Source organism: Lactuca serriola, chromosome 6 (genome assembly GCF_051521515.1).
Source record: "Lactuca serriola cultivar US96UC23 chromosome 6, Lser_US96UC23_V15, whole genome shotgun sequence".
NCBI classification, from domain to species: Eukaryota; Viridiplantae; Streptophyta; class Magnoliopsida; order Asterales; family Asteraceae; genus Lactuca; species Lactuca serriola.
The window spans coordinates 18535552-18607640 of NC_136413.1; the positions used below are offsets into that span (position 1 = coordinate 18535552).

Sequence of the window (72089 nt, forward strand, 5' to 3'; positions counted from 1 at the left end):
TTATGGATTTTGGTGCAATTCACACGTCTTCAGATTTGAACAAAATGAACAAAAGACTTTAGTTTTTTATCTTTCTTTTGCTAATGTATTATTGGGTTCTAAACTACAATTGGATTTGGTTTCACAGATGCTTGAAGAACGGACTACAAAATTGAACGTGATTCATAGCAACAATATTCTTTTAGAATGTATAAGTCTCTTTTGTTAGATTTTTTTTTTTTTTAATTTTAACCGTTCTTAGTTTAATTCTTTAACCTTAAATGTAATTCTTAGCAATAGTTACCCATATTTTTTAAGAATTAGTGTAATTTTTGTTTTTATTCGTCAATTGATGTTTCAAGAATGAATGTAATTTATGTTCATAGTTGTTCATAGTTGATATAAAATATGTATTCATTAAAAATTATTAACTTTGATAATAAATGTTTATAGTATTATCTTAGAATGGAATGTTTTTTTTTTCAAGATAATCATGAACACATTCTTTTAAAATGTTCGAATTAATATAATTATTTTCATAAAAATAGATTCTTAAAGTTAAGAGAATTAATGATTTCCTAAAATCCGTAATTTTTCTTTTTTAGATTTAGGTTAATTGACTAAAATACCCTTATAATGAAATTATATATATATATATATATATATATATATATATATATATATATATATATATATATATATATATATAAGATGGTTCAATTGAGAAAAAAATGGTTGAGAATAGGAGAATTATTCTCAGTCACACATTTATTTTGCCGCAAAACACTTAGGTGTATTGACGGAAATTGGTAACGGATACACATATGTTTTCCAACCAAACATGTTTCCTTAAACTATGTTAATAATTATCTTAGTATACACAAACACACACACACACACACACACACACACACACATATATATATATATATATATATATATATATATATATATATATATATATATATATATTGTTTTTTAATTTTTAGAAAACTATTTTTATCGAAAAATGATTTTTTAAATATATCAAAATTCATAATTTTTTATTATCTATAACAAACATCCATTGATATAGTTTTAAAATAAAAAATAAAAAAATTACTTTTTAGAGTTTCGGCTTTCGTTATTCATAAGTGAATACAAATGCATCAGATTTTTATTACAGTACATTCGTTATTCACTTCTGAGTAAAACGTATATTCAACTTTTTTATAGTTTAAGTATCGTTTACATATGAATATAATACGTAATAAAGTTTTCTTACTTAAAATATATTTTTTACATCATCTTTTGTCACATGTTATATTTATATATGAATAAAACGTGTATTAATTGTCGTCATATGTTATATTCGTATATAACTAAAACATTTATCAGATTTTGTTACAGCTCAGTTGTTATTTATATATGAATAAGTAATATGTTAATAAAAGACGTAGTGTTTTGAAAATTTGAACTACTTATTCATATATAATTAACAAATAAACTTTAACAAAAACTTGTGAGGAAAACTTATACACGTTTTATTTATATGTGAATATAACATGTACGAGAGTTGATGTAATCTGTAAAGAGTTTATGATATTTTATATTCATATATAAATGATACTTAAACTGTAAAAAAAATAATCATATTTTTTATTCATAAGTGAATAACGAATATAATGTAGTAAAAATCTAATGCATTTTCATTCACTTATAAATGACGATAACTGAAACTATAAAAAAATAAAAAATTTATTTTATCTTAAAATTATATTAATATGGATGCTATTTATAGAGAATAAAAAATTATGAATTTTGATATATTTAAAATCATTTTTCGATAAAAATAACATCTTAAAAATTAAAAAAAATGAAAAAATACTATGTTTTTGTATATATTAAGTTAATGATTATCATACATGTTTTGTTGGAAAACACACACGATTCCTTTCCCATTTTCGCCGGTACGGTGGAAGCTTTTGCGGCAAAAATAAATGAGTGACTGAGAATGATTCCTTCATTTTCAATTTTTTTTATCTTCTCAATCAAACTTACCTTCTCTCTCTCTCTCTCTCTCTCTCTATATATATATATATATATATATATATATATATATAGGTTCAAATGTTTTTCACATCTATTTTGTGCTATATACACGATAATAAATATTGAATCAAGAATGTCAAAACAAATCTTTATCCACATTAATCATATGTAATTAAATACATTTAATCACATGTGTTTATATGGATCTAATCACATATGATTTATATGGACACAATTCATTTTTGCTTTTTCGGTTCAATAGTTGTTATCGTGTATTTTATCACATGTGATTATATGCATAATTACATATGATTAAGTACAGGAGCACAATTATTGAATCGAGAAGGCAAAAATAAATCGTGTCCACCTCAAATCATATGTGATTATATATACATATAATCACATATGATTAAATATACAAAACCAATTTTTCAATCGAAACCGTAAAAATAAATATCGTATACATAAATTATATCTGATTAAATACATATAATCACATGTGATTATATGTATCCAATCACATATGATTTATGTGATAAGATTCGTTATCACATTCTCGATTTATTAATTGTTCTTTGTCAACTTTAGTCATATGTGATTAATACATCTAATCACATATGATTATATGTATCTAACCACATATGATTTATACGGACAGGAAAGAATGATGCCTATATAAATCATGTATGATTAGATACATATAATCACATATGATTATATACACAAGAACAACTATTAAATCGAGAACATAAAGATAAATATTATCTACATATATCATATGTGATTAAATGCATATAATCACATGTGATTGTATGTATCTAATCACATAGAATTTATGTGGAAAATATTCATTTTCACATTCTTGTTTCAATTGTTGTTTTTGTGTATTTAATTACATGAGATTATATATATATATATCTAACCAGATATGATTTATATGGACAATATTCATTTTCGCAATATCGCTCAATAATAATTACTTTTATATTTATTGACATATGATTTATGTACACAATATTAATTTTCGTGTTTTCGATTCAATAGTTTTTCTTTTTCCATATTAATCATATGTTATTAAATACATACAATCACATATGATTAAATACATGAAAAAAAATACGGAATCAAAAATGTGAAAAACGAATACTATCAACATAAATCATATAGTTGGACTACTCTCGTAAGCCTACATCATGTGAAATTATAAGATTTTTTATATAGAAAATATAAGATTTTTTTATGTGAAATTATGCTTCTTTTTTTGTATAAATATGATTTTATAAAGAAAAAACATATTAGAAACAATATGTTGAGAAAAAAAGTTGTTAAAAACAAAAGTTAGGACGAATTCATAACAAAATTCTAAAATTTGGGCTAAAAGGGTAAATTTTGGACCAAATTTGTAAGAAAATTTAAAATTCGGGCAAAAAGTTTAAATTTAGGACCAAATTTGTAACAAATTTTGAAATCTGGGCCAAAAATGTAATTTTTAAAAGTTGGATGACCTGTTGACTAGGTAAAAGGGTTAAATTGAATACGAATACCGGTTTTTAGGACTTAATTGAATAAAAAAAGATATAATGATTAAATCGATTATGAGACTAATATGTAATGACTTTATCACAACTTTCCCTATATATATATATATATATATATATATATATATATATATATATATATATATATATATATATATATGCACACACACGAGTTATCAAACTTAAATCTTCAAATCATTTATGTATTTGTGTACATTACCATGAGATTTCTTAATTATTTGAGCGAGTATTATACACTTTTATAAATTTCTTATCGAACATACTCAACTTTTCATGATAAACCTTAGTTAAGGGCTTTATGAGTGAGGCATTATTCATTACCTAAGTGAAAAAAATACTTAGGATACCCACACCACTATAATCGTTCATCTTCAGAGCTGAGATACGTATGTATAGCTCTATATGGGTTGACACCCCCACCTGTGGTTGCTAGCTACAACCTCGACCGATAAATTGAAGTTGGTGATAAATATCTTATTCATTTCTACTATGTCCAATGAAGCGTTGTAGGGGGTACTCTAGTCACATAGTTCGACTATAGGACTCATTACAAGCATTAACTGAATCTCTTTACCTAGAAACCATGGATTCGGTTTCTCTGTTTATGAAGCATTTGAAGTATGGATTTAATTTGATTTCTCTATTTATCAAACATTTTAAGTATGAATGTACTTGTGTTTTCTCTCTTTATCAAACACTTTAAGTATGGATTTACTTATAATTTTTCTTTTTATCAAACATTTTCAAACATGGTTTTAACTACAAAAGAGATACTTTTCAGACTTTGTTTTTTGAAAAAAAAAGAGTATTATTACTGCGATTAGCAGAAAACCTGTAACTCTCACCAACCTTTGTGTTGACTCTCTCTCTCTCTCTCTCTATATATATATATATATATATATATATATATATATATATATATATATATATTCTCAGGATATTATTAAACCGGTTTTTAGTAGAAAAAACGTTCATGGCTTTCAGACAACCTAGTTTTATCTACTTTTTGATATATCGGCCTATCTGTTAAGGCAAATTTATGAACTTATTATTGTTATTTGTATCAACCATGTATTTGAACCGTAAAATGAAATATAACTGTTGTGGTGTTATTGTTGTAACTTGTGATGTATATTTAATTTGCTTGTGATCCATGAACTAAGTCGCACAACCTGGCGTGTTCTTCGGCCGGGGGTGTGACAATATTGTTTAAGTAAGGCATTATGTCCCTATCGTAAACTTTACGTCTAAAGTTCCTTAGAAGTTTTCCAAGGCAACTCATTACGTTTTGTCTTCGACTCACATCAATTTTATAGTAACGCTGCAACAATAATAAGTTTTATGTTAGTCATCAAACTAAATTGCAATGGACAATAAGAAAAATAAATTATTGAAAACTACTATTTTATACCGTTATCTCAACCCATAATTTGTCCTTAACTTCTTTAGATACCTTAGTATCGTGTTCCACGACTATCTCAAGGAATGTGAAATAGTTTCACAATTGACACCTCCTAGAACACCACAACTTAATGGTGTGGCTGAGAGGCGTAATCGAACCTTGTTGGACATGGTTTGTTCCATGATTATTTGAGCTTCACTTCCAATCTCATTAGAGATTGCTGCCCACATTCTTAATCTTGTCCTAACAAAGAAGGTTGCCAAAACACCTCACGAGATGAGGACATGGATGGTTCCCTTGTTAGCACATATAAAGGTTTAGGGTTGCGAAGCTTTCGTTAGATGAGAGACTCACAACAAGCTTGAACCTCAAAGTGAGAGTTGTATTTTCATCGGCTACCCACAAAAGTCCTTGGATATTTGTTCTATAGACCTAGTGAGAACGCGGTTTTTATAGAACTAAGATGAGTCTTTCGGGAGAGAGATCTCATATGCAAAGAGGATACTGGGAGTACCATTGATTTTAAAGAAATTCAAGTGTCAAATGATGAAGGAACCTCTGAAGATGCTAGGGCTCAACCCGAGGAAGAAGTTCCAATTGAACCAGTTGACGAATCATTACCTCTTAGGCGTTCTAATAGAATTAGAATGCAACCTGAGTTGTATGGTTTCCACATCACTACAGATGATGATACGTTTATCAATGATAGTACATTGGTAAATTTGGATGAACCAGCCAACTACAAGGAAGCAATGATAGGCCCTGAGTAAGCCAAGTGGAAAGAGGCAATGGACAGCGAGATCAAGTACATGTATGACAATCAGGTTTGGAACTTGGTTAACAATGTACCAGTTCGTAAGACAGTTGGTTACAAATAGATGTTCACGAAGAAGACCGAAATGGATGGAAACGTACACACCTTCAAGGCTCGACTGGTTGCTAAGGGCTTTACTCAAACCCCAGGGGGTTGACTATGATGAGACTTTCTCACTAGTGGCCAAGATAAAATCTATTAGGGTAATGCTGGCCATAGCTACCTTTCATGACTATAAAATCTAGAAGATAGATGTTAAAATCGCTTTCCTTAATGGAAAACTGGTTGAAGATGTTTCCATGAGTCAGCCAGAAGGTTTTGTAGATGGAAAGTATCCAAATAAAGTGTGTAATCTTGAGAAATCAATCTATTGATTGAAACAAGCGTCTCGCAGATGGAATCTTTGCTTTGACGAGAAGGCCAAAGAGTTTGGTTTCTCCAGAAGTGAAGATGAGTCGTGTGTATATGTTAAAACTAGTAGGAGTATAGTAACCTTCCTAGTATTGTATGTTGATGACATACTTCTTATAGGAATCGATATTCTAACTTTTCAAGAAGTTAAGTCTTGGCTTGGAAAGTGTTTCGCTATGAAGGATCTGGGAGAGGCTGCCTATATTCTAGGGATAAGGATTCTGAGAGACAGGAGTAAAAGGCTAATCAAACTTAGTCAAACTACATACTTGGAAAAGGTACTGAAATGTTTTAGTATGGAAAATTCCAAGAAAAGAGAGTTGCATATATAGAGTAATACCAAACTGAGTATGACTCAGAGCCCGAGTACTGATGTAAAGATAGCAGAAATGAGTAGAGTTCCATATGCTTCCGAATTTAGATCATGTATGCTATGACATGTACTCGTCCTGATGTAGATTTTGATTTGAGCATTGTGAGCCGTTATCAAGGAAATCCAGGTAAAGCTCATTGGGTAGCAGTTAAGAATGTTCTCAAGTATCTGTGAAGAACTAAGGACTGGGTCCTTGTGCTTGGTGGCAGTGATACATTGATAGTAACAGGGCAGAGTGACGCCGACTTTCAAACAAATAGAGATAACTTCCATTCTCTTTCTGGTTGGGTGTTTACCTTAAATGAAGGAGTGGTAACTTGGAAAAGTTCTAAACAGGAGACGGTGGCTGATTCTACCTGTGAATCAGAGTACATAGCAGCAATTGAAGCATCAAAGGAGGCGATTTGTTTGAAGAACTTCATCTAAGACCTTGGAGTTGTTCCAGCCATTAAGGATCCAATGGAGATTTTCTGTGATAATGAAGGGACGGTTGCCTTAATAAAGGAACTGAGAGATCATGGTAGATCGATACATATCGATAGAAAATACCATTTCATTAGACATAAAGTAGAAGAATGTCAACTCATTGTAAAGAAGGTGTCATCTGAAGAAATTCCTGTAGATCCCCTCACAAAGGGTCTGAGTAGGGTCAATCACGTTCAACATGCAATGAGCATTGGTCTGAAAGATGATATTAGTTTTAGTAGTTAAATAGTTATTTTGAAACTTGTAACAAGTAAATGTAATTGACTTTTGGTGATTAAATAATAGAGATTTATTTATGAGTTTCTTTTACTAACTTTTGTTAATTGTTTATTATTGTGTTTCATTTTGCATGTTTTACTTCCCGAATAATCCGATTATTCAAACATCCACAGCTGATCATACTTTGGAAGTAAGTAGTGAATTAAGACTGTCATGAATTAGATAATAGATTGTCTAAAGGGTTTTAGACATAAAAGTAGTATTGCTACAATATTCATGAATACTTTGAACTGGAGATTTAAGTATTAGATTAGCCCACGCTCAGAGAATTACTTCTTGTAATTTATCATGAGTAATTCTGAGACGATAATATCTTATAATCTTTAAACGGAGATATATGAGTTGTGGTTTACAAATCAGTTGTTCATTGGTAATACGTAAACGCATCAATAACTTGATGTTATAAAATGTATTATCGTGCATGATTTTGTGAGTAGATAGTACAAGCATATAAGTCAAAGTTTATCTATTCCTTTTGCCCTAATGGGAAACAATGATATCTTTGGGCCCCTCGATGATTTGGTGTTGACTTATAGTGTCGGGACCGACCATGACTAAGTTGATGTATTCGATTAGTCGTTCTTTGTCATTATAAATCAGAAATCGGGAAACAAAGTAATGGAGAATGAGATTGATTATGTTCCATGTCTCATATCCGAATGGTATCTTGCAGAACGGATGATTATATGATCACTTATCTTAGGACACGTATGTGACTGGGTCAGAGTTTGACAACAACTTTTGGAAGCTACAATTTGATGATCAGGTTAGAAGTTGTACTAGAAGTTATAGTTATTAGACTTATCCAAGTTAACGACTATTGGATTAGGTGTCTAAGCCCATAACTATATTTGGTATAAACTTGAATTGATAGTAGCACAGTCCTTTTGGGTTGCCCTCAAACCTAGCAATTGGACAAGATGATTTATTGGAGAGAGAGATTAATTTATTATTTGATTAATAAATTGAAATAATTGATTTATTAATGTATTATGAAAACAATATATCAATTAAAAATCATATTATTTAATTAATAGTTGATCAGAAATTAATTAGAATTAATTTTAAGATTAATTGTATTAATTAAAAGTGTAGGGCCCATTTGGCAATTTATTGATAGTTGAGGAAAAGGGCTCTTGAAGCTCTTTGAACGAGGTTGGACAAAAACTTCTAGGAAAGCCCTAGAATTTTAGTCTAAAGGCTCTTAGATGGAGGTTTATGGGCTACTTGATTACCAAGCTAAGGGATTAGGGTTTCCTCTTTAAATCCTAACTTTGGCTCTAAGCTACCTCACCTATATAAAGGGCCTTAAACCCTCTCAAATTCGATACCTCAAACCCTAGAGAGCATAGGAATAAATTTTCCTCCCTTTTCTCTCCTCCTCATCCTTCTTACAAGGTTGGGTGTGAACCACTAGAGACACGATAATTGTGGTGCTTGCTTCCAAATGATCAAAAGGTATGTTTTTCTTCTTGGTTTCTAATTTTTTAAAATACCTAGGTATCCTTAGCGTTCGTATTTGATGTTCAAAGTTGTATGTTTGTAACGCCTAGTTCCTTCTTGTGAAGGAAGGAGAAGCTTGGGGATTCAAGAAGAAGCTAGTAGATCCAGATACTTCATTTCATTCTCATCATTTCCTGGTAAGCAAGCCTCAAACTTGCTTAGTAACTTCTTAGATCTCCTTATTATCATTTTATTGGGTTTTTGGTCCAAGAAGCATGATCTTTGGGAAATAGACGTCCCAAGTGAGTATACCTTCAGATCTAGAACCTTGACGGGCTCTCATGGCATAAAGGTGCAAACTTTATGGGCATTGAAGCCCCATGCAAGCTTTAGGATGTCATTTTGGCCTTTTAAGCTTCAAAAGACCATGCATGGAGAGAAATATTGAAGCTTTACATGTTCTTGTAGTGTCTAGGGTCCATATCTCAGTTTGTATGCCTTGGTTTAGAGTATTGATGGCTTTTTGGATCTAGATCTAGGTCTTAAAGAGTTAGGGTTTGTGCTAAACCCATTAAGGGAGGGTATTAACGGGTGTAGTTGGAAACTTTACCCTTAAAAGGACATTTTCAGTATGTAGATGAATTATGGATCTTAGAATTAAAGGATAGGAGCTTAATCCATTAAGGCAGCTTAACAGACTGAAGAACTCGACGAGTTGGGTCGAAATGCCCCGATCCTGTAGAAGGAAAGACTCGACGAGTTCAAGACGAACTCGACGAGTAGAGTTGGAAAGTCCCAATTCTGATGACAGGAGAAACTCGACGAGTTCATGAGGAACTCGACGAGTTGATCGCGATTTCAGGGTTTTTGATTTATAGAACTCGGCTAGTTGATGGGTCAACTCGGCGAGTTGAGTCAACCTAGAATGTTGACTTTGACCAGAATGTTGACTTTGACCAGGGGTAAAATGGTCATTTTACCCTAAGAAGGATTATTGGATTTTGACTAAGTGTTATTGTGATAATGATAGACGGGGAGTCGTTGGAGCAGCCGTTAGAGATTCCTTGCCACGAGATTTCACAGTCAGCTTTGCGAGGGGAGTTTTCTCCTGGTTTGACGGGTCGAAGGCACCAAGACTAGCCTGTATATGTTTTGATTAGTAGCTGAGTGTGGGCGAGGCCCATATCTCATAGATAGTTGAGTGTAGGCGAGACCCGTATCTCATAACATTGTTTGAGCATGGATATAGGATCGATTGATAGATTTGATTATACTTGTTGTCTGTGTGATACTTGTATATATGCTTAGTAGCTGAGTGTGGGCAGGGACCGTATCTCATAGTTAGCCGAGTGTGGGCGGGGCCCGTATCTCGTAGTTAGCCGAGTGTGGGCGGGGCCCGTATCTCGTAGTCAGCGGAGTGTGACCGGGGCCCGTATCTCCTAGTTAACAGAGTGTGGGTGGGGCCCATATCTCCTTGAGTGTGGGCGGGGCCCGTATCTCCTAGTAGCATGATTATGTGTATGGTATGTGGTAGATTGGGGAGACTCACTAAGCTTCATGGTTACAATTTTCAGTTTTTGTTTCAGGTACTTCCAGTAGCAAGGGGAATAGCTCGGGATGATTGCAGTGCACACATCATTTGTTTAGTCTGGGATGTTTATACTCTGATATATTTGATAGATGTTTATGATATTTCGAGATACATGACTTATGATTTTTATATGATGCTTGATATTATGGTTTTCTTGATGATTTAAAATGAAAATTTTGGACTGTGTTTTTGGGATGTTTCAGTGTTCAATTAGATAAAACATATATCTTCAATTAGGGTTGCATGCACACATATGATTTTTATTTGTTTTGCATAAAACCCATCATCAAGAACATGCCATGCTCAAGAATCACCATTTTTGGAACAAAATCTGTGCCGACGACATATCGTCGCAATAGAGCTAGCTATACCGACGACTTCTATGCCGACGACCTAACAGACCTATGCCGACACGCCTGTGCCGACGACTTTTTCCCGACGACTTGTCGTCGCCATACCCTATGCCGACGACTTGTCGTCTCCATAGGGTCTAAAATCGTCGTCTGCACAGGGTCCGATTGTTGTAGTGAGTAATCAAGTTGCAAACTTTTTACCTTCTGTAGCTTGCTAACAAGAAGGAAATCTCAGATCCAAAGTGCTTCCCAAATTCCAAGCTCTCTACACCACTCTCTTCTTCTTCAAGAACACTTCTAATCACTCCAAATGCTTCAAAATGCTCTCTTTCACTCAGGGCTTGCTTTGGGGGGAGGGGGGGTCGATTTTACAAAATGAGGTTGAATAAGAATGAGATGTGAGACTATAACAAGGTTTAAATATGAGCTAAACCCTAAAAATTAAGGTTTGTATGATCCTCATGTACGCTTTGCGTACAAGGTGTACGCCTAACATACTAAGGCGCACCTTAGTACGCTTAGCGTATACACATACGCTCAACGTACTCCCCAAAGTCTGAAATTACCAAAATGCTACTATGGGCCCTTTTGCACTCTTTCTCTTACTTAGGGACCAAAATTCAATATTATTCAATTATAGGGTCAAAATTGAAAGTACCTCATCATTGAGATGTTACAGTAGTTGTCGCCAGTGACAACAACAATTGAAGAAAACTGAAATCAAGTTTTTTTATTTTTTGTTTTCAATTAACTCGACTATAAACTGGAAATTTATGTTACAAGAGAAAGAGAAAAAGAAATGATGAAGGAATTGCACCTTAGTCTTCGGGATTGCACCTTAGTCGCTGAAGAAGAAAAATAGATGTCGGTATCTTCATTTGCCTTCGCCAGTAATGTCATAGTGGGGTAGCTTCACGGCGACGTGGTGGTGGTATGTTTGCCTAACTCAGTCACCGGTGTGAGAATCACTCGACAAATGGGAAAAAAAAACAGGAGGCACAAACATAAACAAACTGCAAAGGAAGACAGTCGTTGTATGGTCTATCTTCGACAAACAATATCGGCGACACTTTATAGTGATGGCGATCGAGTAATAGCGGCGACACTTGGAAACAATGGCGACAGAAAAAGAGGGAAAATGTTGCAGGTTTTTTCCCGACTATTAGGTTATTAGCGGCGACACCTGGCACCCGGTATTGGTGTCGCCGTTATTGATTTACACGAAATGGATGACACTAACCCTTGGATTGTACACAGATCGAACGTACAGTGTTTCACAAAAAGGTTCGATGTGGATCGTGGTTTATAGGCATTAGCGACGACGCTAATAACAGCGACAACCACTATTAGCAGCGACAATAACGCGTATCGTCGCTAATAAACGTATTTCTTGTAATGGTATACTTAACGATTCAAATCTTCATATAGACATTCACACTCATTACGAGTGTAATAGACTTTGAAATTTATTTGTATATCATTTCACATTTTCTTCCAGCTTAACAATCCTGTGACATTAAATTTTGAAAAAGTTAAATGAAACATTTTTTTTAAAAGTCATTTATTTGTTAATCATATTAAAAATTTATATTGTCCGTTTCACTTCAATCAATATATATATATTGAAGTATAATATTTTTAGTTCCTAAAATGAATATATCCATTAAACTAAGCGTCATGCATTGAATATAAACTAGTAATGCACTGAATATAAACTAGTTTTTTTATCTCATTCAATTATTTTGTTAAACTATATATTGAATATAAATTAACTATCTAACTCATTCAACTATTCTCATAAATTACATATTGTTCTTTTGATCACTAAACACATTTTCGTCTAGTTTTAGTAAACACACACACACACACACACATATATATATATATATATATATATATATATATATATATATATATATACGTTAATTTTAGTAATCACACAATATAAGTACGTACCATTATTATAGGTCAAAAGTAGGTGGTAGAAAAGTTTATCATCAAAGACAACACCGTCTTCCTAATTGCTTCCAAATACAACTCATATATTGAATGTTTTACCAATACAAAGTGTAAACCATGGAGTCATCTGGTCATAAACATGATGATGGTAGGCAAAATTTGGCAACAGAAAGGTTAGTCTACTTGTTACACATCTCGTTCTTGATATCAACATACATATTCTTGCCTAGTTTTCCCTTCTTTCACACACAAGAAACATGTTAAATTTTATAAGTTGATGGGGTTCTGGTTTCTGGTTGCAAGGTTAAAGGGGAAAGTTGCGGTTGTAACCGGTGGAGCAAGGGGAATCGGAGGTGCAACAGCAACAATACTGGCTGAGAATGGCGCTCATGTTATAGTTGCTGATGTTTTGGACGATGCTGGTGAAAGTCTTGCCAAGTCTATTGGAGGTCTTTACATACACTGTGATGTCTCTAAAGAATCCGATGTCGAATCTGCTGTTCAACTTGCTCTATCTTGGAAAGGAAAACTTGATATCCTCTTCAACAATGCTGGAATTATTGGTATAATTAAAACACATATTTCTTACAATAGTATATTCTAATATATACAAGGAAATAAACATTTATACGTAGCTGTGCTTTTATATACGCCACGTGTAATTGTTGTAGCAATAGGTCGAACTTAAAGCTGGGTCTAGTATAGCTATGAAGTTTTGTTTCTCTTATGTTGTTGAAATTTATGTTTAATTTCAGATAATGGAAGGAGCATCACGAATCTTGAAATGGAAAAGGTGGCAACCCTAATTAACGTTAACATAAAAGGCGTTATACATGGGATAAAACACGCTGCAAGAGCCATGATTTCAGTTGGTAACGGAGGTTCCATCATTTGTTCGTCAAGTTCAGCTGCAATCATGGGAGGCCTTGCATCGCACGCATACACGGTAACTAAAGGAGCCATTCTTGCAGTATCAAAGAGCGCAGCCTGCGAGTTAGGAGTTCATGGGATTCGCGTCAATTGTGTCTCACCACACGCCATCCCATCAGAGATGCTCGTGAATGCATATCGAGACCATTTAGGGAAACCGAAAATGACCATGGAAGAAGTAAGCAACAGGATAGGTGAATGTGGCAGTTTACTTCATGGGAGATGTGGAAGCATGGACGATGTTGCACAAGCTGTCTTATTTCTAGCCAGCGATGAAGCCGGATTTATAACCGGCCATAATTTGGTGCTTGATGGTGGCTTTACTTCGTCTAAAGTTGAAATGAGCTTCATTTATCGGCATAAATCATAAATGTTGACGATTATCATCAGTGAAACTGAATTATATACTGCTTCTATAGTCTACTATTGAATAGAGTCATTTTATAATACTAAATATTTAGCTTATTTTATAGTCAAAAACTGTTAGAAGTAGAGAATAGAAACAAACAAACAACAAATGAAACGATCAGTTCATTGCTCGATATCTATATGGATTTATATCCCCAACTATACGCATTAATTGGTAGTTTCTGGACTCGATTTCTCCTTGAATTCCTCTATCTAAAATATCTTCTATGAGCATAAAATTGACATGTAGGTCCGTATAGAATGTTGTTAATTTGTTTGTTGGAAAATCTTGATTAGTGATTGAACTCTCTAATATATTTTCGCTACAAAAAAGAGCATTACCGACGACTAAAACCGTCAGTATCCGTTGCTAATAGGCTTTACCGACGGAATTGCAACAGACCCAACTCCGTCGGTATATTCTTGTTGGTAATTGTTTATACGGGTTTCCGACAGCTACGACAAATTTAGTAACATATTTTTCCATCGGTAATTAGTAACCAATCACCGACAAAAATATTTTTGCAATGGATCATCAACGGAATGTGTTTGCAACAGATTACCGACATAATAACCCGCTAACGGATTACCGAATGAATATCAGAATAACTCTATAATGGACAATCGACAAATTTGTTGTGACAGATTACCAACGGATTTTGGCATTACAAAAATAAATTTTAATCTTAAAACATACATCAAATCCATATTTTAAAACGGGAAAATGACACGTACACCCTATAAAGTTTCTAGGGTTGACCATTTTAATAACTTAACCTTTTTAATTGTTTTTTAAAAGAACAAATTTGGTTTTGTCGGTTCTAATAGGTCATTTTTAAGAAAACGAAGGGGTAACCCGGTTACCCCACTTATGTCACCTCATTTATTTTTATATTTTAATAAATTAAAAAAAAACTAAAAGGTCTCATGCTCTCTCTCTCTCTCTCTCTCTCTCTCTCTCTCTCTCTCTCTCTCTCTCTCTCTCTCTCTCTCTCTCTCTCTCTCTCTCAACTTAAATCAACCTTGCTCCACCATTGCCATCACCTTCTTCCTCACTGGAAACCACCATCGTCCGCCATAGAACCATCGCAGCCCCACCCCAAACAACCCTGATATATGAACCTTACTAGTTTATAACCCGTGAAAAACACGGTTATAGAATTAATTAAATTTTCATATTAAAAATTAAAATTATTAATCAATTATTTTAAATAAATTATTACTTAAGAGATAGTTTTTTGTTATAAAAAATTATAATTGTTGATTTAAATAAATACTTGAAGTTATATCACCTTATAATCTGTATTAATTTTATTTTATTTTTCAATCTAATTTTATGAATTTAATATAATTAGAATGGAAAATTTAAAATTTAAAATTTAAAATGGATAATCAATTATTAATTAGAGTAATTATAGTGGAAATTTAAAATTTGAAAATTAAATTGGATAATTAATAGTTTGACAAATGGCATAATTGGTGATATATAACATTAATGAGGAGCTCTAATTATATGACATTTGTCAATAGGAGATTAAACCTATTCTTTTATTAGAATAGAGATTTCCTATTCGATCATCGTTGGATTGGGAAGGCGGGAGTAGCAGAGCTGTTGTGCTACCACCACTCGTCGCCGCTGATGTGGTGGGTGGTACCCATCATCACCAGTGATATTCAACACCCATCATTCCTGCTGTTCTTGGCTCTAATAGGTGACGGCCAGAAGAGAGTAATGACGATGAGGAGCTCGCCAGAGGAGACCCATAGAACTACTCTTTTTAATTTTCGACCTAAACACCTCCAAAACACAAGAACAACGGAATAAGGAACTACATATATCTGTTTAGGACCGAACCCATCATCGGGACCATCCCGTTGGAACTGTTCATGTCACCGGCCACCATAGCAGGCATTGATTGTTCTTGGAGATTTTTTAATGAGTTCTGAACAGAAAAGAAAAGGGGTTACCTAAGATTGATGGAGGAGTAAGGAAAAATGATTGGAAGCTGCTTGAAGGTCGAAAAGAGATGAAGAGGAAAATGGTGATTCTTGCCGGTTCTTCTTCTCCGGTGAGCAGTGCTAATGGTCCTCTTTGTGGTCGGAGGCTTTCTTCAACTGGCCATGGCGGTGGTTTGGTGGTGATTGGATCAATCTGCAATCAAAATAGAATGAAGACGAGAGGATGGGCTGAAGAAGGCAACATCTTTGGTTCTTGCTGGGTTTTTTCTGGAGAGAGAGAGAGAGAAAGAGAGAGAGAGATGACCCCAATTTTTGTCTATATGACCTCTAAACCGACTAAAACAAGTAAAGGGGACTAAAGGAACAGGTTGCCCACAACTTGGTTCCCTCATAAAGCCACGAAAAAACTTAAGTAACTAAAAGGGTCGACCCTAGAAACTTCATAGGGCGTATGTGTCATTTTCCATTTCAAAACAAACAAACATAAAAATAAAAAAGTTCCAATACTCGACATACATTAAATTTATAAATTTCAAATACATATAGAAGGGGTCGACATACATTAAAATCATAAATTTCAAATACATATAGAAAAGTTCCAATACTCGATATACATTAAATTCATAAATTTCAAATACATATAGAAAAGTTCCAATACTCGATATACATTAAATTCATAAATTTCAAATACATAAAAATAAAAAAGCTCCAAAATTCAATAAAAAACATGTTTTTAAGTTAATGTTTTTAAGATGCAATAACTTTTTTTTAATAAAAAGTTAGTTTTTTTTTGTTAAAAAGTGCATTTTTTATGTTTTCTAAATATTGGTCCAAAACCCGAAACCCAGTTTAGTACACGGAACTAGACCGGACCGAACCCGAACGCGATACACCAAAAAACAGTTCGGTTTTCAGGTAAGATAATTAATGATTTTCGGTCTTCGGGTCGGTCCGGTTCGGATCCGGCCCGTTGCTCATCCCTAACTGAAAATGTCAACAGGCATCCCTAAATTGTTGATTTACCAAACTACCCTCCCAATTATAAATAAAAAAAATCATATTTTTCCTGACAGATTACCAACAATACTGATTCTTTTTTGAATTTCGTCGGTAAACCGTCAATATATAATAATGAACTACCGACGATAGTAACCGTCACAAAAACGTCACTAATATCCTACTAATTTCACTTTCTTAGTCAGACGGATATGTCGTTGTTTCCAACGTTTTTATTTCCGTCACTAATATATGTTAACCCCCAGTTTTCTAGTAGTATATAACAATGGTCCTCTCGTCGCTAATTATTCAAATACTTGATTTTTTTTATTATTTACAACAACTTGCTACAAAAAGCAATGCATAGTTTGTGACAAATCATACAAAATTAATCTTCTTTTGACTAATTTTTCCGACTCGAATGAACCTTTGAGGATGTAAACAAATACGGTATTTTAAATGCAACCCAAACAACCCCAACGCAACTTATTGACCAATATAATCAATCAACAACTTAACAGTAGATAAGTAATCAATATAAGATACATAAATTTTAGCATGGAAAGCCCCATTAAAATGAGAGCATAAACCACAAGAATACTACTTGAGCCATTTGAAATCCACTATCCACTATCACCAATATTTGAACAGTAGAAAGTTTTCGCTAGATGTACTAGATACATACAATAAACATCATACACTTGCAACAAAAGCACATCACGTATATGTAATCAAATAAGCAAAAGAAAAAGAGATATATCACCAGAAAAGAAGTTGTTCAGAAAACATAAACAAAAATATATGAACTTTCAAAGAGATCAATTCAATCCAAACACAAATTTTGTGAAGCGAGATAATGTGGCTGTTGATGTGGTGTTGTTTTGGACACATTAGCATGCCAAAGTGGCAGCTTGGCCTAGGAAACCAACTACCACCAATGGTACAAATCATATATCTTGTTATCCTTTGATAATATATATTTTTTGTTTAATGGCATTTTTAAAATTAGTATGAAGCATTGTGTTCCAAACAAAATGATTATATTTACAAAACAAAATAAATATGATCGTTTCTATTAAGGGATGATGACTTAAAAGGGAAATAAATTTTTTGAATTGTACACATTTGGTTACTGAGTTTTTGTTCGTCGACATTTACCTCTTCAAATTTTTTTAATTGTATATATTCAGTTTGTATGACCGGTACTCCGGACAAACCTAGAAAAAACGACTTAATATGATAATATAATTCTTACTTTGTACACATTTAGTCTTTTATATATATATATATATATATATATATATATATATATATATATATATATATATATATATATATATTAATAAACATTTATCCCTAAATGCTGAAATTTAAGAGGTATAAACATTACTACAATATGCATCACAGACTTAAGCGTCAACGAACGAGTCAAAAGTAAACCAATTTTCCTTGGATTTCTGCCTCTTGACCAGGTCCTCATTCCTTATCCCCCAACAACCTAAGCCTCTTCGCGTCTCAGCTCCCTTATAATCCCCCCATTCTCCAAAAACCGTACACTCCACCGCCACCACCACTCAATCCTGCCGTTTCATCACACATGTCGACCCTTTGTAACCTACACTACCTCCAACAATTTCTGAGAAGGCCTCCTCGGTGAGAGAGGCTTGAAGCAAAATAACAGCCCGTTGATCCGCAGCTAGCCATTCCGCATGAGCCGGATTGAGAGTAGGCTTGCCATCAACCACAAGGTGGGATGGCGGGGCTTGAGAGGAGCCGTCTATATGAGCAAAAAGATTCTGATAGGTAAGGAGAGGGGTCATTTGGTTGACCCACAGCAGATAGTTTGAGGGAGAGAGGCGAATGGTAATGAGGTGAAGAATTGTGTTCATGGGTAGGGTGGTTTCAGTGGAAGAAGACGCCATGAGAGGGGCAGTGGGGTGGTGGCAGATTTCCAATGGAAGGAGGAGAAGGGTGGCAGGAAACTGAAACAGGAGGAAGAAGAAGGAGAATCGGAATTTTAGGGGGTGGGAGGTGAAGGGAGAGAGGCTCTTGATACCATGAAAATAATGAGATTAAAGATGACTCTCCATGACCACGATCATGGGGTTATGCTGTATTTATAGATAAATAATTACAAGGATACACCACAAATAATAAATATAAACAATTAAATGTATCATACAACACTTTGGTCTAATAGTTCACTCTAAGGCCTCTCTTTTTCTCACGTTTGCAATCACATATAAACTTGAAAGAGGCATCTCTCCTTATCTCTTTCCGGGTGCGCGATCACATACAAACAATCATTTTTGTTTTGTGTGTAAGTTTCATTTCATCTCACGCTCATACCTATGAAATAGCATATTGGGTTTTTTTTGGTTGAAATTGTATTTCTATGTGAACCCCAGTTTGGGTTTTTCTTTTGTATGTGTGTATGTGTGCGTGTTGTGGAGGAAAAAAGGAATGCTTAGCACTTACCCGTCAACTGTTCGATGAATTTCCTCTAATACATACAGATAATTATACTGGATGAAGATAGCATGGTCAGTTGATTCTCTTTTCTCTTTTTCTCCTTTTTGCTCTTATTGTTTATCTTTTGTGTACCAGATGATAAAATCACTTACTTGGAGCAATACAGCCTGTTTGAAGGATGTAGACCACTGTTTGAGTTGTAGAGCGCTACAGCTACATATGTAGTCATTAAAGGGTCAAGAAAACCTAAGATAACATTTGGTATCCTAAAAATTTATTTCGATATAATTTTTACTTGAAAAAACGATAGTTTTATTATAAAATGTTTGTTGTGTGATGTGCTCAGTCCCAAAGAATGGTGAAACTCCCACAGAGCTTGATGATTTGGACTTTAAAGGCCCTGACATTACATTTGCAATGTATAATGTTGATGAGGAGAACATGATCGTGTAACCTTCACCAACCCTATATCTTAAGGTACAAACACCTAACTTTATCTCACTTATCATTTTTTTCATTGAGTTTTGTGCAACCACTCTCCATATTCCTCGTGAATCTGTTGGATTGATTCATAGTGAAAATGAGGAAATATTTATTAGCTTTATTCTCCATATCTTATCTATTTAGTTTTTCACCTGTTACTTTTTGGTTGGTTTTAGGTTTGATGAAGAAGAAGCAGACCTAGACAAGAAGCTGATACATGCTCATAATCAATTTGTCAATTCTAAAACTGCATCGAACTGGAAGTCCTAATCGACCGCTGCCAAGGTCTCTCTCTTGAAACCATCTCTTACTTTTTGTGTGTATGTTAACATATTATATTCTTATTTTGCTTTGCTATGAAGAGAATCTAGAAGAAAAATAAGGAACAAAGAAAATGCTTTGGAAAAATCTAGACTATACACAAATTTGGATATAATATGAACTTCCTCATTTTTTTTTCTTATATCTTCTTTTAGTAGCACACTTTCTTTGGCTTCTTAACATTGATTTTTTGTTTGTTCCATTTAGATTGGGATGAAAACTGTTTACCGAATCAACAGTGAAGGTTCTGTATTGGTTGAGTGGCAAAGATTACTATGTTGGGATGATATATTGTCCGCTAATCTTTTGTTCGTTTCTATTCCCTTAATATTTTTGTTACGTAATATTTGTGAACTATTTATGTTTTTTAGTTTGGTTTTGACATATTTATTGGAATCTATAGTAGTAGATAAATGCTACTGAGAATACATAAATACAAAATATGTTTTTTTTGAGAATCGAAGAACTCCAAAATAAAAAATAAATAAATAAAACATATTCACAACTTTTACTTTTGGTCGGTGAATCAAAGGTCTAGAGTAAAAAATAACTCTTGAGTAGTGTGTTAATATGTGATAAATGGAAAAAAAAAACATCAATCTCATCAACCATCAAACAATTACTATTATTATTTTCATTTTGTTGTAAATAACTTTTAAATAAATCAATACTTACTTGAATACATTTTTTTAAAAAGAACTTAAATTTGACTATTTAATAATTTATTGTTGAGATTTAAGAATTTAAATCAAATGATAATTTATTGGTGACTACTTATCGGAAAAAGATAATTTTGATTTATCAAATATTTTTTTAGATCAGATAAATAGATACAATAATACATAGACGGACAATGAAGAAATGACCATAATAAGCCTATCTTGGAGGCGCAACCATAATAAGCCTATCTTGGAGGCCCATACTTTCACCTATGTTCCATACATAAGTTGAACTCAATATGTTTCTTTATGGGTGGTGCTAAATTGACATCTCTTATACACCCTATTAACATTTTATTAAAAGTCAACTTATAATAAACTATTTATAATTTACTTTTTAAAAAATCAATGAAAATTCAACCAATAAAAAAACCATAAAAATCAAATAGGATGTCTAAATGGAAAATTGAGGTGTCTTTTTAGCGAGCATTAAACTATAATAACAACTAATAATAATAAATATAACGAGCATTAAACAATAAAAATATATTTGTAAATATCTTATATATTTTGCATGTTTTTAAAGAATAAAACTTATTATTTTTTAATTTTTTATCCAAGCTTTTCAACTTTAGAGTTAATTACTTAAATGACCATTTGATATTATCCTATTACAAAACGACTGCAAATATATGTTTTCTAGGAAGCTTATTATTTAGGTAAATCAAATAATTTTTCGTAAGATATTTTAAAAGTAGACGTTCATAAAGTAATTTTGTAATTTTCCAGCGAAAATCGGTTATTCTTCAATAAATATTCAAAATGTGGTTCTTCACAAAAGCTCATCTTTGTACATTTTATAGCAAAATATCACAAACTATATTCCTACAATAAATTGATCACTGACAGTGATAAATTAAATAACACGCCCAAAGGGCGTATGACCCACTGATATCAAGACTAGAGGTTGATGGTTTAAATTTCGCTTGGAACAAAATATGTAGATTTATATGTAGGGTAATCATGTGTGAGTTAGTAGTTCTAAAGAGTAATTCAGGTTCGACATGGTTTCAACCGCAGGGGGATACTAGCCACCCTAAAAGATCCTTTAAATGGTCATAGTGTATTGTCACTCTCACTTTCTTTTATCACATCACAGTCGACGAACGAAAACTATAGCCATCACCGCCGCATCTTACTCTCATTTGCGAAAAAAAATTAATCGCTTCTAGAAACTAATTTCTAAATGAAATTATACGCACCAATCGCTTAGCGCGGGTAAACGGCTAGTGTATATATATATATATATATATATATATATATATATATATATATATATATCACATTTATCCCTTAATATTTTTTGTTGCGAAATAAATCTTTGTTGTTTTTGTATACATTCAGTACTTATGACTCGTTTCTTTAGGCTTTTCTCACAATATCATACCTGATACAGTCATTAATAATGTGTTTGGAGTTATTGATACGTATGACCATCATGGTCTTGGCTGCTTGGTTGCTTAGATCTTGTGGTTTGACTTGGGTCTTATGTTCTAGACGTCATAACTTCTCTATACGTTCTCGAATTTTAACAACTTGTATATTCACATGTTCATATTTGATTATGGTATAACTTTCATTTAGATTACTCCCGTTAAAAAGAAATATATTTTTACTTACGATATTTATATCCATGCGTTCTTTGTGAATGTATATAAGAATGTTTTTTTTAATCGTAAGTAAAAACATATTACTTTTTAACGGGAGTAATCTAAACGAAAATTATAGTAGACTCGAATACGAACATGTGGATATAATGATAGTTAAAATTCAAATCATATGAAGAAGTTATGACGTTCAGAATACATGACCTAATCCAAACCACAAGACATAAGCAACCAAGTAGCTGAGGTCGCGGTGACCATATGCATCAGCAACTTTGAACACCTTATTAATGATTATCCTACATAGGATATTGTGAGAAAAAACTAAAAAAAATTGGTTATAAGTAATAAATATGTACAAAAATAACAAATACTTATTTTGCAATATATATATATATATATATATATATATATATATATATATATATATATATATATATATATATATATACACATACTAGGTTATAACCCGTGGACACCACAGATGAGGAAGTTAAAAATAATTTTATTTAAATTATAACTTAACTATCGAACAATGATAATGAAAAATTTAATAAGTAATAAATATAGATGTTATGTTAGTAATTTCCTGATGATATAATGATATGTTGAAATTACGAAAGCATAATGGTTTGAATATACGATCGTCAATTTATATCTGTAGATATGTTAGAAAATTATCATTTTCTAGAATGCAATATAAATTTAAATAAAGCAGAAACATAAATTCATATAAATAATAAAATAGTACAAAGATCTTATAGATTTCTAAAAACTTCTTTATACACAGCATTGGATGTATTATTTATTAGTTTATCATACTTATCTAAAACTAACAATTTTAATCGTTCCTTACTTTGAACACTGGAATTTTATATCTAGTTTTCAAATATACGTATTTTGCTTACAGGTTAAACATGTAATATTTATGTAATGTTATAACACTGTACTATTTCTGTAATATTATACATGTTGAAAGTTGAATAAAACTACTGAAATAGACCCTTAGATACAAAATTACATGAATGGTCCTTATAAAAGAATTACAAAAAGGTCCCTTACTTATAAAAAGGGCATAAAAACGGTACCTATGTATATTTTCTTACAATTATTACATACAGACACATCATTAACATGCATACCCTATAAAATTTACGGAATAAGTCCTTAAAATAGCATTATTTATAAAAAAAAAATAAGATTTTTATATTAAATATTCTTGTTACAGGTTTGTTTCAAAGAAATGTTTGAAAAATATAAAATGTTAGCCCTCTTAAAAACAAAGTGATGCCAATTATAACATTATACTTACAAAGTACATTGTTATATAATTGGGAGCAATGTAGGAACATGAAGCATTTTAATGTTGATATTTTATTTATTCTATAAAAGAAATGAAGGAAATAGATGCATAATAGTTAAAAGGAAGTTGGTATAAATTTGAAAAAAAAAATGTTTATTTGGAAAAAATAAATAATAGTCAAAATTAAATATGATAAATAATAAAAAAACAAAAGTAATCATAAAATGGAAGTAAGTTGGTATGTCATCATGTCACAATTTCCTGTAATCAGCCAAATTAACAACAAAAAACTGCAACTCTAACTTTATCAGATTCTCTCATCAAGCTTTGAATTAAAATTTTCTAAAAGTGAATATTTAATAAAGGGATTAGAAAGTAAGAAAACTCCACTAATATGTTGATAACACATCAACCTAATAAATAATTCTAAAAAAAATACCTTCACAAAGAGCAGGTTCTATCCTTCCTCCCCACTACTATTTGAAAACAAATAGCACATGTATATATCTATATCTGAAAAGAAAATATATTTGGTTGATGATCTCTTTTGCAAAATTAAGTACATGATATATTTGGCAGGAAATAATAAGGGAAATTTAATTATTTTTTTGTTCTAATTTTTCAATTTTAAAACATTTCAATTCATGAAAATTATGATTGTTAATTTGTTCATTTATACTAACATAATACATACTCTACACTAACATGCATTTTATTATTCAATCTTGTTTGTAAAAACTACAACTTTAAATTTGAAAGCATGTTTAATAAACATTTGAATCATTATATAATTTATAACAATAACAAACAACACACATTAAGTAATTGTAGACTAAATCCAAAACAGTAAGAAATGTCATTTTACTTATTTACTTCTTCAACAAACAACACATAATTAATTCAAAATTAAGAAAAAGAAAGCACAAAAACAAACAAAATTTGAAAATGACATTTAAAGGAAGTCGGCTATGTACCTCGTCTTCTCTGTTTCTGATCATTATCTTCAATATATGATCTACTTCTTTGGAAAGTTATATGTAAACAAAAAACATAAGCTATACAAAGTGTTTATAGACAATTAGTGAAATATAAAGAAAAATAAGTAGAATGCAATAAAACATAGATAAACGAAAGAAAATAAGATGCTATATACATGTCCACAAAGAAAATTAGGATCAGAATGAGCTTTTATAGAGTAACCAGTACCCCATTTTCTTCCAAGATTTTAGTTTTACACCTCTAGTTGGATAATCAAAAAAGGTAGTCACACATGGGTCTTCCCGGTAGTTAACCATGAAAAACTTAACCATCTCATCGAACCAACTTCTTCCAAAATTGAAACCTAAATACCCAAAAGACAATAACTCTCCTACTTTAGTAGAAAATAAAACAATATGGGAAAGGGTGATAACTATTTTCTTGAAAAATATGATAGGTGAACAAATTTATTATTTACAACGTTTTTGCTATACTTGAAACACGTTTCCACATATTTATATATATAACAGCCATAACACATATATATTGAGAAGATCTTCAGGCCTAATTGCTTCTAAGCTTGAATTCCTCTAAGAAATTTTTGTTTCTAGAATACAAAAAACCATAATAGTACCATACAATTGATTCTAAACAAAACTTACAAGATTTGTGTAGGAGAGTTGTGTTGTAACTAAGGCGACTCCACCTTCTAGCTCTGTAAATGGAAGCTACTGTGGAGCAACCACTGATCTCTACATAGTGAGGATGCAGGGTTGTCGTTCTTTGTCGCACTCTTATCTGCATTCGCCTTTATTATCCTTCAATAATACCAAAAAGAACATATATGATTTTTTTTAATGAACTCGAAATGCCCTGAAATTACATATACACAAAATTAAATCCAACCCTGAAATAGAAAAAAAAACAAATATCTCCATACTCGAAAAGCTCTAATTTGACTTCTTTCTCCGACAATTGTTTGGTTGTATAGGTGAAGAAGATGAACATACCAATGAACCTTTAATTTGTTGAGAATTCCATAAAAGAATGTTTGCATCGACATAAAGGATGGATTAGGGCTCATGAGGAGAGAAAGATTGAACATTTGATCGTGAATAATGAACTTGAGAGATTAAACCAATGAAAATATAGAGTTAGGTGATTTTGTTTCCAAAATCAAGAAGGTAAAATCTAGGGATACAAAACGTGATAAAAAAAATGAACCAATTAACAGATGGAGTTGGGTGATTTTGTTGAATAGTTGAAGATAAATCCTTAATCTTGTGATCGAAGATTTCTTGATTAAGGGAAATTTGTAAGTTGAGGATTATGATCAGCTGATTTTAAGGGTTTCATATATCTATTTAAGCTGAAAGTCGTGTTTATATATATAAAAACGTATTTTGAATGCATTTTAAGTAAATATTAAAACTAATTTGCTTAATTTTAGGAGCTGAGTAATTGACAATTGAAGCAATGAATGGGCGGGAAAATTAGTAAAAACTTTATGTGGTAATGACACGTGACATAGTGTTAATGTAAAAAAGAGCCATGTGGCACCTTAAAGAGCTTTTTATTAAGAACTAGTTGTGAAACCCGTATATTATACGGGTTGATTAAAACAAAATGTTAAATAGAAAAGATTAAATGAGAAATTTATCTGAATTAAAATTATGAAATAACTGAAAATGGAAGAAAAAAATGCAAAAAATAAATAAATTATAATTATGTGTTTAGTTATTAGATCCATGTACTAAACGGGTAAATTATAACAAAATGTTAAACACAAAAGTGTAAACTATAAATTTATTTGAAATTGAAATGAAATTCAAAATTTAAAATTTGAAATTAATAGTCATTATGATAGGTTTAATTTATGGAAACTAAATTAATGATATATTGGAAATAAAAAATGAAGTAAATAACAAGTGAAAAATAAATATATTTCAAAATTATAACAAAATGACATGTGGCCAATTGAATGAGAGAATGACATGTGACAAAATCATTCTTATTTATTAGGGTATATATATATATATTAAGAACTAAATGTTCAAAAAATATTAAAGATTAAATATTTATTAAGTAATTTTTTTCGCATTGATTAGAGTTGCCGGCATAAAGATTAAATCAATACATTTTAAGGGGTAAATATAAATAAAAAATTAATTATCAAGTATGTAATTACTACATATGTCTTTATGTTTTTTTAGTAGGCATTGGCCCAACAAATGAAATCGAGTGTCCCGTGAACTTGAAGACTTGAAAAAGGAAGCCCGAGGCCCTTCACCTTTGGGCCTTGGCTGTTGCTCCCTTTACGCAGGTCGAGCGTCGAGGTCGCAGTCTCGCGTACGTAAAGCAACGTTAAGAGAAAAAAAAAAAGGAACACCGGAACATCGAACAGGCGTGAGTCACCGTTTCCGGCCTCTCTCCGACTTGCTGTCTTCTTTTTCAACTCTTTCGGCAGTAAGTTCAAAACTTCAAATATTGGTTTTAACCTATCTTTTTTTTTTGGGGTTAATCTTTTGAAAATCCTAAATTGCTAGAAATTGTTGAGATGCTTTAATCTGTTTATATGAGTATACGTGATATATAGTCGATTTTTAATTTTTAATATGATTCTGATAAATCATTTCTGTGAAATGTTTTAAGTTTAGAGTCAATGGATGATGTTTATGTGGCTACTGATTTTGAGATTCGAATGTTGTTTGGTAGATACTGGAACTAATCATCCAAGTTCAATTTTGTCAGAAAATATAGTTTTAGAGCAAAAGGGTTGCATCCAAGGTGTTTGATGTTTTGTGTCAATGAACATTTCAATTGTACTTTCTAAGGATTTAGTGGATAAAGTTGAGACACGGGCTTAATTTGTGTTCTTGATGTCTTTGCAGTACCCTTTTACTCATGGAGGGAGAAGAGAGCTTGCTTGATTCAATACTTGATGCAGACAATGTTGAAGACTTGGAAGATGTTGATATGGTTGATGTAGAAGAAGGAGAATTTGTTGAGAACTATCAACAAACTGAGTTGGGACAAAACAGCAGTGGAGATGGTGGCACAATATCTCAAGAACCTAAGAGTAAAAGTCAGAAACGTAGAAATAAGAAGAAAAATAGGAAAAAGAAAGCTGCTTCAGGCCCTGGCGTCTTGGACATTAACAGGTATTTGCCTTATTTTTCCCTCTCCTTAACCCTAACCCTAATCATTTCCCCTCTTTGACTTATGGGTTTTATGTCATTTGTAGATTTGTTTTAGATACTTGTAGGCGTTTGAAAGAAAGAAAGTCTTACCTGATATGGACTGCAGTTGGTTGTTTGGGTGTCCCTGCTGTTAGTGATCTTGTGAAGGAGGTATAGTTTCTTGGAAAATCTTTAATCTTTAATCTTTAATATATGAATCAAATCAACCTTATTGTGCATTAATTTAGCATTGGGGTAAACAACTTGTATCCATGCATATTGCATAACTAGAAAACATGGGTTCCTTAGCATTATTCTGTAGGAAACCAAGATTTATGTTTGATCTTTATATATGTATATAGATTACTTCATTTTTTTTGTTGGTGTCTGAACTCTGATGCTGAATGTTGTTTCCCTAAAATCGCAGATTTCTCTTCCAGAAGCCATTTTATCAGTTTCAGTCTGTGGATCATTGATTATATCTTGATGGTGTGTTTGTATGGCTTTGATTTGCTGTTTCTTTAGAATAAAGAGTGTTATGTTTGTTAGCTTTGATTGTTGAGTGCATATTTTTGGTATTGGATCTTGGATTGGATTACTTAATGATGATGGAATGGTGACAGGTGGATGCGATCCAGGCATGTGGTGGTCAGATGACTTCAGATGGAGGGCGATATAGGAATGGTGGTGGAATTTTGTGGAACATCCTTAGAAAACGTGATCCAAATGTATATAAGGAAATAATGAAAAAAGGGAGGGAGTTTGAGGTAATTTTACATACATTTTTACTCATAAATAAAACATGTATTATGACTATTGACTATGAATGATGATTAGTATAAGATCATGATTGGTGGATTATTGTTCTTGCAGAAGCAATTTAAACCACCGGATTTCAGGAAAGCAGCAAACCAGAGCAAACGGGGTTTGTCTGAAGCTGAAGCTGAAGCAGAAGTAGAAGGTGTGAAAGAAGAGGTGGAGAGGGATGAAGGGCAAAATGGGGAATTGGACATTGAAGAGAGACAGGTGAAGAAAAGACCTGTTCATGAAAGAATCCGTGTGCCTGTATCCTATGATGACTTGCTTGAAGTTGAGGATCCGAAAGAAGAGGCGAACTAATAGCAAACAAGAAGGATATGGATTGAGAAGTTTTATGATGGTTTTGTTTCATAAAATCTGTGTCTTTTGAGTGGATTGGTTCTTTTTTGTGGTGAATGAATGAATGAATGGATGGAAGTTTTGATGTGCATTTGTGGGTTTGTTTTTGGTTATTCGTTTTGTTTTCCCATGCATATACATACATACATACATGATGTTTTTGGTTCTTTGTTTTGATGCAACAACACTCCACTAGTTGAAATATGATCATTTGAAGTCTTTTATGGTAATATGAAAGTTGTGTTTTGGGCAAAAAGGATGTTAATGTTGATCAAAATCTAGCAAGATATGGTAATTGATAAGGGTTCTTGAGTGGCATACATTTGTGAAGTAAAAATAATTTATTTATTACATGTATTTATAAAAATGAGGCAAGGGACCTTGCTCTTGCAATGAAATGTCATCCCACAAAGAAGAAATAACTAGATTAGTGACAAAAGGAAAATTCAACATATACTGGCAATAAGATCGGAAATAAAGAGGAGCATTGGTGGGCAATGCACAAATATCAGGAATAAGAGGAGAATTGGCGCCTATATTAGTCTTCCAGGCATTTGAGATTTTCTAATTTTTTTTATTTGAAGTGTTTGTTGACTTATTATGGTTTATTACTGTTAATAAGTAGTTTTTTGTATTTGGATGTAACAAACTAAAAAGAGTTTCTTGACACAAATAAGGGGTGTTTGAAATTGCTTATGTGAATAAGGAGTTTTAACAGGAGAGGATAAGTTATTTTGGCACGGCTAGCAAAATATCATTAACAAACAAAACAAAGACTTAAACGAGAAGCTAAGCCATTACAAGAACACGTTTAAAATGGGAGAATTACACCAACTAGGCAAATCAATCAAATTCAAGTTAGACCTAAGCTTAATCTAGTTAAAAGTGAATATACTAATGTCATCCTCTATAAGCATAATTGTTCGCCTTTTGTTCCTAAAGACAATATCGTTCCGCTCTTTCCATATCATCCATATAGTGGTACACACGAGAGAAAGCTTCAACTTTTGCATCTTCTTGCTGCCAATATCCGCCTGGAGCATCTCCTTAAGATCATCACAAGAGGACATAGATGATGAAGAACCGATGACCAATTTACCAGCCATATCCACACCTTTGTAGCAACAAAGCAAGAGAAAAAAGTGTAATCTAGATTCTCTTCCGACACCAGAAAGGACAAAGACTTGAAGTAACAACAATCCCTCTCTTGAGCAAGTTTGAATATGTATGATCCTATTTTTCAGCATCCGCCAGACAACAATTAATCTCGAGTGGTATCAAGTTGATCCATGTAAACATGTTACCATTCCCGCTATTACCATCAACAATCATGTGCTTTAGGTCTTTATCCGAGAAGGTGCTTTCCCCATTACCATTCCACAACCATCGGTCCAGGCCATTCGAAAATTGAAAATCACCCACATACTCCATTAAAACCAAAAGTTGTTGACTTTCTCTTCCTCATCTTAGATGTCTAGACTAGCACCAAATCTACATGTTACTAATATCCACCCTAATGTTTATACGATCCATAAATAAACAATTCTTGTTTGTCTCCAAGGCATATAAATTTGGACAAAGCTCCTTCAAGATTTTCATCACCATGTTGGTGATTTTAGTGTCACCAAGTCATTTTAAGTAACTGGAACTAACATGTGTGCTAAGGAGCTTCATAATTTGTACTCTAATATATGTACGGAGTTTGTGCGGAGTGTATGCATGTATAAGATCGAATTAGAAGCCGGTTCGACAACTAGTCGAGAGTCCGGGGGCAGCGCCCCTTTGGCAGGGTCTAGGGGCAACGCCCCAAAACCTCACCGAATTTTACATATGGGAATATAGTGGAAAATTCAATTTTTTGAGGATGATTATGGTAAAACAAACGAAAATCGTTAGTTTTGGTAACCCTAAATCCTCATTAAATCCGGATTAACATTACTTGCTTCCAAAGCAACTAATGACGGCCCAACCCTTATGAAACCCTAATTTTGTTTAATATATAAACAGCTCTTCCTCTACAGAAAAGAGTTACGATCTTAAGCTCTCGTTTTTCATCATATTTTCATAGAATCCTCTAGCATATTGACTTACGTTTTCTGTGCCTAGAAACGTAAGTGTCCACTTGGATTATCTGTCACACCCCCGAACCAGACGGCGGAAACGTCCGATGGCTTGCGTGACTTTAATTGAATACCATCACAATGAATATACATGAATCATAACATAAACGTCACCATTCATCAATATATTACAACTGAAATTGTTCACATCAAGTACATTGTTTTACATTACACATTCATAACATAACTAGTTCGAGTGTTTTTAACATAACATCTAACATTACTTCTGTTGAAAAATGTTTTTATGTAACCTTGTATGTGACCATCACTGAAATAAGATGAACTGTTTTTATACAATCTAACAAATATTATCAGTTATTTCAGGTTTCATGAATGCGTGATCAAACGGAAAATACGAAAACACGCGAATGACCGAAAACGCATAGACGAGAAAATTAGCTGTGTGACTAAACAGTTTCAACAATATATATATATATATATATATATATATATATATATATACGTATATATATGTATTATATGTATATTTATGTATTATATATGTATATATGTATTATATATATATATATATATATATATATATATATATATGTTGTATATGGAAAAGTCAACAAAGAAGTGTCAATAAGTCAAGGAAATGAAGTTGCAAATGAATACCCCACGTTTTTGCCTCCTACTCTACATCAACTTGCAGCCAACTCTCCATATACTCAAGTGCACTAGAAGATATTTGTTTCATGCATATATGTATACATGAGTTTGTGTATGTAAGTGTGTGTGCTCATTTTGTAATCTTGTAACACTTCCTACAAACTACAAACACTCCCAAGAACATCACCAATCTTCATCTTCTTCAAGAACAAAGACAAATCCCTGGAGAAAATGAAGAACACCAAGATCAAACAACAATGAAGTGAAGAACACCAAGATCATCAACAAGCTAAATGAAGAACACCATCAACCATCTTCATCTTCTTCATTGAAACTCAAGGTTCTTCATCTTCATTATGTTTGTTCATCACACCATTTACCACCAAACACCTCTCTTATATTAACCTCCTTCCAACCTCAAAATACTCTCCAAACACCCTCCTTAAACCTCCTCCAAAAAAAACCTTTCAAATCACCACAACCATCACCACCTTGCTGTTTTTCGACATCAGAATTTGCATGTTAGAAAAGAAAAAACCGAGCACAACACATCCAAAATAATACTAGGGAGATTTTCACCATCAATTCTTCAGAACCTTACCTACATTCAGAAATTTTTGCGGACGATTTTGACCACCGGAAACCCCAAAGAGACGCGAGAGAGAATTGACTATCCAGAGAGATTTCTGTTTTTGAGTTCAGAATCTTCATGTTAGAAAACAAAAAAGCGAGCACAACACAGCCAAAATACTACTAGGGAGATTTTCACCATCAATTCTTCAGGACATTACCTACATCTAGAAATTTTCGTGGACGATTTTGACCACGGGAAACCCCAAAGAGACGCGAGAGAGAATTGGCTATCCAGAGAGATTTACTCCGAAAATCTACATCCATCACCACCCAAAGCTCCTTCAACTTCACCATCTTTGCTGCCTTACACCACCAAAATTACAACCTTATTCCACCTCCTAACACCCTCCAAATACCCACTCCAACCTCATCAAATCTCCTCAAAACACCCGATACCCGTATACAAATACATGACTCGTGTACTTTGCACTGTTTTGTAAACAACCCATTTTACATGAAAATGAACTTTTTACTACTTATCAAATACCGGATTGATCTTTGAACAAATATCAACCAGTCGTTCCAAGAGTCCCAATATCGACCGGTCCTTCCAAGAGAACAAATATCGACCAGTCGTTCCACGAGTCCAGTTCAATCAATTTATTGACGAACCTACTTGATATATATTTATATACTTATATATATTTTATTATAGCTTTATGTCATTTAAATACAGTCATTTATATTATTTATAGCTTTACGTCATTTAAATACAGTCATTTATATTATTATAGCTTTCAGTCATTTATAGCTTTCATATTTATACTTATTCCGCAATTATTATTCTTTATATATATATTTACATCTTATATCTTAAACTTATATATCTATCACACAGTGACTGGTAACCGAGCCTTTTGTCGCAGTGATCAGATTTTTATATTTCCAACAATCGGTATCTGAGTTGATATATAAAAGGAATAATATCCAACAATTGGTATCAGAGCTTGTGTGATTTACCTTGAAATTTTTGTCGAAAAACTTTTGGTTATAGCGTTTATAAACCTTCCATAAGATTTTCTTTAAAAATTTCATTTTAATATCACTTGTTCAAAATCCTTTTAAAAAAAAATTCAAAAAAATGTCTTTGGCACATTACTCCAACAATTCTGTCTCCATTGCAAATAGCTTAGGATCTGGTTCACGGGCACCCATACTTATTCCTGAAGAGTATAATTCGTGGGTTGGCCGTATGAATCTTCATCTTAACACTATAAATGAAGATATCTGGAAGTGTGTAGAAGGAACATATGTTACTCCAGAAAATATGGCTACTCTTGCTACAAATCAAGCCACTCAAACCGATATCATAAGAAAGTTGGAACTCCAAGCCAAAAAGGAACTTGTGTCTGGAATACCTCACAGTATTCTAAGTCAAATGGATGACATTATGATGTTAACCGCAAATCAAATTTGGGAAAATTTGAAAAATCGTTTTTGTGGAAATTAGAGAATTATCGGAAACAAAAGAACATCTGTTTTGAATGAATTCGATAATTTCAAAATGCTTTCATCAGAAACTATCCATGATACTCATGATAGGTTCAATTTGATTATGGTTAAAATGAACAATTTGGGTATCAAAAAGACACAACACGAGATAAATCTCAAATTTTTAAACAATCTTTTCGAAAGCTGGAATATGGTTAAACTCATTATTCAGGGAAATCCAGCTATTCATACCGAATCTTTGTACAATTTGTATGGAGAACTTCAATCGTATGAATCCTCGACCCACCAACTACTGTAGCTTTTGGAGGACCACTTGCTCTTGTGTCCACAACTTCTCAAAACCAAACACCTTACAATGATCAAAACTTTAATCATTTTAATCAGACTACATCTTTTCAAAACCAATCCTTCTAGTCTGATTCGAATGATGAAGCAGATTATCAACAACTGTGTGCTTTGGTTGCAAACACAAATCTCCAGAGATTTATCCCAAATCATGGTCAGTCAAATTTTAGACCAAATTTTCAACCAAGACCATCTTTTGGACAAAATAACTCAAGTTTTCAACCAAGACCATCTTTTGGACAAAACAACACAGGTTTTCAACCAAGACCTTACTTTGGACAAAATTCTCAAAGACCTTCTTTCCAAAATAACTCAAACCAAGGTTTTCAAAACCAGGGATTTCAAAACGATCCCAACTCAGGTCATAATCACAATCCAAACAACAGTTTTCAAAATCAAAACAGAGGTTTCCAAAATCAAGGTTACAACAATCAAAACAATGGTTTTCAAAACAACCAAAATTTTGGATTCCAACAAAACCATTCTCAACCTTCCCAACAAACCCAAAGTCAAGCACCAGAAAGACTTCCGATTAAAAGTCAAAAGGATGACAGTGATGAGGAAGTGATCATTTGTCACAACTGCAAAGGAACAAATCACTATGCCAGAGAATGCCGAGCCAAAAACAAAACCAAAATCAAAGACTCAGCATACTATGCTCAAAGAGCCGATGAATTAAAGAAACTGGAAAACCAAGAAAAGCAAAAAGCATTGATGGCAATCCATGAACCAAGCGTGGAATACTGGCCAACATCTGATGACGAAGCTGACAATGAACCAGCACAATCAAACTTCTGCTTCGTAGCTGGTGTTAACATACCTTCAAGAGCTCCCAACGTCATAGAACAGGTATGGTCTATGATCTCTGAACTTGGGATTTTCCAAAACAAATTTTGAGTCCCACATAACCAAAATTGAGACTAGTCTGGAAGCTGATCTCAAAACATATCATGACACAATGGTCAATTATGATATTTGCAAATCTGAGTTACAAACCTTGCAACTCAAATTTGGAGAATCAACAAGAACGAAAAGCAGATTGGAAAGAGACATTGAAAGAAAATCAGAAGATTATAATCACGTCTTGGAACAATTAAATCAGACCCTAATTCAGAAAAGGGATTTGGAACTAAAAAATCAGTCAGTCATTTCTTCTGAAATAAAAGATGTTTTAGAAATGGAAATCCTTCAGTTGAAACAAGACTTTCAAGAATCAACTGACAAATGCAATGTTTTAAATGAAAAATTGACTGATTCTTTAAAACAAATCAATTCTATTGAAACCGAGAATAAAAGACTGATATGGAATATGGATTCTATCAAAGTTGCCAGAAAACTAAGTGATGATATTTTCACCAAGGCAAACACCTTAGGAACTGGAAAAATTGATACGAATTATAGACCAGGAATTGGAAGAGAATCCTTTGAAATTGAACAAGCAAAACAGGAAAACATGACGAATTGTGAAAACTCTGAATCTACTCTACCAGATCTTTTCACATCTATTAATGAGGAAGATTTAGATGACGAAACAGTTATCAACTGTAGTCCAGATGATACTGCTTTCAGTGTTTCCAAAAAGTCTTTCAAAAGAGTTGTAAATTCTGAAACAGACTCTGCAATTTCTTTAACTCACCAAATCAAACATACCGATGAAACCACTAAACTCAAAAACTTTTTGAATGAAGAAAATTCCTCTTATGAGGATGGTAGTACTTCTATACCAACTGCTTTTCCTACAATGACTTCATCAATTGTTGGAAAAACTAGTATGGGACAAAAATACTCCAAGAAACAACAAACAAGCAAAAAATCCATTCAAGTCACCAAAACCCCACTAATAAAGCCAAACATTTTTGAAAACCAACCAAAGAAACCAGTTCAACCATACTTCGTACCTCATAAACAGGTTTCCAAACGAAAACCAAAACCTTTTCCAAAACCTTTTGAAAACCGCTTTCAAGATATCACTTTTAATCATTCAAGGAACTTTCATAAACCATCACATCATAAAGTTTCAAACCATCATCATCAAAAAGCTTTTCAAAACCGCCCATCACATCCCATATATGAAGAAAACTTTTCAAACAAACCTTCACATCTAGGATATCTTTCACCAAATCACAGATCTTATCAACCCACAGGTTTTCAAAAACAAATCACATTTTGGGTAAGATTGATAGATCAAATCAAACCTCAACCATTCCATCATTATAAACCAAACCATTACAATAATGTGAAGTCAAATGATAAAAGAAATTCATTAACCAAAGCACCCAAAATAACAACTGACAAACCAGGACCCATTCAGATTTGGGTACCTAAACTTTTTGTCTGATTGCAGGTACTTAATGCTGGAGAACTTAATGATGATACATGGTATATTGATAGTGGCTGCTCCAAGCATATGACAGGAAACCGAAACTACTTACGTGACTTCAAACCTATACAAACCAATCAAGATGTTACCTTCGGCAACAACATGACAGCAAAAATCAAAGGTTATGGAAACATAACAAATGGTAATTTCACCATAAAGAAAGTTGCCTTCGTCGATGACCTAAAACACAACCTCATCAGTGTTTCTCAACTGTGTGATAACAATCTTGAAGTTCTCTTCACCAAACAACGAAGCTTGATCATGGACGCCAAAACCAAAGATGTTATAGTTGATTCTGACCGTGTCGGAAACATGTATCCGCTTGACATGGATCTTATATATGGTAAACCCGATATATGTCTGCTATCTAAAGCCCCAGCAGATATTAGTTGGTTATGGCACCGCCGCCTTTCCCATCTAAACTTTGGGTACATCAACAAATTAATCGGCGATGATCTTGTTCGAGGGCTACCACTTCTGAAGATTGATAACGAAACTCTTTGTGCCGCATGTGAAAAAGGAAAACTTTTCAAATCCACTCACAAAAGCATCTCAGAATCTAGCGTATCCGAACCACTAGAGTTGTTGCACATAGACCTTTGTGGCCCTGCCAAAACCCAAACCATACAAGGGAAGAAGTACATTCTTGTTGTCGTTGATGGTTTCTCGCGGTTTACTTGGGTCTTTTTCTTAAGACTAAAATCTGAAGCACCTGAAGAGATGATCAACTTCCTCAAGCAAATCGAGCTGAAGCTGAAACGACCTGTTCGAAGAATTCGAAGTGATAATGGTTTAGAGTTCAAAAACAAGACTCTAGATTCATTTCTCAAAGACAAAGGAATTGAACATAACTTCTCAGCCCCATACACTCCACAACAGAACGGTGTTGTCGAAAGAAGGAACCGAACATTATGTGAAGCTGCAAGATCAATACTTATCTTCGCTGATCTGCCACAATACTTATGGGCAGAAGCAATAGCCACAGCTTGCTACACTCCAAATTGTTCCTTAATCCATAAACATCTTCATAAAACACCATATGAAGTCATTAACAACCGAAAACCAAACATCAAATTTTTCCATATTTTTGGTTGTCGATGCTTTGTAAAGAACAATAAAGATCACCTTTCAAAATTTGAATCAAGGTCGGACGAAGGAATTTTCCTTGGTTACTCGTTTTCTTCAGCTGCTTATCGAGTACTGAACAAACGTACTAGAGTAATTGAAGAAAGTACCGATGTTCATTTCGATGAATTTTATGTCAGGAAATTGGATCGTGAACATTTTGGTTCAAAAATGATTGAAAATATTTTTCAAAATCCAATTCAACAAACACCTTCTCCTGACATAGACATTGAAATCGATCTTGATTTGCTTTTTGAACAACCAAAAACCGCTTACAATTCTGAACTTCTAACTACTTTAATTGACCCTACAGGAACACCCAGTGAAGTTATTCCACAAACAAACCAAAATGATGCAGGTCAATTCGAGGGGGAACCACCAACACATACTTCCTCTTTGGAACAAACACCAAATCCTCCTTTAAACACCCCATCCCCAAATAGCCAAAACAATCCCGATGCATCATTTATGGGGGAACCTTCAAACCTATTCCAAGATGAAACACCCGGAGAAGAACAATGGGATACTGAAACTCCAATTATTATAGCGGAAGAGGATCGCTTAATAAAGTGGACCAGAAATCATCCAACAGACCAAATCATCGGAGATCCCAACTTAGGCATTCAGACTAGAGCCGCATCCACAAATGAATGTTTATTTGGAGCCTTCTTATCCATGACTGAACCCAAAACCATACATTCTGCTATAAAAGATCCAGACTGGGTAAAAGCTATGCAAGAAGAGCTAGCAGAATTTGAACGAAACAATGTATGGAATCTTGTTCCTACTCCACCCGATGTTACTGTTATAGGTTCAAGATGGGTATATAGAAACAAGACTGACGATCAAGGAATCATTTTTCGAAACAAGGCACGTCTTGTAGTCAAAGGATATTCACAACAAGAAGGAATCGACTACGATGAAACGTATGCTCCAGTTGCCCGAATTGAAGCAATTCGCATCTTTCTTGCATATGCTGCACATAAGAATTTCAAAGTATTCCAAATGGACGTTAAATGTGCATTCCTACACAGAGAGATAGATCGCGAAGTATACATCCAACAACCACCAGGTTTCGAAGATCCCAAATTTCCAAATCACAGCTTTAAATTGCAGAAAGCTGTCTACGGCTTGAAACAAGCACCCCGAGCTTGGTATGCCACGTTGTCAACCTTTCTCGAAGAATCAGGTTTTAAAAGAGGTTCAATCGATCAAACTCTCTTTCGTAAAATCTTTAATAAACATCTGTTAATTGTACAAATATATGTTGATGACATTATTTTCGGTTCTACTGATGAATCTTTAAGTGTTAAGTTTGCAGATTTAATGAAGAGCAAATTTGAAATGAGCATGATTGGGGAAATGACTACATTTCTCGGACTTCAAATCAAACAGTCAACTGATGGCATTTTCATCAACCAAGAGAATTATGTCAAAAACCTACTCACTCGTTTTTCAATGGACAAATCCAATACCGCAAAAACCCCAATGGCTTTTGGATACAAAATTGATGCAGACTTAAATGGCAAACCCGTTGACCAGAAAAGATATCGTGGAATGATCGGATCGCTCTTATACCTCATTGCCAGCAGACTTGACATCATGTTTTCTACATGTGTCTGTGCTAGATACCAAGCAAATCCTATGGAATCCCATGTAGTTGCTGTGAAACACATCTTCAAATACCTTAAAGGCACTCCCAAACTTGGCCTTTGGTATCCAGCTAAATCCGATTTTCAGCTGAACGCTTTCACCGACTCAGACTATGGAGGATGCAAGCTAGATAGGAAGAGTACATCTGGTAGCTGTCAATTCCTAGGAGGTAGACTAGTGAGTTGGACTTCAAAGAAACAGACTTGTGTATCCACTTCAACAGCAGAAGCTGAATATGTCGCTGCCGCCAGCTGTTGTTCACAAGTCATATGGATGCAAACTCAACTGCGTGACTATGGCTTCAAAATCTCACAAATTCCCATATTTTGTGACTCAACCAGTGCAATTGCCATTTCTCACAATCCCGTTCACCATTCCATGACAAAGCACATCGATATTCGATATCACTTTATCAAAGACAACATTCAAAAGGGTCATATCGAACTACACTTCATCAACTCCGAAGATCAAATTGCCGATGTCTTCACTAAGGCTCTCGATGAAACAAAGTTTCAATACTTCCTAGGCCATCTAGGAATGTTAAATCCAGATAACATCTATCCTTAAACTTTTACTTTTTGTTTGTACAAAAGTGTGTTTACTTTCATTCAAAAAGAAAATCCAAAAACAATTGAAAATTGCTTTCTTTTCAAAAATACCAAAAACATTCAAATAACCAATATTTCCAAAAACATTTAGATAAACAAATCTTCAAAAAGATAATAAAAGACTTGTCATAATAAGCTTTTATAGAACCTTGTGATTAATCGTCTCTTGACTTAATTTTCAGATGCTTATGCTCGATGAAGATTTTAAGTCATATTGATTCTCAATTGGAGTGAAGGTTCAAATCTCCTACTTTTCATAATGTATATAACTTTATTTCCTTCGATTTTATTTCATTATTGACGATTTTAAACAATCAAGGGACATAAGGTTAGGAGGTTCAAATGAAAACAAAAATCCATGTGAGAATTTGTGCCTCGTCAATCTATAACACTGTGGAATTCATTTCTTGTGAGCTTAGGTGTGTCACTATTGCTTATAAGGTATATCCGATTATACCTTGTCACGGTCTCATTTTTGCTTAGATATCAAAATGACCAGGGACGATACATTCATTTCTTACATACTAGACAAACTGTCTTTTATGCCACCAATCCCTACCTAGATATAAGCCAACCAAAAATGAAGTCTTAAGATCTCGTGATCCATCAACAAGAAAAGACGAAAAGAAAAGGATTTCAACAATCACTTATCAAAGAAAAACGAAGATCTATCCACATCCAATCGTCAAAAACGAATCAAGATAAAGACAAATCAACAAGAAAGCCAAATCATTCACCAAAGAAATACCAAACAAAAATTACTCTATATTTGGTATTTTCAAACAAACTTTCAACCAAATGGTTATTTCAAAGCAAATATCAAAAGATCTCATGATCTGTTTTTAACCATTTTTCACAAAAAGGGATATCTTAATCCCGCAAGACAGATACTCTCAAAAATCCCAATTTTCTCAAAATGTAGCAAATTCTCAATGCTAAAACCAAATATCTTTTTACAAAAATCGATATTGGTCTACAAAAAGGATACCATCAAGGAAAAAGCTGCAACAACAATGGATTTCCCGGGATACTGTAGCCTTCATCACTGAAAGTTCTTAGTTGCAAACTGCACTATGAAAATTGCTAAACCCCTCTACATGTATTTCTCGACGGAGAGAGAGTGAAAGTTAATGGCATGAATGAAGAAACCCACTGAGTAATGCCGAAACCAGTCTTATGTGATTGATTATCTAATAATGAGACTAAGTGACTTTCAAGAAAAGCATAGCTGAACACCTCCAATATGAGTGTGAGTCGTCAGAGAGAGATATCACGCATTTTTAGTGATCATTAACTTGTTCTGCTGCCAGAACAACCAAACACCCAAGTGAAGTGTGAGCTATACCTATGAGCGTTCATCTGAATCGACCTGTTAGACCACTTGTCGTCATTAATAATGCTATAAAATCTTAAGAAATTTCTTTTGATACATATATGGCTACCCTTTGATAACCGAACCCGAGACTTTGATTCGGAAACAAATTTCTGAAAATCTTTTACATAAGATATGTTAAACCAAGTCACAAACTTTCAAATCAATTGCTATGGTTTTATATATATCTTATCTATTGACAAATCTTTTATCTCGAATCTTCAAAATTTAAACTGTCAATACGATTATATCATACCTGTCCTTATTTCAGCAATGATCACATAAGCGGAAATTGTTGAAAAATGTTCTTATGTAACCTCATATGTGACCATCACTGAAATAAGATGAACTGTTTTTATACAATCTAACAAATATTATCAGTTATTTCAGGTTTCATGAATGCGTGATCAAACGGAAAATACGAAAACACGCGAATGACCGAAAACGTATAGACGAGAAAATTAGCTGTTTGACTAAACAGTTTCAACAATATATATATATATATACGTATATATATGTATTATATGTATATTTATGTATTATATATGTATATATGTATTATATATATATATATATATATATATATATGTTGTATATGGAAAAGTCAAACAATTGGAAAAGTCAACAAAGAAGTGTCAATAAGTCAAGGAAATGAAGTTGCAAATGAATACCCCACGTTTTTGCCTCCTACTCTACATCAACTTGCAGCCAACTCTCCATATACTCAAGTGCACTAGAAGATATTTGTTTCATGCATATATGTATACATGAGTTTGTGTATGTAAGTGTGTGTGCTCATTTTGTAATCTTGTAACACTTCCTACAAACTACAAACACTCCCAAGAACATCACCAATCTTCATCTTCTTCAAGAACAAAGACAAATCCCTGGAGAAAATGAAGAACACCAAGATCAAACAACAATGAAGTGAAGAACACCAAGATCATCAACAAGCTAAATGAAGAACACCATCAACCATCTTCATCTTCTTCATTGAAACTCAAGGTTCTTCATCTTCATTATGTTTGTTCATCACACCATTTACCACCAAACACCTCTCTTATATTAACCTCCTTCCAACCTCAAAATACTCTCCAAACACCCTCCTTAAACCTCCTCCAAAAAAAACCTTTCAAATCACCACAACCATCACCACCTTGCTGTTTTTCGACATCAGAATTTGCATGTTAGAAAAGAAAAAACCGAGCACAACACATCCAAAATAATACTAGGGAGATTTTCACCATCAATTCTTCAGAACCTTACCTACATTCAGAAATTTTTGCGGACGATTTTGACCACCGGAAACCCCAAAGAGACGCGAGAGAGAATTGACTATCCAGAGAGATTTCTGTTTTTGAGTTCAGAATCTTCATGTTAGAAAACAAAAAAGCGAGCACAACACAGCCAAAATACTACTAGGGAGATTTTCACCATCAATTCTTCAGGACATTACCTACATCTAGAAATTTTCGTGGACGATTTTGACCACGGGAAACCCCAAAGAGACGCGAGAGAGAATTGGCTATCCAGAGAGATTTACTCCGAAAATCTACATCCATCACCACCCAAAGCTCCTTCAACTTCACCATCTTTGCTGCCTTACACCACCAAAATTACAACCTTATTCCACCTCCTAACACCCTCCAAATACCCACTCCAACCTCATCAAATCTCCTCAAAACACCCGATACCCGTATACAAATACATGACTCGTGTACTTTGCACTGTTTTGTAAACAACCCATTTTACATGAAAATGAACTTTTTACTACTTATCAAATACCGGATTGATCTTTGAACAAATATCAACCAGTCGTTCCAAGAGTCCCAATATCGACCGGTCCTTCCAAGAGAACAAATATCGACCAGTCGTTCCACGAGTCCAGTTCAATCAATTTATTGACGAACCTACTTGATATATATTTATATACTTATATATATTTTATTATAGCTTTATGTCATTTAAATACAGTCATTTATATTATTTATAGCTTTACGTCATTTAAATACAGTCATTTATATTATTATAGCTTTCAGTCATTTATAGCTTTCATATTTATACTTATTCCGCAATTATTATTCTTTATATATATTTACATCTTATATCTTAAACTTATATATCTATCACACAGTGACAGGTAACCGAGCCTTTTGTCGCAGTGATCAGATTTTTATATTTCCAACAATCGGTATCTGAGCTGATATATAAAAGGAATAATATCCAACAACTTCTTATAAATCTTCCGCTTACCTGTTACCTGAGAATACAAGTTATTTTGGAAAAACGTCAACATATGAAATGTTGGTGAGTTCATAAGCAATGTTGGGATAAAATGATTTGTGTAGTTTTGTAAAAACCCAGAAAATCCGATTTTTTCTGAAAAGACTTTTGTTTATCAAAGTGTGAGATCTATAAGTTGATGAATGAATGATTTTAAAAACATATATATATATATATATATATATATATATATATATATATATATATATATATATATATATATATATATATGAAGGGTATTTTGTATTATAGTTATAATATTTCGAACGAGTAGCATTGAATTCCCCGGAAAACCCGATGTTTCCTGATGCTGAAATGTATTCATGATTACTGATTTTTGTATTGTCTTAACGAATGAATATTGAAATGTATATCGTCCTAAGTATGTCTACTTTAATTTCGCATAAGCCTTAACAAATAAAGAGAAGGGGAGTATTATGTCCCACTACTATCGTAAGTTCCTTAGGCTGTCGTGGATGCAAAAGACACGATGGTCCAACTCGCATTTGATTACTATGACCTTACTAGCTTTTCTAGCGGGACACTTTGGCCCATTAGCACACAAAGCTATTGAAAGTCCTTTTATAAAATATTGGGTCATTGAAGACCCAATAACATATAAGCGTTATCCCTTTGGGCCCAAAGATCATGCTGGTGGGCTTGCAAGGCCCAACAAGCATAATTTGAAACTCATAAGCCCAAAGTTTGTAGATTTACTCATTGTAGTCATCACGTATCTATTGAAGTGTTTTGATTTAACGTTTGTTGTTTTGTATTGATTCGAGACCGAATCAATTTGTTTATAACGATATTTGGTATTAAAGGTGTATTTGTTTTTTGTTTTGTCGCTAGCCGGATATCTTGTATTTTGTCTTAATGAATTAATTTGTTTAGAAGTATGACTTTGAGCCTTTTCACTACCTTTCTTTTATAAAAATAACACTTTTAGTCCTTTATATAAAAGAATTTCATTTTTAGTCCTTAAAAACATTTTCTTGACACTTTTGTATCATAAACTTGTTGAAAAGACATTTTTAACCCAAATTATATTTAGTAAACAGTTTTAACCCTTCCACAATGGTGTTTCTCGGTTAGAACCCCAAATTTCGCAATTTTTACAGTTTTGGCCCAAAATATAAAAAGTTTACATTTTTTATCCTTTTTGGAGTTTAAAAGCATTTTTGACCTTAGAAATAGTTTTATTTCACTTCATGTCCCCTGTTTTACAGGATGTTACAATTCAGCCCCTTAAAGACTTCAATTTTCGCAATTTTGGGCTTGTTGGGCCGAAAAGCCCATATTTTGCCCAATAACTCAAATTTTTGCATTTTAAGTCCTTGGAAAATTCTAATATTCAGAAAAATGATTGTAAAAACCGTTTTGACTCTTTTGACCATCAAGAAACCGTGACTTGGTAGTTTTTACCCCAAGTTTTGTATTTTTAACATTTTAAGTCCTAAAATGGGTTTTATGTTAAAGTATGTTCCTCATAACCTTATAAGCTATTTTTCTTAATTAGCTTAGTGTAAAAGAACTTAGTTTTTGTTTGTTTCCTTTCTCATGTCATAGATCTCGAATTATCACCTCTTTTTGTTACATATTTATCACAAAAACACATAACATCACACACATACATGCATAAAATCACACATAGCATACACATACACATAGATCTACACATTTTCTTGTATTCTCCCCCATAAAACATATGAAAAACGGAAAATATAGGGGTATGAAACTCACCTTGAGTTGTAGTTTCGATTTTGAAGAAGACTAGAAGAAGAAATTTTGATCCTAGCAAGTCTTCTTGGTAGATCTCGAGTTTAGTGGCTTAGATGATGTAAGATCACAAGTTTGAATAGATTTGGAAGAGATTTTTGATGAAATGAAGTAGCTAGATTATGGATCCAAACATAAACTTACCTTGGATGATGATTTTTGTGGAAGAATCTCTTTGAAAGCCTCTTAGATCTCGAAAATTTGGAGAGGAGTGGAGAGAGTTTCCTTGAGAGAATTTTGAGTGAAGTGTGTGTGTGTGTGTGTTTGGGTTCGGCCGAGAGGAAGAAAGAGAGGAGAGAAGAGAGAGTGAGTAATGGGCTTGTTGCATGGAGGTATGAGAGTTGCATGGAAATCCTTTGTGTAAAAATGAGGTGGCAATGAGGAAGTCAACTCTTCCTCTTGGTGGGCTTGGGCTGAGAATGGAGAGGGAAGAAAAGAAAATTTGGGCCTTGAATGCTTAAGTCCATTTTATGGTTAAGTTAGGTGATTTTTGGCCCAATAAAAATCAAAGAATGATTTTTATGACATATTAGGGCTAATATAAATATGTTTTGGTCCAATAAGGCCCATTAAAGTTAATCTAGTTTATTTTGGGTTCATAAGGCCCAAAAATGTTAAGTTTCATGTATATGGGTCCAGTTAGGGCCCATTTGAGAGTTCTAGGTTCAAGATAGTTAAATTGGAAGCTCATTGGTCCATTAGGTCCAATAAGGAAGTCCTACTTCAAAGTGAACTCAAATTGGAATTTCAAAGGTTTCCAATTCTTTGTTAACCATTTGTAGGGCTAGAATGAAGTATTTGATGAAGTTTTGTTGTTATAAAATAAGCATCATTCATGCTTTCATGTTATTGATTCATAGTTGTTATAAGTGTTGTGATTACAAGGCACCAAGATTTCTAGTTGTGACATTATCCTAGGCTAAATTTCTTGTAACCCAGACATAAGGTAGAAATATCAGTTCGGAAAGTGACATCACGATTCAAGTTGGTATCCATATCTCCACCACAAACCCTAAGTTTCTCTACACACCACACCAAGCATCTTTCTAAAAATGAGTTTTGTCACCCATACCAATCACCCTTTTAAACAAATCAGGCAACGAAATCCCCTTATCACCCAACTAACTCCATACCAATTTGAGATATGTTTAACCATCTGTCTTCTATCAATTTTTTAGCCAATGGATACTCACTGATCAATTTTAAATTATGAATGGATTTTATACAAGAGAATAAAAGAGAGTAATACTCGGTTTTTAATCTCCACCACCAACCGTCAAGAAGAGCTAAGTTAAAAGAGACAGAGTGTGAGACACTCAAAGGAGACAAGAGATTGTAGAAACAATTGGTCGCCAGAAAGGGGTAGAAGATGATGGAGATAGGCAGCGAGCAATGAAGATAACTTGTAAAAATTGATATACAGTGTCCCGTCAGCGAGACCTATCACAAAGAATTCTACTGGTTCCATTTTAACCATCTAAATTTATGCAGTGGGTAACACCATCTTTGACACTCCCTTCGCCCTCGTCACCCCTTCTTATGTATCATGGATCCCGACAATGACGATTCCAACAATTTTTTTTGTTGGGGACACTGTTGAGTTTCAAAAACATAAAGGGCCTTGCGAGTAAACTTTAAAATACTTTAAGTATTTATGTGTAAATATTTTTAGCCATTGGGGGCATGTGCCCCCACTCCCATAGCTCTAGGTCCACCACTGGACATCGGATATTCGAACCTCTCATTTGGATGTAGAACTTGCTCAATAGTACATACTTATGTTCTTTCTACATTTCACTCTTAGCTGAAATTACACCATATGTATTTTAGTTGTGATGATCATAAACCCTCTACCTTCCAACAACGCTTTCCAAGCATCTAGCCTAACATTCAACTTGGTCCTAGTCATTGTCATTAGACCAATGCCTAAGCCAAAAACATACACCATGGTCCCCTCTATGGATCTGTAGTGAAATCTTGCCCATAATCAAGCAAAGATCCCGTGAAAGACTTTGTATTTTAACATAATGGAAAATGCCCATGTGGAAGAAGCGCATATGGCCGTGGTTTATCCACAACATGCAAGTTCTTGTTCATATTGTTTGAACATGTTCTAAAATAACATGCATAAGATTAGGTGAAACGCTAAAAATTAGAGATATATAACATGAATAAGAACACAACTTACGTGATTCAGTTGATATGACCAACATTCATGGACATGATGAAGTTATCTTATTCATGACTTCATAAACAAAGAGTAAAACCAAAAACCCTAAAAAAAAGAGAATCTTGCATAGCCCAAAAATACCTACCTACAATAAAAAATCATATCTCTATCTTCTTAGAGAATTCAGTCCATAAAGTTTCAATATTTTTAGCCCAGAATAGTTTCAATTGCACGATTTTAGTCCAAATAACTCCAAATGCACAATGCAAACCATTTCAAACAACTAGAACACGGATTGTTAACATATTCATATACAATACCAAGAAATTAACAAGTCACTGACTGGAGACAGGAACACATTCTTGATCAGCAACAGCAGCAGGGTTAGGGGTGGCAGAATCCGGTGCGGGATACTTCTTGGTAAGAGATTTAGGAATATCAATGTCATCCTGGACACAACGTTGTTGTGGATGTGACAGCAGGACACACATGTGGCGAAAGAGGACACGTGTCAGCCCCTGACCACTCTCAAAGATATACCCCTCGTATTCACTCACCTGCTCAAGGGCGTCCACCAGACCATCGTACACCTTCTGCGGACAATTATCGGGCCCCGGTTTATCGTGTAGGTAAACCACATCAAACGTGAACAGCTTTTGGTTTGTGGGCCATTGGTGTTGTGGCACTACTGATGATCTACAATATATTAGAATCTGGAGAAAGTGGAAACCACACATAGATAATTAAACTGCTTGTTAATATATATATATATATATATATATATATATATATATATATATATATATATATATATATATATATATATATATATATAGTTAAATAAAATAATTTACAAATGAAACTAACCACCCTGAGTAACCGATTCTGTGAACGGGATTTTTTAGCTTCATGATTTGCGACTTTAAAGAGATGCGTGAGATCCGCATGACCAGCTGAAGAGTCAACTGTGATGGCTCGAAATGCAGCAATTGCAGACTCAACTTCACTGCTAAACTCCTTCTTAAGCTGTATGTGTATATATGTATACATGCAATAAAGCAGACAATAAGGATTAAAGAATACAGGGAGAAAAAGTAAGCAATCAAAGCCACAATATGCCTTTAGTAGGTTATTAAGTGGATAATGTTTTTGGCAATGTTTCAGATTAAAAGAACAGTAAAGATCAAGAGGATTAGGTTAAAGTAAAGTATGCTAGGGTTTGTATACAACAGAATTGGGTTAAAGAAATCCAAGGGTTTCTGCAACTTTCTTAGTCAAATGGACGAATTTGAAGCTTCAAAGCTGTTATAAACTACCAACATATCAAGAGAATTTTCACTTGATTTCAACATCATGGTTCTAGAAATGAGACCTAACCTATCTTGAATTTGCATTTGAGAATATTTATTCATCATTTTGGAAACGAAGGGATAACTATATCAAAAATGCAAAAATCAACGGATTGGGCAAATATGAAAAGAAATCGAGAAAACGAAGAATAGAGGAAAAGGATTTACCCAAAAGGGGGTTTTGCCGAGTGCGGAATAGGCGAATCGATGATCTGGATTAATAGCAAGCTTAGCATTGATAAACAGAAGAATAGCCTGCTTAATTGATTCCAATCTGGTAAAAGGTCTTCCACTGGCGCTGGTATTCTTCATTTCAACGAGGGATTCAGGATCAACATCGATACAGAAAAGTATGTCTTCGGATGACAATCTGGTTGCTGGTAGAGTGTACCGAGCTGCTGCTATCGAGCTCTGTCCTCTTGCCTCCATACTATATTTTCCCACACACACGGATGACCAAAGAACGAAGATGGTTATCAAATCCAGGAAGACGAATGAAGATGGTCGAAGGAGTTTAAGACAAATAAAAAAAAATAAAAATAAAAAAGTAAATTTTCCTTTTTATTTTTGGGATATGTAATATATTTTTGATTGTTATAAATTTGGTCATTAATTTATTTTTTGTTATTTTTTTTTTGTTTTTGACAAAACTTCATAAATGGTCCCCGTGGTTTCATAAAATCTGAAGTTTCGTTTCTAACTTTAAATAACCTCACGGATGGTTTTTGTGGTTTCAAAACTTTAAACATAATGTTTTTATTGTCAACTCTATCAAGTTTTGTCCGTTAAGTGAAGGACATTTGAAACATCTTAAAAATATAGTCCAAAAATTTTGTTTTTAATTATTCATAAAAACCAAAAATATCAGTCATCATCTCATAAAAACATAAGTAATGTGTCTTAAATCATCACAACAAAATAGTGTATCAAAATCATGTGTCAAAACATCAGAGTCTAGACATCCCAGGCTGAATCAATGGTGTGTGTACTGCAATCATCACAAGCCCTTCCCCTTGCTACCGGAAGTACCTAAAACCAAAACTAAAAATTGTAAGCACGAAGTTTAGTGAGTCTCCCCAAACTACCACACACCATACACATATAACATGCAACTAGGAGATACAGCCCCCCCCCCCCCCCTCGCCCACACTCAACTACTAAGCATGCATACAAGTATCACACAGACAACAAGTATAATTAAATCTATCAATCATTCATATATCCATACTCAACTAAAGCTATGAGATGCGGGCCCCGCCCACACTCGGCTAATTAGGAGATACAGGCCTCGCCCACACTCGGCTACTAATCACACATATACGGGCCGACCTTGGTACCTTCGACCCGTTCTACTAGAGGAAAACTCACCTCTCAATCTGGCTGCTGAAATCTCGTGTGAGGAATCTCTGATGGCTGCTCCAATCGACTCCCCGACTATCATCATCATAATAAGCACTCAGTCAAAAACTAGGGTTGTTCACTATTCGGATAAAACCGAATTATCCAATTGGACAATTTGGATTGGACTATTTGGTTCGGATATTCGGATTTTTGGATTGGTTTTCAGTAAAACCGAATTATTATTTTGGATTTCGGATTCATTTTGGTTTATAACATAAGAACCGAATAAACATTTATTATTTATCTATTTATAATATATATATATATATATATATATATATATATATATATATAGTTATTTATTAATTTTGTAATTTATTTTTTTAAATAAGTTCAAAACGTTTCACCCGATAAAAAAAACATTAATATGCATTTTCTATCAAAACTTTTCTACCTATAAAATATTTAACTATAATATATCTTCTTATTAGTTGCTTATAAATTTCAAATCACAACTAAATAATTTGTTTTTGCTGCTTGTGTAATATTATAATTATATGTCGTTTTAAAATGTTTCGGTTTTTGAAAACCGAATTAAAAAAATCGAACCAACCGAATTGTAATTAGATCGGATCGGATTTGAATTTTGGTTTGGACTATTCGGATCCATATTTTGAAAACCGAAATCAATTTAGATTCACTTGATTGGATCGCATCAAACCGATCTATCCAAACGAACACCCTGATAATTCTTTTAAAGGAAAAATGACCATTTTACCCCTGGTCAAAGTCAACATTATGGGTTGACCAAATCGCCGAATCGACCTATAAACTCGCCGAGTTCATTAACTCAACAATCCTGAAATCGCGACCCAACTCGTCGAGTCGTCCTACCGACTCGTCGAGTTGTATCGGGCTGCTCATTGTCGCGATTTAGCGAATCAACTCGTCGAGTCCCTTCACAGACTCGTCTAGTTCTATCTTAAGCTGAAATGGGTCAACATGACCCAACTCGTCGAGTCACTTGTGCATGCTAAACATACATAATGCTAGACTCCATAGACTGGCGAATACTTGATTCTACCCTAAGCCCACAACCAAACAAGGAACAAGAAATAAGGCTAAATCAAACATTCCCAACTTGATGAAGGTATAAAGATTTGATGCAAAGATGGGAATCGAGGAGGAGCTTTTGGATCTGGCTTTTAGGACTCATTCTCAGCTTGATGAAGGTATAAAGCTTTGAACTTGATCATTCATCCCCTAGATCTACCATTTTTGGGATTTGGTTCCTTTTTGGTCCCAAGGATGAAGCTTTATGGTTCAAATTTGATTCTTAGACTTAGGGTTGCCACCCTTGATGCTATTTAAGTCCCTAAGACATAAAGTTGCCATCTTGAAGGTCTTAATGGGTTCATGCATGAGTTAGGGTTACTTTTATGGAAGTAGAATGCCATTTTTGGAGTTTGGGTTTGTTTGGGGCATGCAAAGTCACCAAGTCAGTGACTTTATGGGTTTAGACGTTAAGTATAGCTCAGATCTATGATTTGGACTGGTGCAATCAAAGTATTAAGCACTTAATGAATTTTGGGCATGAGCTGTTTGTACGTTGGGAGTATTATGCAGTACGTTGCGCGTACAATCCATTTGCCCAGTACGCTAAGCGTATAGAAGAGGTACGTTGGGCGTACGCTCTCAGGAGGACTTGGGCCTTAGTGGACATCGAACCTTTGGGCCCTAATGGTTTTGGGCCTGGATTTGCGGTTTGTTGGGTCTGAATGTATCTTGGGCCAATATTGGAATAGTTGGGTCTATTAGGCCTTGTGGCCCAATATAGAAATGGACTTCACATTTGTAGGCCTCAGTTTGGGCCAATTCTTGGATTAGGTTGTTGTGGGCCTTCGTGGGCCAATTAGGGTCAGGACTATTTTTTGGGTTTTGAGCATTCTAACACTCCTATGGTGTACATGCAACCCTATAAACCTTGGATCTATGGTTTCTCTATTATACATGCAAATATTAAATATTCCAAGGTTTCATACTAACTAGCATATTATGAAGCACCTAGACTACAAATTTCTAGTTAGATGACATACCTTTTGATGTAGCTTGATGTCTTCAAGCTTTAAGAGCTTAGCCCCAATAGTGTGGAAGCCTCAAGTGGAATCATAAATCACCAAAACACCTTCGAAAACCTTTTGAGAATATGGATACTTGGCTCACACTTATGAAATCGGCCATTGCCCTCTTTAGTGTATCTACACTAGCCACTAGCCCTATTTCATGAACCATAAGACCCTTTGTATAGTGTGGAGGATTAGGGTTAAACCCTAATACCCATGACCTTTCATTTCCTAGGATCCATGGGTTAAAGCTCCATGGACTATCCATGAAGACTTAGCCCAACCTAAATGAAATTGGCCCACTACACATATATATCTAAGAGTCCATATTTAATTAGTTCCTTTTGATCACTTAATTAATTCTAAATTAATTCTTGATCAATACTAATTAAATAATATGATTCCATATTAATATATTAGAACTTATAATATATTAATATAAATCATAAATATACTATTCTTAAAAGACTAACCATATAAATTGTATCGGTGAAGTGCAGCCCAAATGGACCATGCCGAGTCGGGTCAAGTACATACAAAATATAATTATGGACTTAAACATTAATCCAACAGTCTCCCACTTGGATAATGTAACGCCCCGATTCTCAGGTATTGATTATATAAAAGGTTCTTTGGTTTTAAGTCCTACTCGACGAGTTGGTTGCCCTACTCGTTGAGTAGCAATGGGGTGGGATCGCATGTTTAGTGACCTACTTGCTGATTCTATAAAGGGACTCGACGAGTAAGAGTTGGCAGATGAAACCCTAAATCCCGGGGTTTTGCACCCTATTTAAAGGAGCCACAGCCTCTTATGGCCTCTTTACAGTCTTTGAGAAGCTCAGTGAAACCCTAATTCGTGTGGTACTCTTCTTGGTGTGATTTAAGCCTTGGAAAGAAGGTTGGCTAGGAGGGAAAAGCTTGAAGAAAAAAGGAGTTGAAGCAAGGAAGGTGTGGGAAGCAGAATTTACCTCAGCTAACATCTTCTGGAGGTATCAAGTTGCAATCTTTACTTCCCTTTCCTTCTAGATCTCTTTTCTTTTGGTTGAGTTTTAGGGTTTTATGGATTTTGAGTTGATATGGGGAGCTATGGGCTAGATCTGAAGTTGTAACTTCAGATCTGGACTTTTCCTAAGTCCTAGAATCATAAAGTTGTGAGTATGGGGGGTGATTGAAACCCTCCTTGCGCATGAAATCCCATTAAGAGCTTAGAATTTCCATTAAGAGCCTTTTTAGCCATGCATAAACGTAAAGTTTGCAAATTTACGTGAAAAGCATGCTCTAGAAGCTTGGATCTGTAATTTGGAGCCATTGCATGGCTTAAATGAGTTTGTATGGCTTAAGGGCTGAAGGTACTCAACGAGTCGCAAGGATGACTCGGCGAGTCGTATGAAGATGGCCTTGAACTCGACGAGTTGGATGAACAACTCGACGAGTCTGATGAAGATTGTCTTAGACTCGGCGAGTTGCATGAATAACTCGGCGAGTCGGATGAGTTTTCTATAGGATATGTATGTGTGTGTATCCGTCGAGTTGCAAGGAGGAAAATCGATGGGTGGCTTAGAAGTTTGACCAAGAATCGGAGGAACTCGACGAGTCACCTCGATGACTCGGTGAGTTGGATAGTGCTTCAAGGAACTCGACGAGTAGCCGAGGGTGCTCGGTGAGTTAAGGTCAACATGGACTATTGAACTTGACTGAGGACTTTGACTTTGACCTGGGGTTGACTGTTGGTTTATGGATTACTTGTGAGGTTGAGGATTTATGAGTATGCTCGTACTATGGTAATAGGTGGAGGAGTCTTTGGCGAGTGATCCGAGAGTTGGGATTTATCTACTGAGTCGACATCTGCAAGGTGAGTTATCCTCACTATATCAAAATGTTCTAAGGCACCAAGGCCGGCCCTTTAGTTGTTATCGTTATGATATATATATATATATATATATATATATATGTATGTATGTATGTATGTATGTATGGTTATGATCTGATAGATTGTTATCAAGATAGATAGTATGTTATGCTTCTATGATCCTTAGGGATCGAAATGTTAGTGGCCTTCTAGGTATGTATTCTGGTCATGAGAGATTGCTAGGATTGCTGATCAGTGAGTTAGTTATGTTTGATGCTTATATATGCCAGTATATGTTGGTTTTGCAAACATGGCTATTTGCTCGTTGCATAAGTTGAGGCGGTCCTGCTTTGTGCTGAAGGCCAACACACCCTAGGAGTGGTCCAGGAAGACTATAGGCCCACATGGTGGTCCAGTCATGCCGAAGGCTCGATGTAGATCCAGTTGGACTGTAGGCCCGGTAGGGCGGTCCAGTCAGGCCGATGGCCCAGTATGCATGTTGATTAATTGGTTATTACAGATATGGTATTATCAGTGTGGTATTGGTATTTTGGGGGTAATTCACTAAGCCCTCGGGCTTACAGTTTGCAGTTTATTGTTTCAGGTACTTCATGAGGAGATCATGGCAAGGCAAAGGCATGACCGTACCGCTCCTCATCCTTATGATCTTGTTTTGGGACACTCTAATGGATATTGATAGAAAATGTTTTGTAAACTGTTACTATTTTGTTTTATTTATGCTTGAAAAATTTTAATTTGGCGAAAATTTTATGGATGTTACAGATAAGTCTAAAACTATTATTGAGTTCGATTTCAAAACCTAACTGGCATTCGTAGCTCTTAAAGCCACTGTCGAACTCTGACATTGCCAATGAACTATGACCTTTGTCAATGACTTGTCCATTATATAAGGGATCATATATTCCTCCATTCTAGATATTATATGGACAAAGACATGGATTATAAATCATTCTCTCTGTCCATTTGTTGTTTCCCGATTTCCGATTTATGACGACTGACTAATTGAAAAAATCACATTAGTCCTGGCTTGGCCAAGCTCTCACATGTGTCATCATTAAATCATCGAGGGGCCCCCATATATTGCTTTTATCCCGATGGTAAAAGGAATGAATAAACTTCGACTCATATGGCTTGTTCTACTACTTGTTGAATCATACACAAAGGCACGTTTTATAACATCGAGTTAGCAATGCGGTTTCGTGCAATGAATGTATAACCAACTCATAGTAACAACTCATATCTCTAGGTTTGAAGAATATAAGATATTATCGTCTCATGATCACTCGTGATATAATCCATGAAGTGATTCCAATTAGTGTGGGTTGAATCCAATACTCAGAACTTATGAGCACTCATGAGTGTTGTAGCACCACTTGGCCAACATCTTAGACCTCTACAAGCCAACCCATGAGAGTCTTGATTCATATCTACTTCCAACATATGACCCACTGTGGACAGTTTGAATAACTTAGTCATTCAGGAAGAACGACCTAGTTATTCTGGAAGTCAAAACATGCAAAGTGAAACACAAGAATAATCGAATCCAATATGGTCTCAGAACCTATGAATATAAATAACACATCTTTTATTTATCACCATATTGATTACCCATCATTCATTGCATACTGTTTCAAACTATCAACTTTATACTTGAATTAATACAATAGTTGTCCCATGCTCCAAGCATGTACAATATGTTTTCTAAACAATAGCTTTGCCATACACAAAGTATGCACTCTATGTTTGTCTATGATCCTTACTTTGTGAACTAGATCGATTGGACATAAATCCAATGATTCCCAATTCACAGTCCTGAATCCTTACCGCAAATGCAGGAATTCCAAATTCATGCCATTTACTGAAATCTGTTAGATTCTAAACTTATATGCATTGATCCTCTTGTAATGATTATGCACAAAGTCACAAAGTCTTGACAACAAACATTACAGAGTATTCCAATGGAGATCAACTCCATGGAAACATCCTTCTTGCATTATGTCACACCCCGGCCGTCGGCGGAAACACCGGGCAGTGTAACGTCATTTCTCGTATCATAGTTATCAACTTCCTGAAAACACATGCAATTTAAAATACGTCAACATAAAGTTGGTGAGTCCACAGGTTTTGACTCCATATAAAAATAATACATTTTCCAAGTTCAAAAGTATAGTTTTGAAAGTATCATTTCGACTCTCCAACGTTTAGTATATATATCCTAGGTATAAAAGTTTACTTACCAAATAAGTAGTTTACCTATAAGTCTCATATACTATGGATATAAGTGTTTGTAATTCCATACAAACGATAGTTGCTACGTATAAATCTTATTTCAATTCTATACGAGTAAAACCACTACGTATAAATCTATTTCAATTCTATACGAGTATGTGTGCTAGGTATAATTATCTACTTAATATACAAGTAGTACCTAGGGTATAAGTAGGGGAAACTTATACTTAACATTAATACTTGTATAGCGACGAAGTATAATGTTTCTAACAAGTTGCTACCATGAGTCTGTAGTTGCGACTGTATGACATAGTCATATACCTCCTATTATTATCACAAGGATCACACATTGCGGTAGTACAAGGATTACAACTTGCGGTGGTACAAGGATTACACCTTGCGGTGGTACAAGGATTACAACTTGCGGTAGTACAAGAATTACACCTTGCGGTAGTACAAGGATTACACTTTGAGGTAGTACAAGGATCACACCTTGCGGTAGTTTCTGCACGTTTCATCGACGCCGGAACAATAACAAATAAAAGGATAGTTCATCACTCGCTTTTGGTTGACTGTAGCTAACAGTCACAAGTGGGGTGGTCAACCCGTATACTAATTATACACAACTTCCTCGCTCACACGAGATTAACGAATACAGGTCAGAGGACTTTCACTAAGATCCCCAATCTTAGATGATGAATACATGAGCTCAGGTAGACTTAGACGACGTTCTATAGTTCTAACAACAAAAGCATTTTCATGTCTAAAAGCCTAAGTTACTAGACTATGCTTTTAAACATTACTCCTAATTTCATAACATTTAGGCAGTATAACAACTATAACTTGAAGTAAAACCAGGTTTTATCTTGACATAAAACCAATAATAACAACATATAACGTTTCTAGTTTTATCTTGACATAAAACTAACAATAACAACATATCCGGTTTTATCTTGACAAAAAACTAATAATAACAACATATAACATATCTAGTTTTATCTTGACATAAAACTATTAATTGCAACATACTATATAACTTAACATATAAAACTTCCGAATATAACTTCGGAACTATATCGCACACAAAATATATATATATATAGAATCCTAAGTATAACTCAAGATCTATATTAATATATTAACATACTGATAAGTTGATAATAGTTGTATATATTCAAAATATTATATTTAGAACAACTATACCCCGGCTATTATAAGTATATATTATCATATAGACATAATAATAACATATATACAATGACTAGCATGCGTTTTCCCCCGAAATATTAGAAAGTGGGGCCGTGAAACTCACCTTAGTAGTGTGTTTATAGAATTTAAACGGTCAGAAGTTCATCGTAGTCAAGCTCGGGAAGGGAAAACGGCCTTTGGAAACGAGAGAGAATGAAAGAAATGGTGTACTAAGCCTTGGGGTCGAAATGGCTATTTATAGTAAGATTTTATGACACTCACGTCGTGAGTGTCATAAAACTCACGTCGTGAATTAGCTAGTTTAGGGTTTTTAAAAGCTAAATCTTCGGAATGCCATAACTTTTGCATACGAACTCCGTTTTTTACGTTCTTTATATGCACGCGTAGGTATTTACGAGGACTACAACTCTATTTTAGAATTAAATAGCTAGTTCTAAGTCTATTTTAAATTCCTCTTATTATAGAGATTTATAGTGTTCGGTTTATCATAACTTGTTCATGCGAAGTCAAATTTAGATGTTCTCTATATTTTGGAATCGTGTGGATGTATACTTTGAGTTGTATCATAAATTATGTATGAAAGTTCATACTTTATCATGAATTATATAGAAATTTTGTCACTTTACTAGTTTAACAAAATCACATTACATGATTTGCATAATCACATGTGATTGTTTTTGACCTATTTTGACTGGTGTTACATTCTCCCCCGTTAGAATAATTTCATCCCGAAATTTATCTTGTGGATGGGAAAACGTTAATTAGTTAGGAAAACATTGTCGATATTGCTTAGCATTTGATGTAACTTAAGTTGATATGCGACAGAACCAATTCTTGCTAGAATTTCAATAGGATCTATATATTGCGGGTTTAGCTTGTCTCGTTTACTGAATCAAATCATGCCTTTCCAAGGAGAGACCTTCAATATTACTTTATCTCAAAATTGGAATTCTAAAGGCTTACGTCTTACGTCAGCATAGCTCTTTTGACGATCACGTGCAACCTCTAATTGATCCTTAATTTGCACGATCTTTTGGGTTTGTCTTATGGATTATTTCTGGTCCAGTACATAAGGTATCACCTGTACGTTCTCTGGCCATCTGCGTGTCTCCAACTTCCCAGTGCAAAAATTACAGCTCCCAATTCAAGGTCATGGGTAGTGTAATTATTCTCATGCACCTTAAGTTGTCGTGATGCGTTGGCGATAACTTTTCCTCTTTGCATCAACACACATCCAAATCCTTGATTTGATACGTCGCGGTATACAACGAAATCTTCTGTCCCCTCTGGAAGAGATAGGATTAGTGCACTACACAACATTTGCTTTAGTTTCTGAAAAGCTGCTTCTTGTTTATCTTCCCAGTTGAACTTCATATCCTTCTGGGTTAGTGTTCTAAGCGGCTTGGCTATTCTGGAGAAATTCTCTATGAATTTGCGGTAATAGCCAGCAAGACCTAGGAATGGACGCACTTCTTTTGGCGTCTTCGATGCTTCCTAATTCTTAATTACTTCAATCTTGGAGGGTTGGACGTGAATCCCTTTGTTACTAACTACATGTTCTAAAAATTTTACTTCTCTAATCCAAAATTCACATTCGGAGAATTTGGCGTACAACTTTTCTTTTCTTAGTAGTTCCAAGATTATTTGCAAGTGTTGACCGTGTTCTTCCTTGGTTCGTGAATATACCAATATATCATCGATAACTACTATCACAAATTCATCCAAGTACGGTTTGCAAACACTATTCATGAGGTCCATGAAAATTGTTGGGGAGGTGGTCAATCCAAAAGTATAACTAGGAACTCTTAATGACCATATCAAGTCCTAAATGTTGTTTTTGGAACATCGTTTTCTTGTACTTCGAGTTGATGGTATCCTCATCTGAGATCTATCTTTAATCTTCTAGAATCTTCTAGTGTTTTAGTCAATCAGACACCGTATCCAAGTTTAGTTGTGCATCGGTCTGACCAAAACTAAACATAGGTGATCAGTCTACATTTAGTTGTGGTTCGTACCATGTACTATAAAACTCGACTAAGTAGTTTGACCTAAAACCTTGCGTTGAATTCTTATCGAGGGTTTGGGTTTTCTATATTTTTGGTTTATACATGTGTTCTCATCGCGGGACTGAGTTCATACATAACTCTATATCTTTGTGTTTGTTGTATTTACGAGTATTATTAATTATTGTTTGTTACTTCAGGTCTAGCTGATAAGGCACCGGCCAATCAGGACAGTCGAAAGGGCAGGATCATTTTAGCATATAGCCGTTCTGAAATCTAGCAATCTATCCTTGTCACCGCTCCCGTAAGTAGTCCTTCAGTAGTATAATTACTAATACTTTTTATTTGTAGGTTAAGGAATATACTTAAACCTAACAAAGTAAGCCCTAAACTATAGTCGTTCTTTCCTAAGAAAGTACTAATTCACTATAGTTAATAGCTCTGATACCAATCTGTCACACCCCGACCATCGGCGGAAACACCGGGCAGTGTAACGTCATTTCTCGTGTCATAGTTATCAACTTCCTGAAAACACATGCAATTTAAAATATGTCAACATAAAGTTGGTGAGTCCACAGGTTTAGACTCCATATAAAAATAATACATTTTCCAAGTTCAAAAGTATAGTTTTGAAAGTGTCATTTCGACTCTCCAACGTTTAGTATATATATCCTAGGTATAAAAGTTTACATACCAAATAAGTAGTTTACCTATAAGTCTCATATACTATGGATATAAGTGTTTGTAATTCCATACAAACGAGAGTTGCTACGTATAAATCTTATTTCAATTCTATACGAGTAAAACCACTACGTATAAATCTATTTCAATTCTATACGAGTATGTGTGCTAGGTATAATTATCTACTTAATATACAAGTAGTACCTAGGGTATAAGTAGGGGAAACTTATACTTAAAATTAATACTTGTATAGAGATGAAGTATAATGTTTCTAACAAGTTGCTACCATGAGTCTGTAGTTGCGACTGTATGACATAGTCATATACCTCCTATTATTATCACAAGGATCACACATTTCGGTATTACAAGGATTACACCTTGCAGTGGTACAAGGATTACACCTTGCGGTGGTACAAGGATTACAACTTGCGTTAGTACAAGAATTACACCTTGCGGTAGTACAAGGATTACACCTTGAGGTAGTACAAGGATCACACCTTGCGGTAGTTTTCGCACGTTTCATCTACGCCGGAACAATAACAAATAAAAGGATAGTTCATCACTCGCTTTTGGTTGACTGTAGCTAACAGTCACAAGTGGGGTAGTCAACCCGTATACTAATTATACACAACTTCCTCGCTCACACGAGATTAACGAATACAGGTCAGAGGACTTTCACTAAGATCCCCAATCTTAGATGATGAATACATGAGCTCAGGTAGACTTAGACGACGTTCTATAGTTCTAACAACAAAAGCATTTTCATGTCTAAAAGCCTAAGTTACTAGACTATGCTTTTAAACATTACTCCTAATTTCATAACATTTAGGCAGTATAACAACTATAACTTGAAGTAAAACCAGGTTTTATCTTGACATAAAACCAATAATAACAACATATAACGTTTCTAGTTTTATCTTGACATAAAACTAACAATAACAACATATCCGGTTTTATCTTGACAAAAAACTAATAATAACAACATATAACATATCTAGTTTTATCTTGACATAAAACTATTAATTGCAACATACTATATAACTTAACATATAAAACTTCCGAATATAACTTCGGAACTATATCGCACACAAAATATATATATATATATATAGAATCCTAAGTATAACTCAAGATCTATATTAATATATTAACATACTGATAAGTTGATAATAGTTGTATATATTCAAAATATTATATTTAGAACAACTATACCCCGGCTATTATAAGTATATATTATCATATAGACATAATAATAACATATATACAATGACTAGCATGCGCTTTCCCCCGAAATATTAGAAAGTGGGGCCGTGAAACTCACCTTAGTAGTGTGTTTATAGAATTTAAACGGTCAGAAGTTCCTCGTAGTCAAGCTCGGGAAGGGAAAACGGCCTTTGGAAACGAGAGAGAATGAAAGAAATGGTGTACTAAGCCTTGGGGTCGAAATGGCTATTTATAGTAAGATTTTATGACACTCACGTCGTGAGTGTCATAAAACTCACGTCGTGAATTAGCTAGTTTAGGGTTTTTAAAAGCTAAATCTTCGGAATGCCATAACTTTTGCATACGAACTCCGTTTTTTACGTTCTTTATATGCACGCGTAGGTATTTACGAGGACTACAACTCTATTTTAGAATTAAATAGCTAGTTCTAAGTCTATTTTAAATTCCTCTTATTATAGAGATTTATAGTGTTCGGTTTATCATAACTTGTTCTTGCGAAGTCAAATTTAGATGTTCTCTATATTTTGGAATCGTGTGGATGTATACTTTGAGTTGTATCATAAATTATGTATGAAAGTTCATACTTTATCATGAATTATATAGAAATTTTGTCACTTTACTAGTTTAACAAAATCACATTACATGATTTGCATAATCACATGTGATTGTTTTTGACCTATTTTGACTGGTGTTACATTCTCCCCCGTTAGAATAATTTCATCCCGAAATTTATCTTGTGGATGGGAAAACGTTAATTAGTTAGGAAAACATTGTCGATATTGCTTAGCATTTGATGTAACTTAAGTTGATATGCGACAGAACCAATTCTTGCTAGAATTTCAATAGGATCTATATATTGCGGGTTTAGCTTGGCTCGTTTACTGAATCAAATCATGCCTTTCCAAGGAGAGACCTTCAATATTACTTTATCTCAAAATTGGAATTCTAAAGGCTTACGTCTTACGTCAGCATAGCTCTTTTGACGATCACGTGCAACCTCTAATTGATCCTTAATTTGCACGATCTTTTGGGTTTGTCTTATGGATTATTTCTGGTCCAGTACATAAGGTATCACCTGTACGTTCTCTGGCCATCTGCGTGTCTCCAACTTCCCAGTGCAAAAATTACAGCTCCCAATTCAAGGTCATGGGTAGTGTAATTATTCTCATGCACCTTAAGTTGTCGTGATGCGTTGGCGATAACTTTTCCTCTTTGCATCAACACACATCCAAATCCTTGATTTGATACGTCGCGGTATACAACGAAATCTTCTGTCCCCTCTGGAAGAGATAGGATTAGTGCACTACACAACATTTGCTTTAGTTTCTGAAAAGCTGCTTCTTGTTTATCTTCCCAGTTGAACTTCATATCCTTCTGGGTTAGTGTTCTAAGCGGCTTGGCTATTCTGGAGAAATTCTCTATGAATTTGCGGTAATAGCCAGCAAGACCTAGGAATGGACGCACTTCTTTTGGCGTCTTCGATGCTTCCTAATTCTTAATTACTTCAATCTTGGAGGGTTGGACGTGAATCCCTTTGTTACTAACTACATGTTCTAAAAATTTTACTTCTCTAATCCAAAATTCACATTCGGAGAATTTGGCGTACAACTTTTCTTTTCTTAGTAGTTCCAAGATTATTTGCAAGTGTTGACCGTGTTCTTCCTTGGTTCGTGAATATACCAATATATCATCGATAACTACTATCACAAATTCATCCAAGTACGGTTTGCAAACACTATTCATGAGGTCCATGAAAATTGTTGGGGAGGTGGTCAATCCAAAAGTATAACTAGGAACTCTTAATGACCATATCAAGTCCTAAATGTTGTTTTCGGAACATCGTTTTCTTGTACTTCGAGTTGATGGTATCCTCATCTGAGATCTATCTTTAATCTTCTAGAATCTTCTAGTGTTTTAGTCAATCAGACACCGTATCCAAGTTTAGTTGTGCATCGGTCTGACCAAAACTAAACATAGGTGATCAGTCTACATTTAGTTGTGGTTCGTACCATGTACTATAAAACTCGACTAAGTAGTTTGACCTAAAACCTTGCGTTGAATTCTTATCGAGGGTTTGGGTTTTCTATATTTTTGGTTTATACATGTGTTCTCATCGCGGGACTGAGTTCATACATAACTCTATATCTTTGTGTTTGTTGTATTTACGAGTATTATTAATTATTGTTTGTTACTTCAGGTCTAGCTGATAAGGCACCGGCCAATCAGGACAGTCGAAAGGGCAGGATCATTTTAGCATATAGCCGTTCTGAAATCTAGCAATCTATCCTTGTCACCGCTCCCGTAAGTAGTCCTTCAGTAGTATAATTACTAATACTTTTTATTTGTAGGTTAAGGAATATACTTAAACCTAACAAAGTAAGCCCTAAACTATAGTCGTTCTTTCCTAAGAAAGTACTAATTCACTATAGTTAATAGCTCTGATACCAATCTGTCACACCCCGACCATCGGCGGAAACACCGGGCAGTGTAACGTCATTTCTCGTGTCATAGTTATCAACTTCCTGAAAACACATGCAATTTAAAATATGTCAACATAAAGTTGGTGAGTCCACAGGTTTAGACTCCATATAAAAATAATACATTTTCCAAGTTCAAAAGTATAGTTTTGAAAGTGTCATTTCGACTCTCCAACGTTTAGTATATATATCCTAGGTATAAAAGTTTACATACCAAATAAGTAGTTTACCTATAAGTCTCATATACTATGGATATAAGTGTTTGTAATTCCATACAAACGAGAGTTGCTACGTATAAATCTTATTTCAATTCTATACGAGTAAAACCACTACGTATAAATCTATTTCAATTCTATACGAGTATGTGTGCTAGGTATAATTATCTACTTAATATACAAGTAGTACCTAGGGTATAAGTAGGGGAAACTTATACTTAAAATTAATACTTGTATAGAGATGAAGTATAATGTTTCTAACAAGTTGCTACCATGAGTCTGTAGTTGCGACTGTATGACATAGTCATATACCTCCTATTATTATCACAAGGATCACACATTTCGGTATTACAAGGATTACACCTTGCAGTGGTACAAGGATTACACCTTGCGGTGGTACAAGGATTACAACTTGCGTTAGTACAAGAATTACACCTTGCGGTAGTACAAGGATTACACCTTGAGGTAGTACAAGGATCACACCTTGCGGTAGTTTTCGCACGTTTCATCTACGCCGGAACAATAACAAATAAAAGGATAGTTCATCACTCGCTTTTGGTTGACTGTACCTAACAGTCACAAGTGGGGTAGTCAACCCGTATACTAATTATACACGACTTCCTCGCTCACACGAGATTAACGAATATTGGTCAGAGGACTTTCACTAAGATCCCCAATCTTAGATGATGAATACATTAGCTCAGGTAGACTTAGACGACGTTCTATAGTTCTAACAACAAAAGCATTTTCATGTCTAAAAGCCTAAGTTACTAGACTATGCTTTTAAATATTACTCCTAATTTCATAACATTTAGGCAGTATAACAACTATAACTTGATGTAAAACAAGGTTTTATTTTGACATAAAACCAATAATAACAACATATAACGTTTCTAGTTTTATCTTGACATAAAACTAACAATAACAACATATCCAGTTTTATCTTGACATAAAACTAATAATAACAACATATAACATATCTAGTTTTATCTTGACATAAAACTATTAATTGTAACATATTATATAACTTAACATATAAAACTTCCGAATATAACTTCGGAACTATATCGCACACAAAATATATATATAGAATCCTAAGTATAACTCAAGATCTATATTAATATATTAACATACCGATAAGTTGATAATAGTTGTATATATTCAAAATATTATATTTAGAACAACTATACCCCGGCTATTATAAGTATATATTATCATATAGACATAATAATAACATATATACAATGACTAGCATGCGTTTTCCCCCGAAATATTAGAAAGTGGGGCCGTGAAACTCACCTTAGTAGTGTGTTTATAGAATTTAAACGGTCAGAAGTTCGTCGTAGTCAAGCTCGGGAAGGGAAAACGGCCTTTGGAAACGAGAGAGAATGAAAGAAATGGTGTACTAAGCCTTGGGGTCGAAATGGCTATTTATAGTAAGATTTTATGACACTCACGTCGTGAGTGTCATAAAACTCACGTCGTGAATTAGCTAGTTTAGGGTTTTTAAAAGCTAAATCTTCGGAATGCCATAACTTTTGCATACGAACTCCGTTTTTTACGTTCTTTATATGCACGCGTAGGTATTTACGAGGACTACAACTCTATTTTAGAATTAAATAGCTAGTTCTAAGTCTATTTTAAATTCCTCTTATTATAGAGATTTATAGTGTTCGGTTTATCATAACTTGTTCATGCGAAGTCAAATTTAGATGTTCTCTATATTTTGGAATCGTGTGGATGTATACTTTGAGTTGTATCATAAATTATGTATGAAAGTTCATACTTTATCATGAATTATATAGAAATTTTGTCACTTTACTAGTTTAACAAAATCACATTACATGATTTGCATAATCACATGTGATTGTTTTTGACCTATTTTGACTGGTGTTACATTCTCCCCCGTTAGAATAATTTCATCCCGAAATTTATCTTGTGGATGGGAAAACGTTAATTAGTTAGGAAAACATTGTCGATATTGCTTAGCATTTGATGTAACTTAAGTTGATATGCGACAGAACCAATTCTTGCTAGAATTTCAATAGGATCTATATATTGCGGGTTTAGCTTGGCTCGTTTACTGAATCAAATCATGCCTTTCCAAGGAGAGACCTTCAATATTACTTTATCTCAAAATTGGAATTCTAAAGGCTTACGTCTTACGTCAGCATAGCTCTTTTGACGATCACGTGCAACCTCTAATTGATCCTTAATTTGCACGATCTTTTGGGTTTGTCTTATGGATTATTTCTGGTCCAGTACATAAGGTATCACCTGTACGTTCTCTGGCCATCTGCGTGTCTCCAACTTCCCAGTGCAAAAATTACAGCTCCCAATTCAAGGTCATGGGTAGTGTAATTATTCTCATGCACCTTAAGTTGTCGTGATGCGTTGGCGATAACTTTTCCTCTTTGCATCAACACACATCCAAATCCTTGATTTGATACGTCGCGGTATACAACGAAATCTTCTGTCCCCTCTGGAAGAGATAGGATTAGTGCACTACACAACATTTGCTTTAGTTTCTGAAAAGCTGCTTCTTGTTTATCTTCCCAGTTGAACTTCATATCCTTCTGGGTTAGTGTTCTAAGCGGCTTGGCTATTCTGGAGAAATTCTCTATGAATTTGCGGTAATAGCCAGCAAGACCTAGGAATGGACGCACTTCTTTTGGCGTCTTCGATGCTTCCTAATTCTTAATTACTTCAATCTTGGAGGGTTGGACGTGAATCCCTTTGTTACTAACTACATGTTCTAAAAATTTTACTTCTCTAATCCAAAATTCACATTCGGAGAATTTGGCGTACAACTTTTCTTTTCTTAGTAGTTCCAAGATTATTTGCAAGTGTTGACCGTGTTCTTCCTTGGTTCGTGAATATACCAATATATCATCGATAACTACTATCACAAATTCATCCAAGTACGGTTTGCAAACACTATTCATGAGGTCCATGAAAATTGTTGGGGAGGTGGTCAATCCAAAAGTATAACTAGGAACTCTTAATGACCATATCAAGTCCTAAATGTTGTTTTCGGAACATCGTTTTCTTGTACTTCGAGTTGATGGTATCCTCATCTGAGATCTATCTTTAATCTTCTAGAATCTTCTAGTGTTTTAGTCAATCAGACACCGTATCCAAGTTTAGTTGTGCATCGGTCTGACCAAAACTAAACATAGGTGATCAGTCTACATTTAGTTGTGGTTCGTACCATGTACTATAAAACTCGACTAAGTAGTTTGACCTAAAACCTTGCGTTGAATTCTTATCGAGGGTTTGGGTTTTCTATATTTTTGGTTTATACATGTGTTCTCATCGCGGGACTGAGTTCATACATAACTCTATATCTTTGTGTTTGTTGTATTTACGAGTATTATTAATTATTGTTTGTTACTTCAGGTCTAGCTGATAAGGCACCGGCCAATCAGGACAGTCGAAAGGGCAGGATCATTTTAGCATATAGCCGTTCTGAAATCTAGCAATCTATCCTTGTCACCGCTCCCGTAAGTAGTCCTTCAGTAGTATAATTACTAATACTTTTTATTTGTAGGTTAAGGAATATACTTAAACCTAACAAAGTAAGCCCTAAACTATAGTCGTTCTTTCCTAAGAAAGTACTAATTCACTATAGTTAATAGCTCTGATACCAATCTGTCACACCCCGACCATCGGCGGAAACACCGGGCAGTGTAACGTCATTTCTCGTGTCATAGTTATCAACTTCCTGAAAACACATGCAATTTAAAATATGTCAACATAAAGTTGGTGAGTCCACAGGTTTAGACTCCATATAAAAATAATACATTTTCCAAGTTCAAAAGTATAGTTTTGAAAGTGTCATTTCGACTCTCCAACGTTTAGTATATATATCCTAGGTATAAAAGTTTACATACCAAATAAGTAGTTTACCTATAAGTCTCATATACTATGGATATAAGTGTTTGTAATTCCATACAAACGAGAGTTGCTACGTATAAATCTTATTTCAATTCTATACGAGTAAAACCACTACGTATAAATCTATTTCAATTCTATACGAGTATGTGTGCTAGGTATAATTATCTACTTAATATACAAGTAGTACCTAGGGTATAAGTAGGGGAAACTTATACTTAAAATTAATACTTGTATAGAGATGAAGTATAATGTTTCTAACAAGTTGCTACCATGAGTCTGTAGTTGCGACTGTATGACATAGTCATATACCTCCTATTATTATCACAAGGATCACACATTTCGGTATTACAAGGATTACACCTTGCAGTGGTACAAGGATTACACCTTGCGGTGGTACAAGGATTACAACTTGCGTTAGTACAAGAATTACACCTTGCGGTAGTACAAGGATTACACCTTGAGGTAGTACAAGGATCACACCTTGCGGTAGTTTTCGCACGTTTCATCTACGCCGGAACAATAACAAATAAAAGGATAGTTCATCACTCGCTTTTGGTTGACTGTACCTAACAGTCACAAGTGGGGTAGTCAACCCGTATACTAATTATACACGACTTCCTCGCTCACACGAGATTAACGAATATTGGTCAGAGGACTTTCACTAAGATCCCCAATCTTAGATGATGAATACATTAGCTCAGGTAGACTTAGACGACGTTCTATAGTTCTAACAACAAAAGCATTTTCATGTCTAAAAGCCTAAGTTACTAGACTATGCTTTTAAATATTACTCCTAATTTCATAACATTTAGGCAGTATAACAACTATAACTTGATGTAAAACAAGGTTTTATTTTGACATAAAACCAATAATAACAACATATAACGTTTCTAGTTTTATCTTGACATAAAACTAACAATAACAACATATCCAGTTTTATCTTGACATAAAACTAATAATAACAACATATAACATATCTAGTTTTATCTTGACATAAAACTATTAATTGTAACATATTATATAACTTAACATATAAAACTTCCGAATATAACTTCGGAACTATATCGCACACAAAATATATATATAGAATCCTAAGTATAACTCAAGATCTATATTAATATATTAACATACCGATAAGTTGATAATAGTTGTATATATTCAAAATATTATATTTAGAACAACTATACCCCGGCTATTATAAGTATATATTATCATATAGACATAATAATAACATATATACAATGACTAGCATGCGTTTTCCCCCGAAATATTAGAAAGTGGGGCCGTGAAACTCACCTTAGTAGTGTGTTTATAGAATTTAAACGGTCAGAAGTTCGTCGTAGTCAAGCTCGGGAAGGGAAAACGGCCTTTGGAAACGAGAGAGAATGAAAGAAATGGTGTACTAAGCCTTGGGGTCGAAATGGCTATTTATAGTAAGATTTTATGACACTCACGTCGTGAGTGTCATAAAACTCACGTCGTGAATTAGCTAGTTTAGGGTTTTTAAAAGCTAAATCTTCGGAATGCCATAACTTTTGCATACGAACTCCGTTTTTTACGTTCTTTATATGCACGCGTAGGTATTTACGAGGACTACAACTCTATTTTAGAATTAAATAGCTAGTTCTAAGTCTATTTTAAATTCCTCTTATTATAGAGATTTATAGTGTTCGGTTTATCATAACTTGTTCATGCGAAGTCAAATTTAGATGTTCTCTATATTTTGGAATCGTGTGGATGTATACTTTGAGTTGTATCATAAATTATGTATGAAAGTTCATACTTTATCATGAATTATATAGAAATTTTGTCACTTTACTAGTTTAACAAAATCACATTACATGATTTGCATAATCACATGTGATTGTTTTTGACCTATTTTGACTGGTGTTACATTCTCCCCCGTTAGAATAATTTCATCCCGAAATTTATCTTGTGGATGGGAAAACGTTAATTAGTTAGGAAAACATTGTCGATATTGCTTAGCATTTGATGTAACTTAAGTTGATATGCGACAGAACCAATTCTTGCTAGAATTTCAATAGGATCTATATATTGCGGGTTTAGCTTGGCTCGTTTACTGAATCAAATCATGCCTTTCCAAGGAGAGACCTTCAATATTACTTTATCTCAAAATTGGAATTCTAAAGGCTTACGTCTTACGTCAGCATAGCTCTTTTGACGATCACGTGCAACCTCTAATTGATCCTTAATTTGCACGATCTTTTGGGTTTGTCTTATGGATTATTTCTGGTCCAGTACATAAGGTATCACCTGTACGTTCTCTGGCCATCTGCGTGTCTCCAACTTCCCAGTGCAAAAATTACAGCTCCCAATTCAAGGTCATGGGTAGTGTAATTATTCTCATGCACCTTAAGTTGTCGTGATGCGTTGGCGATAACTTTTCCTCTTTGCATCAACACACATCCAAATCCTTGATTTGATACGTCGCGGTATACAACGAAATCTTCTGTCCCCTCTGGAAGAGATAGGATTAGTGCACTACACAACATTTGCTTTAGTTTCTGAAAAGCTGCTTCTTGTTTATCTTCCCAGTTGAACTTCATATCCTTCTGGGTTAGTGTTCTAAGCGGCTTGGCTATTCTGGAGAAATTCTCTATGAATTTGCGGTAATAGCCAGCAAGACCTAGGAATGGACGCACTTCTTTTGGCGTCTTCGATGCTTCCTAATTCTTAATTACTTCAATCTTGGAGGGTTGGACGTGAATCCCTTTGTTACTAACTACATGTTCTAAAAATTTTACTTCTCTAATCCAAAATTCACATTCGGAGAATTTGGCGTACAACTTTTCTTTTCTTAGTAGTTCCAAGATTATTTGCAAGTGTTGACCGTGTTCTTCCTTGGTTCGTGAATATACCAATATATCATCGATAACTACTATCACAAATTCATCCAAGTACGGTTTGCAAACACTATTCATGAGGTCCATGAAAATTGTTGGGGAGGTGGTCAATCCAAAAGTATAACTAGGAACTCTTAATGACCATATCAAGTCCTAAATGTTGTTTTCGGAACATCGTTTTCTTGTACTTCGAGTTGATGGTATCCTCATCTGAGATCTATCTTTAATCTTCTAGAATCTTCTAGTGTTTTAGTCAATCAGACACCGTATCCAAGTTTAGTTGTGCATCGGTCTGACCAAAACTAAACATAGGTGATCAGTCTACATTTAGTTGTGGTTCGTACCATGTACTATAAAACTCGACTAAGTAGTTTGACCTAAAACCTTGCGTTGAATTCTTATCGAGGGTTTGGGTTTTCTATATTTTTGGTTTATACATGTGTTCTCATCGCGGGACTGAGTTCATACATAACTCTATATCTTTGTGTTTGTTGTATTTACGAGTATTATTAATTATTGTTTGTTACTTCAGGTCTAGCTGATAAGGCACCGGCCAATCAGGACAGTCGAAAGGGCAGGATCATTTTAGCATATAGCCGTTCTGAAATCTAGCAATCTATCCTTGTCACCGCTCCCGTAAGTAGTCCTTCAGTAGTATAATTACTAATACTTTTTATTTGTAGGTTAAGGAATATACTTAAACCTAACAAAGTAAGCCCTAAACTATAGTCGTTCTTTCCTAAGAAAGTACTAATTCACTATAGTTAATAGCTCTGATACCAATCTGTCACACCCCGACCATCGGCGGAAACACCGGGCAGTGTAACGTCATTTCTCGTGTCATAGTTATCAACTTCCTGAAAACACATGCAATTTAAAATATGT

General features: G+C 34.2%; 3 protein-coding genes and 2 long non-coding RNA genes across 6 annotated transcripts; 3 read left to right on the forward strand and 2 right to left on the reverse strand.

The window, feature by feature from the left end:
• The first annotated feature begins 12685 nt into the window (after positions 1–12685).
• ATA1 (TAPETUM 1) lies at positions 12686–14028 on the forward strand. Its single transcript, XM_079006338.1, has 3 exons — positions 12686–12853; positions 12984–13243; positions 13436–14028. The coding sequence occupies exons 1-3, from the start codon at positions 12798–12800 to the stop codon at positions 13978–13980; spliced, it is 861 nt and encodes a 286-aa protein (XP_078862464.1). The 5' UTR covers positions 12686–12797; the 3' UTR covers positions 13981–14028.
• A 4885-nt stretch (positions 14029–18913) lies between these two features.
• On the forward strand, positions 18914–20722 carry LOC145060563 (uncharacterized). 2 transcript variants are annotated; one of them, XR_013686812.1, is made up of 5 exons: positions 18914–19516; positions 19581–19706; positions 19792–19922; positions 20105–20213; positions 20457–20719. It is a non-coding gene; the product is annotated as an uncharacterized LOC145060563 (long non-coding RNA). The 2 variants fall into 2 exon arrangements; XR_013686811.1 differs by having other exon boundaries at positions 20105–20722.
• A 3394-nt stretch (positions 20723–24116) lies between these two features.
• Positions 24117–26161, reverse strand: LOC145058314 (uncharacterized). The gene is made up of 4 exons (XR_013686332.1): positions 25864–26161; positions 25516–25726; positions 24850–25217; positions 24117–24388 (listed from the first exon to the last, which is right to left on the reverse strand). It is a non-coding gene; the product is annotated as an uncharacterized LOC145058314 (long non-coding RNA).
• A 1003-nt stretch (positions 26162–27164) lies between these two features.
• On the forward strand, positions 27165–29281 carry LOC145059273 (phosphorylated adapter RNA export-like protein). The gene is made up of 5 exons (XM_079007128.1): positions 27165–27319; positions 27745–28014; positions 28098–28203; positions 28656–28799; positions 28906–29281. The coding sequence occupies exons 2-5, from the start codon at positions 27758–27760 to the stop codon at positions 29149–29151; spliced, it is 753 nt and encodes a 250-aa protein (XP_078863254.1). The 5' UTR covers positions 27165–27319; positions 27745–27757; the 3' UTR covers positions 29152–29281.
• An 18623-nt stretch (positions 29282–47904) lies between these two features.
• LOC145058744 (BRISC/BRCA1-A complex protein) lies at positions 47905–49599 on the reverse strand. Its single transcript, XM_079006641.1, has 3 exons — positions 49240–49599; positions 48590–48748; positions 47905–48435 (listed from the first exon to the last, which is right to left on the reverse strand). The coding sequence occupies exons 1-3, from the start codon at positions 49498–49500 to the stop codon at positions 48058–48060; spliced, it is 798 nt and encodes a 265-aa protein (XP_078862767.1). The 5' UTR covers positions 49501–49599; the 3' UTR covers positions 47905–48057.
• Between the last annotated feature and the right edge of the window lie 22490 nt (positions 49600–72089).

Bases quoted from the DNA above. Each gene is read 5' to 3' on its own strand.
- ATA1 (XM_079006338.1), top strand. From the start codon at position 12,798: ATGGAGTCATCTGGTCATAAACATGATGATGGTAGGCAAAATTTGGCA. The intron at 12,854-12,983 runs GTTAGTCTACTT...TCTGGTTGCAAG, and splicing joins CAAAATTTGGCAACAGAAAG to GTTAAAGGGGAAAGTTGCGG. The intron at 13,244-13,435 runs GTATAATTAAAA...GTTTAATTTCAG, and splicing joins CAACAATGCTGGAATTATTG to ATAATGGAAGGAGCATCACG.
- LOC145059273 (XM_079007128.1), top strand. From the start codon at position 27,758: ATGGAGGGAGAAGAGAGCTTGCTTGATTCAATACTTGATGCAGACAAT. The intron at 28,015-28,097 runs GTATTTGCCTTA...TGTCATTTGTAG, and splicing joins GGCGTCTTGGACATTAACAG to ATTTGTTTTAGATACTTGTA. The intron at 28,800-28,905 runs GTAATTTTACAT...TTGTTCTTGCAG, and splicing joins AAAAAGGGAGGGAGTTTGAG to AAGCAATTTAAACCACCGGA.
- LOC145058744 (XM_079006641.1), bottom strand. From the start codon at position 49,500: ATGGAGGCAAGAGGACAGAGCTCGATAGCAGCAGCTCGGTACACTCTA. The intron at 48,749-49,239 runs GTAAATCCTTTT...ATACACATACAG, and splicing joins TCGGCAAAACCCCCTTTTGG to CTTAAGAAGGAGTTTAGCAG. The intron at 48,436-48,589 runs GTTAGTTTCATT...CACTTTCTCCAG, and splicing joins AGAATCGGTTACTCAGGGTG to ATTCTAATATATTGTAGATC.